At 41.1% G+C, this 72,089-nt stretch overlaps 2 protein-coding genes across 2 annotated transcripts; one reads left to right on the plus strand and one right to left on the minus strand.

Annotated features, from left to right (window-relative positions):
* The first annotated feature begins 25,937 nt into the window (after window positions 1-25,937).
* Window positions 25,938-32,663, plus strand: lto1 (LTO1 maturation factor of ABCE1). Its single transcript, XM_085358977.1, has 5 exons — window positions 25,938-26,004; window positions 26,069-26,174; window positions 26,257-26,327; window positions 27,231-27,348; window positions 31,403-32,663. The coding sequence occupies exons 1-5, from the start codon at window positions 25,946-25,948 to the stop codon at window positions 31,472-31,474; spliced, it is 426 nt and encodes a 141-aa protein (XP_085215103.1). The 5' UTR covers window positions 25,938-25,945; the 3' UTR covers window positions 31,475-32,663.
* A 15,923-nt stretch (window positions 32,664-48,586) lies between these two features.
* ccnd1 (cyclin D1) lies at window positions 48,587-52,436 on the minus strand. The gene is made up of 5 exons (XM_085358991.1): window positions 52,000-52,436; window positions 50,473-50,688; window positions 49,701-49,860; window positions 49,408-49,556; window positions 48,587-49,330 (listed from the first exon to the last, which is right to left on the minus strand). The coding sequence occupies exons 1-5, from the start codon at window positions 52,195-52,197 to the stop codon at window positions 49,175-49,177; spliced, it is 879 nt and encodes a 292-aa protein (XP_085215117.1). The 5' UTR covers window positions 52,198-52,436; the 3' UTR covers window positions 48,587-49,174.
* Window positions 52,437-72,089: the final 19,653 nt, after the last annotated feature.

Genomic DNA, 72,089 nt, shown 5'->3' on the forward strand with positions numbered 1-72,089 from the left:
ATTGATTAGGTAGCAATTATTAGAACACCATTGTTTAAGATATGCCATCTAATCATAATGACTGGTGAAGTCTGGTTACTTGGAACTTTATTCTTTGGGATTTTATTAAGCGGATTCTTTTTCATTGGCTTTCATTTGTGACATGCATGCAACACTGTCCCTCAGAAGTCAAACCCAGAGCAACTACATTTGGTTTACACACATTGTTTCACCCAAGAATACTGAATGACAGTCTATGCAGATGAATTCAGTTTAAAATATTGGATGAGAGGTGGTGTGAGCTCCGTTTGAGTCCGTAGCACTGAATCAATTTACAGTTACAACAGTCCAAATTTCCTGCAGCTCTGCAGACGGTCATTTGCTTTAGTTTGGCCTGAAATCTTCCTGTTTTGTTTCAGTCACAGTGCCTTCATTAAACCTGCATCTAATCATAACTGACAGCTGTTTTTAGTAAAAAGCTCTGAACAACCTCCTGCTACCTACCGACTCCTACTACTAAGCTAATGACACCAAAATACTTTTAATCAGACTTGGTATTGAACTTCTAATGAATTCTGATGCAGTGATTTTAAAGAATTCACTATTTCGTAGCATGTTAAATAACGTTAATCTAATTTATGCAAAGCTTTGCATTTGCTTTCATGATAGGTTTAACTTAATTGCCCCCGTATATAAAAATAGTAATTGTATCAGCAGGACTTGGTGCATCCACAGTTTCTTTGTTTTGATGTTCATCAAAGATGAGTTTTTTAAGAAGACTTGAAGAGACATTCCCAGATTAGTTCTGCCCACACAACTGCCTGCTATGTTACTGGGAAGCAGACAGTAGCTGCCTGCCTGCCTGTTTGACTGACTGACCCTCATTGTCCTTCAGCAACCAGGAAGATCAGTGGACCAGGACCCAGCAACAAAAGGCTTTTAGGCACCGCTCTGTGTGTTTGTGTGTTCATGTATGTGTATAGCTGTCACGGCCCAGTGATATAAGTGTCTCAGCACCCTGGATGGGTCCCACAATGACAGGAAAAGAGAAAAAGCTGTCACTTCAGAGGGTCTTTTCAAAACCTGCATCACTTTAGAACAAACAGGGCCTAAAAAGCCACATAGTTCTCCAAGCAGTGGAATGACCGATGCTCAGCTTGTGCAGAAAATTATTTTATTAATTACCCCAGTGCGCGCGCGCACACACACACACACACACACACACACACACACACACACACACACACACACACACACAACCTTTGCATTTTCACTGCTCATGCATTTCTGTTTTCCAGTTGTCTTATCACTGTTTCTTTAAGCCAAGTGTTTATTTATGTGCAGTCTCCACATGATGTTGGATCATGTTGTCAGAGGTCACAACCTGTTGCTGTTCCAGTGGGACTGGAGTGAGGCTCACATCTTGATCCATGCCAGTAGGTCACACTAGGCATTTGATAGCAGCAAGGCAAACAGAACTCTTGGACGTCAACTCATCCATCGATCATGGCTCAAGACAGTATCAGCCAAGCATGCAGCGCTGTCACTCACAGGTAAGCAAGTCCCCCGTGACCCTGCTTCCTGTTGGTCACGGGGGACTTGCTGTAAACCACAGGGTTAGAGCACCAACTGTTTTTGGAGGCTCACACAATGAATGTTCTAGCATCTTTACCAGTGTTGGCCAAGTTACTTTGAAAAAGTAATTAATTATAGTTACTAGTTACTTCTTCAAAAAAGTAACTGAGTTAGTAACTGAGTTACAAGATTCTAAAAGTAATTAGTTACTTGAAAAGTAACTATTGCATTACTTTAAAAAAAAAAGTTGAACCCTCTGGGGTCCAGGGTAGAATTGGCCTTTAAAAACTGTTTCCTTTGCCTTGTTTGGTCTCATTCTTTTCAGCACAACCTCACGTGTCTGAATTTACAGTTATGTTTTCATTTTTACAGACTGTATCAACACAATTGATCTAAAACATAAAATCAGAGTAGAAAAAGTTGTTTTACTGTAACAACCACAAACATGTTTAATGAACCATATTTCAGAACTTTAAATGCAAATATAAATTGACAATTTTAAAATCATACGCAGAAGTTTTGCAAACAACAAAGTTATTTGCAGCCATTTACCTTTTACGCCTTTTTAAAATAACCATTTCAAACTATTTACAGAACAATCAGCTGTTCTTCAGTAAGATGCCACAAATTATTTGTGCCACTGCAAAAATATCTGTCCACTATAACGGAAACATCACAGCCTGACCTGCACAACCTGCAGGTCTGACAGCAGCAGGTGTGTCACTCCTGTTTCTACCTGGAGACAGCAGTCGCCTCATTGTTCTGACACACAACACAAAACTATCCACAACACTACACACTAACTACACACTCCAAACACGCTAAACGTCACAAATCTCTCACATCTCAAAACTCTCTCTCTCTCTCGCCGTCACTCCTAAAACGTCCCCTCTTCCTAAACAACCAAATGTCATGCTGCCATATCATCTTTTGATTGGTCGACATGGTGCATTTTTCCACCAAGAGGCTGTTGTTTTTTTATTTTTGTTTTTGTTTGTCATAAGCAGAGAGTGCTCGCTGCGCTGTCCTTAGACAGTAAACGTGATGAAAGTATTCATATATATTGTTTATCATGACTCTGGTTTTAGTTGCCCTCTTAGCACAATTTAAAAACTGGTATATATCACCTTGTTGCTTTGTCATCTTGAAGTGGTCATGTGATTGGCTTACCACGACTACTTTATTCTTCCTCAGCCAAAAGCACTCATGCAATTGTTTTGCCCCCTGAGCTCCAGGCGTTGTGTCAAAAAGTCATAGTTTGCCAGAACGTGATTGCCGTCCACGGGAGCGCGCAGCTGCTTAAAGCTGTAGCGAAGTAGCTGTAAGATTACTTACAGCTACTTCCGTGCAACTGATATAAGATGCAGTAAGCTGAATACAGCTTCAATCATCTGTTTATTGAAAAAAAGTAACGTAACCGCATTTTCTTGTTAGTAAAAGCGTTGTAACGATAGAAATAGTAATTAGTTAGATTACTCGTTACTGAAAAAAGTAACGCTGTTACTTGTAACGCCGTCATTCCCATCACTGATCTTTACTCCTTTGCATAAGGAAGCTAGCTAATGTTTATCCCTAGTTCCTCATAGATCTTTGGCTCATTTTGCCGCCTGCTGCAGGTGCTGATATATAAATGAAGGTCTGGGCCCTGAAGAAGTGACAAAGATATTATTGTCATGCTTTGCCTTTCTGTTCTTCAGTTTTGATGTTATAATATCACTTCATGCATCTTTCAAAGTATGGCATCCCAAATATTCATCTGGTTGCTTTTACTTCCTCTTCTGGTTTCGGTCCTGTTTTGACTGTGTGTCCTGACCGTTCACACAGAGTTTAACAGACCACCAAAACTGGAGGGTCTGTTTGGTACATGATCTATGGGGTATATGAAGCAATGGCGCTTCAGATGACTGCTGAAACCGTTTTCACTGCAGGCCTCAGTCAGTGAATGACACTCCTGCCTGTGTCCAGTATGGAGGATCACAAAAGCCACGCACATCCAAATGAAGAATTCTGTGCTTAAATAATGAATTGTATAATAAATTATGCATTTGTAAATTCATTTTTATTATTTTATGTATTCAGACATTACTAAAGTCATGTATTATTTAATAATTGAATTTAAAATAAAAACGCTATTTTTAAATCAATTTTTTAAATGAATTATTAATCCCTCCATAAATACTTCACAAAAAAAGAATTCATTTCTCAATAAAAAAAGGTTTTATACACTGCTGAGTGTGCTCATAGCTTTGCCTTCTAAGAAGTGTGTGTGCTTGCACAACGGCCATTCAGCCTCGGGATTTACACTCTGCCCAACACGGATATATGAAGGAATGGAGAGCTGCTAGCACATCAGTCCAGATGTTACCACATTTTCTTCTTTCTGATACTTAGAGTTAAAAGAACCGAGACAGGGTGATTAAAATAAGAGCTGCAGAGGGCTTTTGCAGAGGGCAGACCCCAAACCCCAAAAAGTTGATTCTGTTCATCTGGACATAACTGTTTTAGTGACCAAGTCACTTGGATGTGTGACGAAATGTTTCTCCCACTAATAAAAGTGCGTCCAGATGAACAGAATCAACTTTTTAAGATTTCCTTACCTGGATGAGTTCCAGCTTCCATTTAAGTACATTTCATTTCTAAGAACTTAAGAACGTATCTGTTATTAGTTACAACACATGCACACGAGCATATTTCCAGATAAATGTCCAAACTGCTGTTCAGTGTGCTGACCAGTGTTCTGTTGCTTGTTACTCCTGACTGTCCTCATCAGCTCTCATTGCCATCTCATCAGGAGCTGGATCTAATGAGGGCCAGTCTCTCATTACTGCCCATCTTGCTCACTCCAGCTTGACCTATGACCTCGATCTTCCTACAGCCAATAGGTTGGGGTTTTGTTTTTTGTTTTTGGGGTTTGCTTGTTTGTTTTTTTACTTTCTTACCTATTCTTCTTTTAGCCTGTGGTCAAACGCAACTCTGAATTTTAAGGAAAGGTTTCCATAGGCAAGTTGATAAAACTGTTGTGTCATTTCATGTCATCTGAAAATCTGGATACATTTTATCCATAATTTGTGACAGAATAATACTGAACCAAGAGAGTTAAGAAAAACTGAGGCAGGGGGGTAGTAGATTTAAATTATGATTATGATTTTAATATGGTAGAACTTCAGCTACCTTTGAATGTAACTAGTAGTTAAGAGTGGGGGGGGGGGGGGGGGGGGTGACAGCATGGGGTCACAGGAAGGGTGGAGGTGAGGATTAAGGGGCAACAATGAGTTAAATATTCCCATTGTAGAGCACATGGAGGCCAATGCATCCCCCAAGCATAATTTGTCTGAATGTCTATGTGTGTGTGTGTGTGTGCGCGCGCACGTACACACACACACTTTGTGAGGACCAAAAATGTGACTGTTACTACACTTGTAGGGACGAACAGTCCCTTATGGGGCCCAAATTCCAGGCCCCACAAGTTTAAAGGCATTTTTGAGACTCAAAATGTAGTTTTAGTGTCAGGGTTACAATTAGGGCATGGTTAGGTTTAGCATGAGGACTGGGGTCAGGCATTTGTTTTTGATGGTTAGGGTTATGGTAAGCGGCTAGGGAAAGCATTATGTCAGTTAGATGTCCTCACTAAGATATAAAAGTCAAGTGTGTGTGTGTGTGTGTGTGTGTGTGTGTGTGTGTGTGTGTGTGTGTGTGTGTGTGTGTGTGTGTGTGTGTGCGTGAGAGACTAGAGCTCAGGTCTTGGTCCATGGTTGTTGGAGGTGAAGGGGCTCTCCAGAGAGTGGAGGACCCTTGCTGTCAGACAAGAATCTGAAGAGACCTCCCAGTAGCCATCAGTGGTGAGATCCTGCAGCTCCAGTGCTTCACAAACCTCAGCAGTGGAGGGAGGTAAACCAAGTGAAGATTTCCAGCTGACTCCAGATTTACACATATTATGAGGCAAACGTAACACAACTACCAAACCACAAAACTCTCACCCTGCAACACTAGCAGTACTGGTTACATGTGACAAATACATGTTAACAGTGTGAACTGGAATCACTGGTTTACTACAGGACAGGCAAATGAATGTTAGTGTTCATTTTTCCAAATCGATATAACTAGCATATATTTATACAATAAACTGCAATAAATAAACCAGAAGATTTTTCCACATCGTCTCAGTTTCATGAGTGCAGGATATGGAGATGCTGTTTGAAGTGAATGGTGAAGGTGGTGTCAGAGAGGACACATGAGGATGTTGCTCTATTGCTCCCGATAAAATTATTTTCTTTCCCACTGCTGAATGTCACTGATGGTGCTCACTTTCAGTGTCACTTTAAATGAAGCACTGCCATCTAATGGCAAGAGTCAAACATTCTGCAGGAACACCAACACAGTGCTGTGAAAAACCTGCTCCCCCTTCCTGATTTCTTAAATTTTTATTGCATATTTGTCAGATTTACAAGTTTTTGAGTTTTGGTTTAAAGAATGATTTACTTTATTATAGGAAAACAACGATCTAAACCTTCCTGCCCTGTGTAAAAGAAAAAAAATCCCATTGCTTCCTTGTTAAATCATTAATTAACTGATTAATGACATTTTTTTGTAAAGGTGAGGCCTGATTACTGCTGAATCAAAATACCACAAACAAAACAGGTCCAACAAAATGAAGCAGGCTAAAAGATCCTGTGGCAAACCATCGGTGCCATGATTCAAAGAAACTCAAAAACAGAACTGCACTGAGCCTCTGTCAGTCTAGAGGGTTACAAAACCATTTCTAACCATTATGGGGAAACTTGGAACAGTCCAGAACTTTGCCAGAGTGACCAGACTACCAAAATCACTCCAAGAACACGTCAACAACTCATCTAAGAAGTTGCCAAAGAACTTATGATGAGACAAAAACTGAACATTTTGGAAGGTTTGAGTAATATTACATAAGGCATAAAAATAATAGCATTTCATAAAAAGAACATCACCACAACAGTGAAACATGGTTTCGGTGGTGTTGTGGGCTGGTGCTGCTTTGCTGCTCAAGGACCTGGATAAAAATGGAGCCCTGAATTCTGCTCTCTTCCAGAAGATCCTAAAGGACATAATCCCAAACACAACAGCAACTCCAAGAAAGAAAGAAAGAAAGAAAGAAAGAAAGAAAGAAAGAAAGAAAGAACGAAAGAAAGAACGAAAGAAAATGAGGGTTTTGGAGTGGACCAGTTTGGACTTAATCAGATTAAGATGCTGTGGCACCTTAAAACAGGCTGTTTGTGCTGGAAGACCCTCTGATGTGGCTGAATTACATCGATTCTACAAAGAAGAGCAGGCTGAAATTCCTCCAATGTGACAGACTAATGCCAGTTATTGCAAATGACTGACTGCAGTTTGTATTGGCAAAGGTGGCAAATCCAACTATTACATTTATTGGGCAATTACTTTTTCACATAGGGCCAGGTAAGTTTGGAGTTTTCCCCCAATAAATGCAATCATCATGTAAAAACTGCATTTTGTATTTACCAGGGTTATTTATTTCTAGAATTAAAATTTGTTTGACAAATGTGACAAATATGCAAAGAAATATGAAATCAGGGAGTGAAAAATACCTTTTCACAGCACAGTATCATTTCATGTTGGGAATCCCGTTCTTTGTAAGCCAAAAGACAATATAATAATAAATGTGTTGTTCAAACTTTTCAGGGGTGTTAGAAACATGGACTGAGTTTGTGCTTAAAGTGTGACCAAAAACACTCTGCTCTAAGCATTTGCTTCTTGAGCAACCATAAACATAGATGTGGTTTCCCTGATGAAAATACAAAGACTGATGGATCACTTCTGAGCAAACTCCAAGTCTGCAACATGGTGGTGACATCTGGTGAAAGACGAACCACCAGGAAACAAAGCTACATCAGAAAGACCTGCATCCTGTACTTAGCCCCAAACAGTTCATTAGTCCACTGAGTTCTTTTTTTTCAAAGATGTATCATTATCCTTCTACCTTCATTGGCACATGATGAGTAAACATGGTCACGTTTGATAGTTGCATGCATTTTGCAATATTCCTCATTTACAAACACAGCTGCTCACATATGCACACGTGCCCCTGCAGCTGTCTTCCAGGCCAGGCTGTGTGGGCATGTTATCTGCACGTCCTGACATGTTTGGCTGTATAAAGAGTGGTACAAAGTAAGCAGCCTGTGCCGTTATAAATCTGCACAGGTGCAATAAATAGTAGTAGCGAAACATGATATGTAAATTTCTTTTACCGCATGGATCCAGACCTGTCAGTGGCTGTTTGACGAAATTATGCTAAATCATATATTTAGTTACATTTGCTTTATACCGACTTGATGATGTAGACTTACCTTTTTATTGCCAAGTGAAAATGATTCAATGATGACCAATCTGTATGTGTATGGCCAGGTGTTCGTGACGTACTGTTTAGAAGAAAGCCTGAGGTTTTATGACATTTACATAATCTTTGTTTTTAATGGAAAGTAAATCTGCTGTTACCGTGTAAGATAAAACGTTGTAGTCACAAGGTGACATACTGTACATCCATGTTTATTATGCCCCATCTTAGAGAAGCAAAAACATGAATCGTGTCTGTGTTTGCTCAGCCTATCACATACCTGCCCTTCACCTGCAGTAGGGGGTGGAGATGCTGCATGGTATGTCAGTGTAAATCTTTAGCATATCACAAAACACACACACACACACAAACACACACACAACCCCTTCTGATGAGTTGCTTCTTTTGAAGTTCTCAGTTTACTTTGTCTTTGGCCTTTTGGATAACCTCTAAACCTCCGTAACACAGGCAGAAGGTTACTCTAGTTCAGGTTCATTTCATCTTTGGAAGAACGGACTTAATATATGTATTTTTACCTGACTATACTTGTAAAAATATAGTATTTAAAAAAGGGGGACACTTGACATGACAAACAAAGAAAGATAAGCACATTCAGTTAAAGCAATAACATGGACACATTAGATTCAATTAAAGCATTAAGATGGGATTTAAAAAGTATAATGCATATGTGGTATAGGGCATATGCATATTAATAACATTGTTAATCAGACTGTATAGTCTATGGGAAGATATCAAATATCCTTAGTGCTCAGTTGATCAATGGCAAACTAATTTCACTCTCAGAGTACAGACTTGTGGTTCCTGGAGTTTCTTAATAATAATGGATTGGATTTATATAGCACTTTTCGGGCCCTCAAAGCGCTTTACAATTCCACTATTCATTCACTCTCACATTCACACACTGGTGGAGGCAGCTACAGTTGTAGCCACAGCTGCCCTGGGGCAGACTGACAGAAGCGAGGCTGCCATATCGCGCCATCGGCCCCTCTGGCCAACACCAGTAGGCGGCAGGTGAAGTGTGTCGCCCAAGGACACAATGACCGAGACCGTCCGAGCCGGGGCTCGAACCGGCAACCTTCCGGTTACAACTCTTTGAGCCACGATCGCCCCAGAACCAGCCAATCACAGACTTGGATGCAAAAAAATCTGATCGGCTGCTCTGGTCTCCAATCAGCTCGAAATGACGAAATGCAATATCCCAGAATGCATGTTGTCCAAAACTCAAACGAGGCAGTTGCGGAGGAACACAGAGGGGCGGAGTTTGAAATATTACTCTTTCTGGGTCACAAAATAAACTTTTAAGATATTTTCATGTGAGAATGTTTCTGTGTAAACTTCAAATATCTGCTCGATTCATCAAGACATCACATATTTGCATAAGTGCTCTGACGTTTTCGGAGATGCCTGTTACCCACCAGCTGACCGCATAGCTGGACTGGCCATTGGGCATACCGGACATTTGCCCGGTGGGCCGATGATGATTTTTCATTTTTATGTTTGTTTGTTTGTTAGTTTTTGTAACAATATAAACAATGAAAGGTGGTGGATTAGCCAATTGGTCATGATCAACTCTGGGCTGGACCAATTACAATACATCCGTATTGAGGGGAAAAGGAACGCGATTCGTCCCGGACTTCAGCTACAATGAAAGAATAAAGTTACGTTGAAACCAAGCACACCATTGTTTTTCTTGTGACATTACCAATAAGTCTGATGTGTCACATGACCCTCTTCCTATTGAAAAAACAAAAGTTGTATCCAAGATGGCCGACTTCTAAATGGCCACCATGGTCACCACCCATCTTGAGGAGTTTGCCCCCTCACATATACTAATGTGCCACAAACAGGACTTTAATATCACCAACCATTCCCATGTTATTACGGTGTATCCATATAAATGGCCCACCCTGTATAATAAGTATATAATAAAAATATATCATACACAACATGATATAGCAAGAAAATGTGGATTTTGTTCAAAGGGTTAATAAACATCTCCGTTCCAAAAAACAGAATTTTCTGGCTATCTTTTTGATGGGTTAAGACTATGATCAAAACTTTGTTCTCTCCCATACTTTGTTTTTGTCCTGTTTGTGGTCTCTCTATTCTGTCCTTTCTCTGTCTTCGCTATCCACTCAGCCTCCAACCAGTCACATCAGATGGCTGCCCCTCTCTGAGCCTGGTTCTGTACTCTCTTCCTGTTATAAGGGAGTTCTTCATGCCCAGTATTTCCAAGTGCTTCTTGTATAATTGCTGACAATGTCCCTATAATAATGTACGGTCCTTACATCACTATGTGTTAAAAATGTACAATTTTTACTAGTCATATAATACAATGGCATCTGGCTAAAGACAGTGAGCAAAATGCTAATGCTGAAGCTTCCTATTAGGGATTAATAATCCAATCAGTCACATCACAATACCTAAAACCTGATCTTTCAGTTACAGTCTATGTAGTAAAGCCTTTCCTAATGAGTAACCCTGTGAGCCAGTAGTTCAGGTTGCAGATCCTGCCCTGATTTAAGGCCCGATGCCACAAGTGTGAATGTCCCCTGTAATAGAGTGAATTGTTGCCCCCCAGTGGTAAAATACAGAAGTGCCTGTTACAGGTCTAGTTCTTGGTTGACCAATATATAACAACAAAAAAGAGTAGTTTTCTGCACCGCTAAGAAACAACAAGTTAGTGTGTGATGTCCTGCTGTTCAATAAAGGCAATAAAGGCACCTATCCACGTCCTTCTGTCCTGATCCTTCCTGACGGACAGGAAGCAGCATGTGAGGCTGGGGAAGAATGTCTCGGACTCCCGGACCATCAGCACCGGCTCCCCTCAGGGCTGTGTTCTTTCTCCTCTGCTCTTCTCCCTGTACACCAACTGCTGCACCTCCACCCACCAGTCTGTCAAGCTAATCAAGTTTGCAGATGACACCACCGTTATTGGACTCATCTCGGACGGGGACGAGTCTGCCTACAGGAGGGAGGTTGAACGTCTGGTGTCCTGGTGCAGCCACAACAACCTGGTGCTGAATGCCCAGAAGACAGTGGAGATTATTGTGGACTTCAGGAAGCACACAGCCCCACTCCCCCCCATCATCCTGACTGACACCCCCATCACCTCTGTGGACTCATTCCGCTTCCTGGGTACCACCATCACCCAGGACCTGAAGTGGGAGCCCACCATCACCTCCGTCATCAAGAAAGCCCAGCAGAGGATGTACTTCCTGAGGCAGCTGAAGAAATTCAACCTGCCAACACGGACGATGATGCAATTCTACACTGCAATCATCGAGTCCATCCTCACCTCCTCCATCACCGTGTGGTACGCTGGAGCCACTATCAGGGACAAACAGAGACTGCAGCGTGTTGTGCGCTCTGCTGAGAAGGTGATTGGCTGCAGACTCCCATCTCTGCAGGACCTGTACACCTCCAGGACACTGCGGCGTGCAGCCCGGATCTCAGCTGACCCTTCTCACCCTGGACACAGTCTGTTTGACCTGCTCCCCTCAGGCAGGAGGCTCCGGTCCATTCGCACCAGAACCTCTCGCCACAAGAACAGTTTCTTCCCCTCTGCTGTTGGACACATGAACAATAACCACATGACTGTCCCCGCCACTAACACATGACCCTACGCTGTGTCACTGCATCATTTCATGTCTGGCACTGATCACCACCTGCACTCATGTATATATCTTTCTACGTAGCACTCATAATTCTTATTCTCATGTATATATGTTTGGCACTGATCACCACCTGCACTCATGTATATATCTTTCTACGTAGCACTCATAATTCTTATTCTCATGTATATATCTCATGTATATCTCATGCACATATCTTTCTTTCTACATAGCACTTTAATTCTTATTGTCTGCACTGAAGCACCGCAGCAATTTCCTAATGTTGTAAACCTCAACATCTGGCAATAAACCCATTCTGATTCTTTTAAGAGCCTAATCCAGAATATCACAACTGGCGGCGAGGATTCTAAAGATTTCCACAGCGTGACAGAGGCTGTAGGAGGGTTGTGTTCACATGTAAAGAAAAAGACAAATCAAGACGTTTTCTTCACGGCTGCAGCGGAACAGCTTTTGGTGAGCTAACATGGCGATGCATGTGGGTCGTGTTGAAGAGTATAATGAATCGAAGGAAGATTTTGAGTCATATTTGGAGCGGTTGGAGCAATGGATGTTGGCAAATGATGTTTCCGATGAGAAGAAAGTGTGCACGTTTCTCTCTGTGATCGGAGCAGATACATACAGGCTGCTAAAGAATCTTGTGTCTCCGAGGGTACCGAGTACCATGGGATATGCAGCGCTGACTGGGGCGTTAAGTGCGCATTATAAGCCGACTCCAGTGGTGATAGCTGAGCGTTTTCGTTTTCAGAAACGTAACCAGAAAGAAGGGGAGGCAGTTTCTGACTATGTTGTCGCCCTGAGGCAGTTGTCAGCCACATGTGATTTTGGACAATATTTGGATGAGGCCCTTTGTTAGTGGGCTGCGTTCTGATGCTGTGCAGCGCAAGCTACTATCGGAAAAGGATCTTACATTTCCACGTGCATGTGAGATTGCCGTATCCATGGAACTCGCTTCGAAAAATACGATGGAGTTCTCAGGACGCCAGGACCCTCACCACGTAAATGCCTTGACAAATGCTCCAAATTTTTTCAACAAAGGATGGAAAGGACAGAACAGGCAAGAGGGCAATAACAAGCCAAAGAACTGGAAGGGACCTAAAAAAGACACAGGAATGAAGCAACCATGTTATCGTTGTGGTGGAAAGCATTCAGCACGTGAGTGCAAATTTAAGAGCGAAAAGTGTCATGTTTGTGCAAAAATAGGACACATTGCACGTGCTTGCAGGAATAAAAAATTCAGTCAGCAAACTCAGTATTTGGAAACTGAGGATGAATGCTCAAGTAGGAATGATGAAGCTGAACTTTTTGGAGTTTATTCAATGTACTCCATCACCTCCAGTGAGAAGGGATACACAGTGGATGTTGCGCTTGGGAGCAAGAACACCACCATGCTGCTGGATACAGGATCAGCAGTGTCGGTAGTATCAGACAAGTATTATCAGATACATCTCACTCATTTCCCTATAAAACCAGCCAGTGGGCTAAAGCTCAAGTCCTACTCAGGCCAACACATTGCTGTGCGTGGATATATTATGTTACCAGTACAGTATGGGACTCAAAACATCACCCTACCACTGATCGTTGTTCAGGGAGACAGACCAGCTCTGATTGGACGAAACTGGTTAAAGAAACTACAGCTGAACTGGAAACAGATTTTCACAGTACACAAGGTACTGGTGCAGAAAGAAGCAAAGCCAGGAGTACTAGAAGTGATTCAGCGCCATCAGGCAGTGTTTTCGGATGACCAAGGCTGCATAAAGGGATTTAAAGCTAGAATCCACACTAAACCAAACACTGCACCAATTTTCTGTAAAGCTCGCCCAGTTCCTTATGCACTAAAAGAAGCTGTGGAAAAGGAGCTGGACAGATTGGAAAAGGTGAAGGTTATTTCAAAGGTTGAGAAAAGTGAGTGGGCATCCCCTATTGTTACTGTGCCAAAGGCAGACAAAACAATTAGGATATGTGGTGACTACAAAGTCAGTGTCAACCAGTGTGTTGAAGAGGAAAGATATCCACTTCCAAATACTGAAGATTTGTTTGCCACTTTAGCTGGAGGAACATCCTTCAGTAAACTTGACCTTTCTCATGCCTATCAGCAGCTACAGTTGGATGAAGAATCAGAGAAGTATCTGGTCATCAACACACACAAAGGTCTCTATAAGTACAATCGCCTCAGCTATGGTGTTTCCAGTGCTCCGGCTCTTTTCCAGTCTGTGATGGATCAAATCCTTCAGGGGATGGAGCATGTGACCTGCTTTTTGGATGACATCCTCATCACTGCTTCATCTGAAAGGGATCATTTGAAGAGGTTGGAGGAAGTACTCACACGTCTGGAGAAGCATGGTGTCAGAGTGAAGCTTTCCAAGTGCCACTTTCTTCAGAGCAGTGTGGAGTACCTGGGACATCGTATTGACAGGGATGGTCTGCATCCTTTAGAGGAAAAGGTAGCAGCCATAGCAAATGCACCAGAACCAACAAACGTCACTGAACTGAAGTCCTTTCTTGGTCTTCTAAATTACTACAGTCGATTTTTTGAAAATCCATCCACCATTCTTCAGCCTTTGCATAACCTGTTGAGAAAAGATGCTAAATGGATTTGGACCATGGAATGTGCAAAAGCATTCAGGGATGCAAAAAGTCTACTGCTGCAGAACAAAGTGTTGGTCCACTACAGCACAAATCTGCCATTGAAGTTAGCCTGCGATGCATCACCTTATGGATTGGGCGCAGTCATCTCTCATGTCATGGAAAACGGAGAGGAAAGGCCTGTGGCTTTCGCATCAAGAACATTAACTGAAGCTGAGCGAAAGTATGCCCAGATAGAAAAAGAGGCCCTTGCCATAATTTTTGGAGTAAAGAAATTCCATAAATATCTGTATGGAAGGAAATTCACCCTCATAACAGATCATAAGCCACTGCTGGCTATACTAGGGCCAAAGTCAGCTGTCCCAACACTCGCTGCACTAAGAATGCAACGCTGGGCTCTTATTCTAATGGCATACAATTATGACATTGAATATAGAAGATCAGCTGAACATGCTAATGCAGATGCATTGTCACGTCTACCTCGGAATACGCCAGACAACATTGCCGCTGAGGGAAGTATCTTCTATTTCTCACATGTGGAAGAGCTACCAATAGTAGCTAAAGACATTGAGAGAGCAACCATGAAGGATCCAATCCTCAGCAAGGTCTGGAGCTACACCATGAATGGGTGGCCAAGTTATATGCAAGACGAATCACTTAAGCCTTACTTTACACGCAGACACGAGCTGTCAGCAGAACAAGGATGTGTTCTTTGGGGACAACGGGTCATCATTCCACCGGTTTACCAACAGAAAGTGCTGGAAGACCTGCATCATGAACATCCAGGTATCTGTCGTATGAAAGCACTCGCTCGCAGTTACCTGTGGTGGCCAGGCTGTGATGGTGATATACAAGAACTGGTTCAAAGCTGCTCAGTCTGTCAGGCTGTACAGAAGTCACCACCCGTTGCACCACTCCATCCGTGGAAGTGGCCTGAGAGAGTTTGGCAACGGATTCACATTGATTTCGCTGAAAAAGGCAAGCAGTACTTTTTAGTTGTCATTGACAGTCATTCAAAATGGTTGGAAGTGTTCCCTATGCCATCCATTACCTCACACAACACCATTGAGGTTTTGAGAGGGTTATTTGCTTCATATGGACTTCCAGAAGAGCTTGTTTCAGACAATGGACCTCAACTTGTGTCAAAGGAATTCAATCAGTTTCTGGAGTTAAATGGGATCAGACACACAGCTGTTCCTGCCTATCATCCTGCATCAAACGGGGCAGCAGAGAGGTCAGTACAAATCCTGAAACGATCCCTGATGAAAAATGTGCTGGAAGCAGATGGTAAGGCCACATTGCCACTCAGTCATCGTTTGGCAAACTTCCTTATCATGTATCGCAGTACACCGCACACTGTAACGGGTCGTACACCAGCAGAGTTGTTCCTGAAACGTCAGATCCGGACTCGCTTCAGCCTGCTGAAACCTGAACTAAGCAGACACATTGAACAGAAACAGTCTGAGCAGAAGCGACACCATGATTACAAAACTCAACCTGTTCGTGTTTTTTCGGAGGGAGACGCTGTGCGTATCCGAAACTTCAGGGGGGGGGGAAACAAAATGGACTCAGGGAACAGTTCTGAAGAAAATGGGAAGTGTTACTTACCTGATACAAGAGGGACAGAGAACACGCACAATACATGTGGATCACCTGTTACCATGGAGACAGACTGTGGAAAAAACCCCAGTTATATTTTCACCGGTTTCAGAGGGACGGCCAGAAGTGATTATGGACAGTGTTGTTCCAGAGATACCACCAAGTCCACCTGGGATTTTAACATCACACTCCTTACCTCCTGAACCACCTAAACAGACAACCGATGAACCACCAGTATCCAACCCAGAAACCACCCAAAGCCCATCTGTGGAACGCAGATACCCAGAGAGACGCAGAGTTCCCCCAAAGAGACTGAATCTTTGAAAATGTAGAGTTATGTTTTAGTTATTTACTGCCAGTTATTTTAGAAGTGAAGAGTTAATAATGGAAGTAATGGCTACATTTGTTCATTGTTCGTAAGGGCCACAGAATATTTCTTTTTGGTGGGGGCAGTGAAATACATTCTTTAAAGGGTTGCTTACTTCAATTACAAATCTAAAAGGGGAGGAATGTAATAGAGTGAATTGTTGCCCCCCAGTGGTAAAATACAGAAGTGCCTGTTACAGGGCTAGTTCTTGGTTGACCAATATATAACAACAAAAAAGGGTAGTTTTCTGCACCGCTAAGAAACAACAAGTTAGTGTGTGATGTCCTGCTGTTCAATAAAGGCACCTATCCACGTCCTTCTGTCCTGATCCTTTTAAGAGCCTAATCCAGAATATCACATCCCCATTATCCGAATATGTACACAGCAAATCCAGCATGTCCAAATTAACACTGTCGGATTTGATTTCAACACTATTAAAGTGTCTATATGGGTCCACACCAGAGAGTGTTAATTTAACTCTTTTTGGAGAGTTGGTACGTTAACTCTGATTTAGTGTTAAACACCAAATCTGTCTGGAGTTGATAATTTAACACTTGGTGTTAAGAGTTTATATATTAACTCTCAAAGAGTATTTTAGTTTAACTACGTAAGAGTTATCTCCTAATTAATTCTAAAAAGCGGGAATTTTACTGTTCTGAACTTCTAGAAATTTCTTTTGGAAATAAACATTTACTAAAAAGATGCAATGGTTTTTGAAAAACATTTATTCTGAACTGTGCACCACAATTTCAAAACATTTTCTGAAAGATGTAACAGTATACATGTTCTCACTTTCATTAGAATTTTGTTTATCAAAAGGTCTGACATGGTAAATGCAAATAACAGCATTCTCATCACTTATTTCTTCAATACAATATGCATGTCCTTCATTCATCCCTTTGTGGAACTTCAACGCACTTCTGCTCTCCCCCATATTCCATCTTCACAAGCATATCCTGTGTGGAGATTGAATAAAAATTAGTTGACACTAATTAATGGCACAAATAATCCAGTAAACAATTGCAGCCCAGTAAAAAAAAAAGGAATCCTCTTTGAGCCATTACTTGTGTAAAGTATTTTCCCAAAAGACAAAGACACAGGCAACAGGTAATACTGAACTAAATGTAAAACCTCAACCTGGGGCGATCGTGGCTCAAGAGTTGGGCGTTCGCCTTGTAATCGGAAGGTTGCCGGTTCGAGCCCCGGCTTGGACAGTCTCGGTCGTTGTGTCCTTGGGCAAGACACTTCACCCGTTGCCTACTGGTGGTGGTCAGAGGGCCCGGTGGCGCCAGTGTCCGGCAGCCTCGCCTCTGTCAGTGCGCCCCAGGGTGGCTGTGGCTACAATGTAGCTTGCCATCACCAGTGTGTGAATGGGTGGATGACAGGTTGTGTAAAGCGCTTTGGGGTCCTTAGGGACTAGAAAAGCGCTATACAAATACAGGCCATTTACCATTTTCATTTTTACCTAAACCGTGTGCACAAAACTCTGGAGGGATCTAAATGCTAACGTAGAATCCAGTCAGGACGCCTGCTACTGCTGTTTGCTCGCTTTTTTATGGGCGATCGTTTTCAGGCTTCAAGTAGCACCATTATACCAACATTTCACATTCTAGACATTGTTTTAGGTGTATTTGACCAAAAGTTTGACTGAAAATTCACATGCAAGCTTTTTTTCAAGGCTGTGGTATTTGCCCGCAAACAATACCTTTCAGCTAGCTAAAACAGAATATTATGCTATCAGCGAGCAACATGGCTAATGCCTTTCACACAGCTTTGTCTCAACTCCAAAGAGCCACAGAAGTAAAAGCTGATAATAATAATTGAAACAATCTTTGAAAAAAATGACTTACCAAGCATGGCAAACAACTCAAATACAGTGGGGCAAAAAAGTATTTAGTCAGCCACCGATTGTGCAAGTTCCCCCTCCTAAAATGATGACAGAGGTCAGTAATTTGCACCAGAGGTACACTTCAACTGTGAGAGACAGAATGTGAAAAAAAAAAATCCATGAATCCACATGGTAGGATTTGTAAAGAATTTATTCGTAAATCAGGGTGGAAAATAAGTATTTGGTCAATAACAAAAATACAACTCAATACTTTGTAACATAACCTTTGTTGGCAATAACAGAGGTCAAACGTTTATAGGGTTGCCAACCGTCCCTTAAAATACGGAATCGTCCCGTATTTAGAAACAAAAGTACACGTCCCGTATTGAGCTAATAAGGGACGCACTTTGTCCCGTAATACAGTGAGAATCAAAAGTAGTCTATAACTTTTAATGGAATTAACGCTTTGTTTGAAAACATAATTCCCAGCCCCTCTCCTGCTTTGTGACCAATGAGCTGACAGCACACTTATGACAATTCGAGTATGACAATTCAGATTACCGCTCATCTCATTGGTCGAGGAAAGGTCGCTTGCGGAGAAAATACCGGAAGACAACAGATGACCACAACAAGAAGCATGGCCAACAGGGGAACAAACGCCGACTCTGCGGTGCAAGTCTCGGATGACAGTACACCTAAAGCTGGGCAGACACTGTGCGATTTTTTTCAGTCACGTTATTCAGCTCCTGCTCAAACTGCACGATTGACTCGCAGAGGTTAGAAGTTGGTAGGTCACGATGCAGGTCTCACACTATACGGCCCGATGCTCTGATGCGACCTGAGTGCTCACACTGTGCCTCCATAACATGAAGGTTATAACAGAAAATCTGTCGCTCGCTCTCTCTGTCTTTCACTCACACAGACACACCACCACCACCATCAACTTTGCTAAATTGCTAATGAAAAACATTGATCAGGCAGCTGTGATTGAGCAGCAATGTAAATCCAACTATTTTCACAGTTGTTGTGGTCGTGATAATTTTGTGATGCCACATCGAAAAGGCTCGGATGAGCTTTCCAAAGTTCTACAAGTTGTGCCTCCATCGCTTGTGTCCAGATCACACGCTGCACAGCCGTGCTGCTCCGTCTTTTTCACCAACGTTTACGTTTGCGCGCGATCATCAATCGCTCGTGAGGGTGTCACCACAGGCGCTCAGCCTGTGGTGACACCCTCACGAGCGATTGATGATCGGGAGCTGGTCGTGAGGTGTTAATCACTTCTCGTTACCCCACGTATACTACACGACGCACGATGAAGGCCAAAATCGGTCCGATCACTCAAAAATCGGCTCAAAATGGGCCAAAAATCGCACAATCAACTTCAAGTCAAATGGTTAAAAAAATAATTTCACACACAAAAAAGAGCTAGAAAATTCACCACACTGGGAAGGGTGAAGACAACTGGGTCGCCCGGCCCTGGCCACGAGGTGTCCCTTATTTATTTTTCAGGGAGTTGGCAACCCTAAACGTTTACTATAGGTCTTTACCAGGTTTGCACACACAGTAGCTGGTATTTTGGCCCATTCCTCCATGCAGATCTTCTCGAGAGCAGTGATGTTTTGGGGCTGTCGCCGAGCAACACGGACTTTCAAGAGATTATCAGTGGTCTTGTATGTCTTCCATTTTCTGATGATTGCTCCCACAGTTGATTTTTTCACACCGAGCTGCTTGCCTATTGTAGATTCACTCTTCCCAGTCTGGTGCAGGTCTACAATACTTTTCCTGGTGTCCTTCGAAAGCTCTTTGGTCTTGGCCATGGCGGAGTTTGGAGTCTGACTGTTTGAGGCTGTGGACAGGTGTCTTTTATACAGATGATGAGTTCAAACAGGTGCCATTCATACAGGTAACGAGTGGGGGACAGAAAAGCTTCTTACAGAAGACGCTACAGGTCTGTGAGAGCCAGAGATTTTCCTTGTTTGAGGTGACCAAATACTTATTTTCCACCCTGATTTACCAATAAATTCTTTACAAATCCTACCATGTGGATTCATGGATTTTTTTTTCACATTCTGTCTCTCACAGTTGAAGTGTACCTCTGGTGCAAATTACTGACCTCTGTCATCATTTTAGGTGGGGGAACTTGCACAATCGGTGGCTGACTAAATACTTTTTTGCCCCACTGTATGTAGAGCAAAATGTTCTGAAACGGCTTCACTTCAGCTTCGATTGGAGCCGTGCTGGGGGCGGAGTCTGTGAATTTACTCTGTTGGTGTCATAGCCCCTGTAGGAGTTCAGAGTTAAGAGGTCAAGAGTTAATGTTTCCATTGTAACACCTCCAGATTTGACAGAGAAACACTCATTTTTAACACTCGATTTAACTACTATCATTTTACACCTCAGAGTTACATTAAAAGAATGTGACTCTGCTTAGAGTAAAATTAACTCTACTTTTGCAAGAAGACTATTAACACCAAAACATTTAACACTTTTGAATTTGCTGTGTATGAAACAATTTGACCAATTTTTAAGTCCTGGGAAGGTTGCCATGTAACAATACATCCAATTTTTTTTTATTACTTAGTTTTTAATAAAGGTTTTACATATTTTTTACAACAGAAAAGGAAAACAACAAACAACCAAAAACAACAATAACAAAACAAGCAGTCGACTGAAAAGCACAGCTTTTTCCCACAAAGCAATTCTGGCAGTGAGAACATGACTTTGTATTCATGAACTGACAGCACATCTACAGATGTAAGAGCAGCCTAGGAGAGGCATGCAGAAGTTTATATAGATGTGAGTAGGCACAAACAGGAGAAAGAAAAAATTTATTAATTTAAAAAAATTTCGGATAGATTTCAACCACTTGTCCCATCTTGTGGTATAAATATTAGCTTGCAACCTTAACAAAAAGGTAAGTTTTTCCATTTTATGAATCTCCTCAACAACGCTCAACCAGTCCAGAACAGGGGGGTCAGTACAGAGCCACTTACGAGTAATTTCTAAATAAAATGTTATGACAGGCCGTTGTTTTGATTTAAAGCCTATAGTTTGTTCTATCTTTGATATAACATCTTCCCAAAATTTAGAACGTTTTCGACACGACCAGAATATGTGGGTATGGTTTGCAACAGTTTCCCCAGCATGAAGAATTTCCCCGTGTTTGTTGTTTTGGTGTTATGAAAAATCGTACCACGTTTTTCCAACTAAATTCTCGCCAGTATGCAGAGGATGAGTTTGAAATAGCAGTCTCACACATATTGTCCCATCGCTCAGAAGTTATAACTGAGGACAACTCTCTCTCCCATCTTCCCTTTATATAATCTGTTGAAGTTCCCCTTCTTTTTAATATGCCCTGGTAGAGTTTAGAGATAACTGACTTACATCCCTTAAAGTATGTTTGTGAAATCAGATTAATTATTTCATTGGGTTGTGTATTAATTTCTTTAGTCACGTAATTGTAGGTATCTGAAAAAATCATTTTTTCCTAGCTCATATTTTTCTTGTAATGTTTGAAAACTTTGCAGGCCTTTCTTATCCAGTATTTTACAGTATACATTAATGCCTTTATGCGACCAGTTCTTAAATTGTAAATCCAATTGGTTTGGTTTAAACTCAGAGTCATAAGCCACCCACTTAAGTACTTGAATGTGGTTCCTTAGATTTAGTTCTTTCACTAACTCAAACCAGATAAGCAATGTAAAAGATGCGAAAGGGTTCAGTTCTTTCTGGTGGGCTGTTGCCAGCTTCTGATCACCTATCAAGGCTTGTATTGGAATGACCCCACACATATTCTCAATGTCGTTCCGTCGGGCCCCATAAGTGTCATCACACCATTGTATAATTATTTTGAGTTGAGCGGCAAGGTAGTAATCTCTGAGACTTGGGAGGGAGAAGCCGCCTTTATCTTTATGGAATAATAATGTGCTATATTTAATTCTAGGTTTCCGCCCCCTCCAAATAAATCGAGATATTTGTTTGTCCCAGTCATGGAACTGAGATTTGGGGATTTTGATAGGCAGAGACATAAACAGATACAGTAGTCTGGGTAGGACTGACATTTTAATGACCTCCATTCTTGCACTAAAATCAAAAACAAGTGTTGACCATTGAGTGAGGTCCTCTTTAATCTTTTGGTTCACGGGCTCAAAGTTTTTTTTATACAAGCCATCTAACGATTTAGTCAGCCATACTGCTAAATATCTAATTGCTTTCAGAGACCAATCAACAGAAATTTTTTTTTGACCTCACTCAACGGGCTATAGTTAAAACTTCAAATTTGTGTTTTTCCTATGTTGAGTTTGTAACCAGAATACATCCCAAACCTTCCCAGCAAATCTAAAAGGGTCCGGATGGACTGGTCTGGATTCGACAAGTACAAGAGGACATCATCAGCATATAGTGCTATTTTATGTTCTCTTGAATTAACCACGACCCCATGAATACTATTATTTTCTCTTATTGCCTGTGCTAAAGGTTCAATGTAAAGAGCGAAAAGAGTCGGAGACAAGGGACAACCTTGGCGAGTAGATCTTTCCAACTTTATACGGTCCGTGACTCGTCCATTTATCTTGACTCTCGCGGTAGGCATTGAATATAATGTCTTAATACTGTTAATGGAGTTTTCAGCAAAACCAAATCTTTCTAGGACCAAAATCAAATACGTCCAGCTAACGCAATCAAAGGCCTTTTCGGGATCCAGACTTTTTAGTACCGCTTTATGATTACTTCCTCTTACATTATTGATTATGTGGAGAGAGGGTCTTATGTTGTCTTGGGTTTGCCGGCCCCCAACAAATCCAGTTTGATCTTCATCAATCAAATCTGGGATGAACGAGTTTAGCCTATTAGATATAATTGAGGCGTAAAGCTTATAATGTTGGTTTAGGACTGATATCGGCCTATATGAGCTGCACAGCATTTTGTTCTTACCGTCTTTAGCTATAATTGTTATGATTGCCTCAGACCATGATGGGGGTGGGGCGGGGGGGTGGACATATTCTCTAATGTCCAGTTCATTGACCTTAGCAAAACTGGAAGCACCTCCACCTCAAATGCTTTATACCACTCAGCCGGCAGGCCATCTGTACCTGGTGTTTTGTTATTTTTTCGTTTCTTTAAGGCCATTTCCAATTCTTCTTCTGAATCTGTTTGGTTAGGCATTCATTTTGACACTCACCAATTGATGGCAAATCTAATGAGTTAAGAAACATTTTTATATCTTCTGTATTGGCTTGTGCAGGTTGTGTGTATAACATTTTGTAATAGGTTTGGAATGCCAAGTCAATGTTGTCAGCTTGAAAGGTCTTCTTACCCTCAAATCACCCTCACCATCAAATAATGTGTACAATGCACAGCCAACTTATGGAACAAAGCAATACTTCACACAGATCAACTGGACCTGGCCTCTTGTAACTTTACATTTGGCTTGGAAACTTTCATCATACCTTTAGAAAATTGGAAAAAATATTCTCAAACTACAAAATTGAGAAAACATGGGATTGTCAAAATTATTTCCTTCGGGATTAATAAAGGATTCTGATTCTGATTTCGATTTATACCCGATATATAATTTAAGTCTATGAGGGTTTGGAGGTTAGAGCTTTTAAAGTGGGCATTGGGCCTAAATCGTTTCAAAGGTGTTGTCTGTTTTTTGTGAGGTTTCAGTTCAGCTCAGTTTTATTTACATAGAGCACAGATCGCCTATGAATAACATTTAGTAGGGACAAAAAAAATCTTGGATCCCCTGTGGCCCCTCCACAATGACAGGCAAACGGCAGGTCAGCATGTCTCGTGGTAGCTCTGCTACCACTGCTGTCTGGTCTTGTGTGAATAAGAAACACACTGTACAGTGACACATGTAGATTCTGTGTGTCAGCATACACATAATGTGGAGGAGGTGGAGGGACTGAGTGATTTTCACAGCAGATTTTTCCATTTGTTAAAAATTAGATTTAAAAATATAGACCTTCCATTACAACTTGTGACATGAAGGTGAAAACACTTGACATGAATTTTCACCCACAGAAGAGCCAGTGGGCTATGGCCTCATAGAAAAGTTTGCTGAACTCAATCATTAATCTGTGATAGTGTTGCTGATGGTCCCTTATCCAAAACCTCCAGCTGTGTTTTCACAGCTGGCAGATAGAAAGCACAGAAACACGTTCTTGGCAGTCAAACACTTCTGGACTTCTGAACTGTTTAAGATAACTTGTTTTCAAAGGTTAAAGCCATTACCCCGCTGACCAATGCTGCCCATGTTGGCACTTAGCTTTCTTTTAGAAGAATTATTAAATGGCCAGGTCAGCATACTCATACTCACTCACAGAAACCTTCCTTCATTATTCCACTTGGTTTGCAGTGCCCCCTGCTGTTAGAAGGCCACATTTCAAATAAAAGAAAACAGACCTTTTTCATCCAAAGCTCTATAATTACATAGGTGTCTTGCAATGTAAAGTCAGGGTGGTCTGGCTTATTTACAGTTTGCTTTCTTTTAAACGTTTGGCAGGCTAGACATGCCATTTAGGTTTGCTGTGTTTTCTGTAATCTGTAATGTTGAGGAATAAACACCTGGTTGATCTGCACCTCATCTATGTCTCAAGCCTCCTGCTTTATTCCTGCTGTTAATGGCCAGTCCAACAGAGATGAGATTCACGTGGTCTAATTAAGAGTGTCTTTGTTTCTGTAACAGGAGTAAAACAGGAAATAGCACAGAAGCTTAGTTAACAGGCCAAAGCCGTTGGTGAGGTTCCCTAACTGCCAATTTATTAAAACCTAGTTTAAAACCTCAAGTATTCCATTAGTGGGCACAACAAAGTACACGGCAAACTAAAACACAATACTAAATAAAGAAAGATGTAAAGAAAAATTATATTGCTTACATTACTTGCAAGAGTGTACACCCATTATGCAAACTGTGCACTTGACCGACAGAACCTGCAGCATTGGAAATGGACAGGATTAAAACCACACTGATAAAAATGACTAAGAAATAATTCTAAAAATGGAGGCTAAATACTGAATAAATGATCCTTAACACACTTAACATACTTAATCCTTACTTAACACACTGTTTGCTGCTACAACTACACATGTTTCTTTTCCAACTATTTATTTATGAGTGACTTATGTATGTATGTATGTATATATATGTATATATTGTACTATTCTTAGTTAGTGTATTGTCTGTCTTGTCTTAATGTTGGTTTAAAATGGAGCACTGTAACAAAAAATAATTTCCCCCAGGGATCAATAAAGTATTCTGATTCTGATTCTGATTTCATGGTATAGAAAAGGTCGGTACTGGCTTAGTGTTAGAAGGGTTTAATAAATATACATGGTAATAGCACTCAATGTAAAGGTGCATTAATTTAACGTACAAATTATTCATTTATGATTAATAAATAAGGCAAAAGGTTAAAGGTAACATGCTCTTTTCTATTTACTAATGGTATTTTTTATTCTGTATATGTTGTAGCTCTCACGGTGTGTTCACGTACAAAGCTGTTTCATAAAAGGATTGTGAACCATCGGCTTTAGAGACCATCTTTTATACCGGGGATGCTACAGATTCATGCTGATTAGGAGCTGGGTGAGAGGACTGTTAGTCATTTTCTATTGTGAAAGACAAAAGAATTCAAACTTTATTACAGGACTTGAACCCCATGTAAGTTCTCCCCAGCAGTAGTAAATGAACAACTTTTATGAAAACACTTAAAGTTACTCACCAACACACAAAACATTCATCTTTGCTAAATTAGGCTAAATTACAAGCACCGAATTATACTAAAACAGCCGTTTGGGAGCTTTAAGATTTGGCTCTTTTGTGGGAGCTGAAACTTTGAAAAGAGCTCAAACAGGCTGCTGAGAAACTGCTTCATTGGTTTCTATGCGTTTGTCAAAGCAAAAAATAAAATCAAAGAAACTCATACCGTCTGAGAACACTTTCCCTCCTACCCTGGGGGTGGCACTGCCGCCGGGTTCAGAGTTCAGTCAGATAACAATTTCCGGCGAGTTAGCCGGAAGTTGGAGCAATGGCCGACGTGAGAATGGACGATGACCTGTTTGGTAGCATTGTGTTTGCAGAAGAAAGGTGGGTTTAGTGAATAGATGCTGCTTCCTGTAGCAGTCTGAAGCTCAGTTTCGTTGTTTCACAGGTTCCGAGATGAAGGCTACCGGGAAGGTTTTAAGAGGGGGACCCGCCGAGGGCTTCAGGACGGCCGCAGACACGGAGCTAATCACGGGGCCCGGCTGTCCTGCGAGGTGAGGACAGGACCCTTAACTGCGTGATTCAACGTGAACCTCCGGGTGCTCAGAGAGGTTTACTGTCTGTTGTCTCTGACAGATGTCCTTCTATTACGGCTTTGCAATCACGTGGAAATGTGTCCTCCAAAACAACATAGATGGCAAATCAAGGTAGGACCGCCTTAAACACGATCCTCCAGCCGTTCCCGTGCTGCTGTTCATCGCCACAGCTCAGCTAGTACAGGCGCTCTGCGTCTGTGAAACTCTGTGATCGCCATGTTAATCCCGAATAACACAGCACCGTGATGAAGTGCTAGTTACAGAGTGGACTGAAACCTGTTCAGGATCCGTGTATCGGGCTCTGTTGAGCAGGTGTAGTTACAGGAGATAGTTCGCATTGTTTCTCTCTGATGCTGCTGTGAGTGTTAGTGCTCTTTTTAATGCTCCGGAGGCAGTGTGGCAAATGTCAACGCTAGACTCAAATATCCCTAGAAAATACAAAATGCATTTTTTACAGGACAAATCCAAACCTACATGGCCCGATGTGACAAAACGATTCCTCCTAAGCTTAAAAGTAGGTTTTGCCAGTTTGCAATGAATCGTTTGCGGTATAACTGGCAGTGAGTCTGGCACGTTGCTGTGAAGGAGTTTCAGCCTAATCTTTGTAGAACTGTAGAATGAACAGCCTGTTTAAAGTCGTGACAAAGCATCTTAATCTGATTTAAGTCACATTTTGACTAGGCCACTCCAAAACCGTTCAGTGGTGGACTTGCTGCTGTGTTTGGCATTATTTGGCATTGTCCTTTAGGAGTTTCTGGTAGAGAACAGAGTTCAGGCCTCGATTTTTATCCAGGTCCTAAAGCAGCCCCAGCCTGCCACACTACCAACACCATGTTTGACTCGTGTTCTTTTTATGAAATGTAATCATCATTTACAAACTGCGTTTTGTATTTATTTTAAGCATTTACTGCTCCACTCCTTAGGAAAGAAGTTATTTGTTTCACCTGGTCATCACTCTTAGCTGCAGTGTGTGGAATTGTTACAGCTATGTCAATCCAACTTGTGTGCCATCAGAAAGCGTGTGAAAGCACTGGACGCCCTCCTTGGAATGATCCAAAGCTCTCCTCTTGATGATCCGCACTCTCCGAAGCTACAGGATGACATGGGCAAGCTTCGAGCTAAGTTCAGACAGGTACTTGATTTCTTGTTTTAATCGGAGCGGAATGAAGGTTTTTGTGGAGCCAGTGACATGATATGAAATCAGACTTTGCTACTGTCACTCACTGGTTTGTGGATGATCGTTTTAAAGCCTTGAGTCTGAGATTTTGGTTTTTCTCTATTTGGACAAAAAAATAGGTTTTTTTCTTCTTTTTTTTTTGAATCAGCTAGCTATTGGGCTTGCTAGCTAGCCTGGCTAGCTGCAGTTTGCTGAGCAGTTGCACTGTGCAGTAGGGCTGCTCGATTATGGCAAAAATGATAATCACGATTATTTTCACTGAAATTGAGATCTCGATTATTTGACGATATTTATTTAACCCTTACGACCTACTATAGAACCAAGTCCACCAGAGCTTATATTACTTTTTTACATGTTGTAGTGCCATTTGTGGGAGCATTTCAAGTTGCTATACAACTGATATAGCCCATATTTTAATAATATGTATGCATTAAGTCCATAGTAACTACATACATTGGGGCGACCGTGGCTCAGGGGGTTGGGACGCGTATCTGTAACCGGAAGGTCGCCGGTTCGATCCCCGGGCTCTCTGTCCTGGTCGTTGTGTCCTTGGGCAAGACACTTCACCTACCGCCTACTGGTGTTGGCCAGAGGGGCCGATGGCGCGACATGGCAGCCTCGCTTCTGTCAGTCTGCCCCAGGGCAGCTGTGGCTACGACTGTAGCTGCCCCCACCAGTGTGTGAATGTGAGAGTGAATGAATAGTGGTATTGTAAAGCGCTTTGGGTGCCTTGAAAAGCGCTATATCAATCCAATCCATTATTATTATTATTATTATTATTATTATTAATTGCAAAAAAAGTGCAATAAACTACAAAAAAATTGAAAATCGTTTTTGGTTTTGTTTACATATATTTCTACTTGGAGAAATTTAAGAGGTTTATCCCTCAAAACTTTAAATACAAAAAAGTTGCAAAAAATAGTTTACAACAACAGGAAATTTATTTTGAGTGCCTTCATAGTTTTATTTATTTTTATATACTGCAGGAAAAACAAAAAACAATCCTATGATGCAAATTTGCAAAGTAAACAGCATCAAAATAAACTACCGTATTTTCACGACCATAAGACGCACTGTACTAAAAGGCGCAGTCTCAGTTATGTGTGCCATTACTGTATTTAACACACACATAAGGCGCACTGGATTATAGGCGCATACAAGTACCGTATGCGTATTTAAAAATAAAGCGGGAGCAAACCTGAGTTCGGTACCTTACTCACATTTTTATTACCAGTAATCGTCATCATCAACAACACACAAGCATACAAGTGTGCGTATTTAAAAATAAAGCAGGAGCAAAACGAAGTTTGGTACTCACATTTTTATCATCAATCAAACCCATCGAAGTCCTCATCCTCTGTGCCTGAATTGAACAGCTGCGCTAAATCTCCATCAAACATGCCAGGTTCACTGTCTTCACCGTCAGAGTCACTTTCCGTGCCGTGCCTCGGAAATGATGCCGACTTTTGCGAAAGCTCGAACAACAGTGCCAGCAGACATGTTAGCCCAAGCATCTACAATCCATTGGCAAATTGTGGCGTAACTCGCCCGGCGTTGCCTTCCACTCTTGGTGAAACTGTGGTCTCCATCGGTCATCCATCGCTCCCAGGCCGCTCGCAGCCTTACTTTGAACGGGCGGTTCACACCGATGCCCAGCGGTTGGAGTTCCTTTGTCAGGCCTCCCGGAATGACAGCAAGCTCACAGTTCATTTGATTCACTAGTTTTTTCACATCGGCTGTGAGATGGGCACGCATAGAGTCACAGATTAAGAGCGATGGTGATGCGTGGAAAAAACCACCTGGTCTCCTTACATACACCTCCCTCAGCCAGTCTTTCATCATTTCCTCATCCATCCAGCCCTTTTCATTTGCCTTAATGATGATTCCTGCTGGAAACTTCTCTTTAGGCAAAGTCTTTCGCTTTAAAATCACCATAGGCGGCAGTTTCTGTCCATTAGCATGGCAGCCAAGCACAACAGTGAAAGAAGACTTTTCGTGCCCCGTTGTGCGTATCGCTACCGTGCTGGTCCCCTTCTTCTCCACAGTGTGACTCACCGGGATGTCAAAAGTGAGCGGGACCTCGTCCATGTTTGTGATGTGGCTGGGCTGGATGTGTTTGTCGGCGATGTGTTTGCTGCAGTAGGAGCGGAAGATGGCCAGCTTTTCCTTATAATCCGCTGGAAGTTGCTGCGCTACCGTAGTGCTGGTCCGGATGGAAAAATGGCACCGTGTCATAAAACGAAAGCACCAAGACGGACCTCCTTGGAAATGTTCAATGTTCATCTCTTCAGCTAGTGAAACTGCTTTTAGCCGAATGGTGACCGTCGAAACGCTTCTCCCGCTTGCTCTTTGCTCGATGATCCACCGCTCGAGTCTTTCCTCCAACTCGGGCCACCTCGCCTTATGTCCGCGGAAACTCAGCTGCGTTTTCTTGACCTGCCGGAGCTTGTTTTCCAGCTTCCTCCATTTGCGAACCATCGATTCGTTAATCTTAAATTCTCTCGCCACTGCTCGATTTCCATGTTCCTCCGCGTAGCTGATGGCCTTCAGTTTAAACTGTGCTTCGTAAGCGTGTCTCTTTGCCATTTTCAGGGTTGTTAAAACAACGATGTTCCACATAATGCACATACCTGTCCTTTTATACAGGTATGTGCGATTGTCCCGGTATATACGATCAACGCCCACACTTCACCCTTTAACGTTCTCATGGTGTTCTCTACTACATCCGCCTTACAACACATAGGGCGCACCGCGCTATAGGGCGCGCCGCACTTTTTGAAGAAAATCTAAGACTTTTAAGTGCGCCTTATGGTCGTGAAAATACGGTATTTCCAGCAGTGCAATTCGACTTCTCAGCATCCCAGCAACTATTCAGAAAAGCATAAAGTGTTTATATGTTTCATATGTTGTTTGTTTAATTTAAGACAAAAAAAATTTCAATGAATGAGAGGTAAAACTTGAGGGGGTAGGGACAAATAAGTAAATACTTCAGCCTACTCCTTTTCAAACAAATAATGGAATGATATTTTGTAATGATTGTGAAGGCACATGTTTGAAATGTTTGAAATAAAAATGAACTGAACTGAACTGAACTAAAGTCAGACATGACTTATAAAAACACCAGTATAGGCTCTTAAGGCCTACAAGTAAAAAACTACATTTTCTGCGAAAGTGACGTCACTTCCGGTTTAGGGCAGGAAATGGCGGACATGCGATCGTTCGCGCTGACGTCTGTTTCACTGTGGGAAGTGTTACGAACAGCTGATCGGATCGGCAAAGCGTGTTTCTGGAATATTATGTTTTTGTTCCTGCAAGAGCTTTTTATGCAGTTTTTGCAAAGCTATATGTGGAAGGAAACCGTGACCGAGGACAAGCTGATGGCATCAGATGTAAGTACAACTCCTCCGGTTTCATATGCAAAACAAATTATTGTGCTAGCTTACACGGTTCAGGTTCTACAGGGATTTAAAAATAGTTACACAACACGGAGCGTGCTGCTCTGACCGGCTTTAAAGGGTTAACAATGACTTTAAAAAATAATATAAAATAGTGTGCAACACCACTGAAGTTTTTTTTTTTTTTTAAACTCTCTTTTCAACCAACGGCAGTCACTCTCCTCTCCAAATAACTCCTGCTTAGCTTTCAGAGCTTCCCTCGGGTCCTCTTAATCAGCGGTCTCCAACCTTTTTTGCGCCACGGACGGTTTATGCCCGACAATATTTTCATGGACCGGCCTTTAAAGTGTCGCGGATAAATGAGGGAGGGGCTAATAATCGGCTCCGTCATTTTTAATGATCGTTGAAAGCCCAGATCGTAATCGTGATTAAAATTCGATAAATTGAGCAGCCCTACTGTGCAGCACAGTTCTTGGTTAATTAAAGATACCTCTGGTGTAGTTTCTCAGCTGTCTCCTCGTTTCCCTCTGTGTGTATAGCAGATGAGGCTACAGTGTCACCTGATTCAGTGTTTTCCATATTTTCTTCACTGCTTTTTTGTTGCTGCTGTGCAGGTCTGCTCTATGCTCAGTGTCCCATCTGACTTCAAGGATTACATCAGCGTGACTGAAGGCACTTCATTCTAAGTCTGTCTTGATGGTGAACCAGAGCCGACCCAGCGCCCAGACACAAGGTGGAAGCTGATTTGATGTCAGCCTTGAATGCCCCAGCAGATATGGTCTGCAGTGGATTCATCTGAATGCTGGGAGTGTGAGACAGTGACAATCAGACAAGAATTGTGTGATCTTTGATGATGTAGAAAATGTACTGTCACTACAGACCCAGAAACAGGAATTTGATTGATTGATTTCCTACAAATTGATTTATTGCAGTTTTTTAGTTGACTACAGAACTAAACATCAGGACAGTAAGGCGGTGAAAGTTGTGTCCTTAAACATGTAACATTAGATTTGATGAAATAAATAAGATTCTTTTATCTAGATGGTTGCTCTAAGCCCGACCTTCCCAAAGTGTGGCGCCCACACAAACGCAAAGCAGGAGATGAAGCGTCGCTGAATATGTTTCCAAACCAACTTCATTCTAAGACAAAGACTAGAAAATATGGTGAAGCAAATCTTCCCTTTGGCTTCACCTGCACAGGTGCAGAGGTAGGTCTCCCTGCAGGGTTGGTTTCCGCTGTTCAAATCACAGACAAACAGGATCCCACAGCTGTTTATGTTTTTGAACCCATTTTGCACAGAGAGGCATTTTTTGAAAAATGTATTGATAACAATGTTGAACATTATTACACAGGAAACAACAACAACACATAAAATAATGACAGCGTGACGCCTCTGCCTTTGTAAACAGAGGGACAGTAACTGTGTGTAAAACCTGCAGACAGTCAGATTAACAGTATTTCGTCTCTATCATTCTGCAGTTCATCTCATGTAAACAATAACGTGGCCACAGCGTGACGTGAATAAAGGCGCATACCTTTGACGCTGCGTGACCAACTCTGTATTCCTCGTCCACACGGAAACGCAAAAAAGGAGTTTTAAAAAATCTCAGTTTTAATTCGAAACGCCGTTTACGTGGACGAAACAGCTGCGTGTTCAAAATCACCCGTGTAGGTGCGGACGCAGCGTAAAAGAGTTAGTAGTTTATTTTATTACTACCTGTAATTTATTGCTGTTTACTTGTATTTGCTTAACTGTTTACTAAATGTTTGAGGTGTGAAATAAACAGCAATGGAGCAAAATATGGGCGCGTGTGATTGGAGGGTGTGTGCGTGCGCGGTTGATGAAGGTGATAAAGTACATTAAGGTGAGGTTTTGAGGGTGGAACATTCTGTTGAGGAAATCGGATGAATTCACAGATAAATTGTACATCAGTGTTAAGATCAGCTTGACCTTCAGTATGTGTTTTTTAATAACTGTTCTTACAGTTTTTGGACCACGGCCTTCACTGAATGAAAGTGCCCGCTGCAGCGTGTCGGTGTCAGCACGCTACAGTTGTTTAGAAAGGAGGAGCATAGAGGGTATGTTACTGAAGTAAATACAGTGGAACCCCGACTTACAAATACCCCATTTAACGAAAAATTCACGTTACGAAGGCACTGAACGGCAATATTTCTGCCCGTGTTACAGCAAAATACCCGCGTAACGAAATCCGCTGGCTCTGATTGGCTGAGCCCAGAATGCCTACAATGCCTTCCGAATCATGTGACAACCTCTTGGCTTTCGTACTTGCGCTTCGCTGTTCCACTTGAACCACGTATTGTTGTTGTTTTTTTGTTTTTGTTTTTTAATAAACTTTATTTAACAAACAATGAGTATACAACATACGAACAGATGAAGTATACAAAACAACAGAACATGTACACACAAAGCCAGGGGAAAAGAAAAAGGTAACAATTATAAGAATACACGCAAAAATTCACATACATATATTGTTTTGAGAGGCTTTTTGTTGGTGGAGTCTGATATTGATTGTATGTACATTTTCACATCCTTAAAATAATGACAGAAATATGGTGTTTTGTTAGTAAACTTACATTTATGGATAAAAAATTCAGCTAAAAGTATTAAGAAATTTATCATAAAAAAACATTTCTCATACTTCTTGGGGAACTTAAAGAAACAGAATAAAACATTTTCCCATCGTAAAGAAAACTCCCTTAAAATATGGACAATAACAAAGCTGCTAAATTCTTCCAGAATCTCTGTGTAAAAGAACAGCACCAAAAAAGATGTGTCACAGTTTCTGGATGATCCCCACAGAAAGTACAATTAGTATTTATGTCCCTTTTAAATTTGACCATGTAGTGACTGGCTGGATAACATTTATGTAGAATTTTAAAAGAGACTTCTTTCACCTTATTTACAATCAAATATTTATGGGGGACCATCCAGACTGTCTTCCACTTGATATCTGGAACAAATCGGTTCCAATAAGATGTTATATATGGGAGAGAGACGATATCTTCTTGGAATAAACTACGTATTCTCTTATTGCTGTTACCAAGTTCCTGTGAAAAGCAGATTTTTCCTATTGGTGACTCAGCTGGATCAGGGAGAGTGACTGAGGTAGAGATCGAGCTGTCAGTGTTTTTATATAACATTAAAGTCCCTGAGGGTGTGCCACCAAGCACCATTGAGAATTCCTGAACATTGATTGGAAAATTATATAGTGCAATAAAGTCGTTGTAAGTAAGTAGTTGTCCCTCTTTATTAACCAGCTGAGCCATCAATAGGATCCCATTTTGGAGCCAAGTTTCCAGGAAAAGTGATTTATTTTTCTATAAAATATCTCTGTTGTTCCAGATGAGGTATTTGTGAGGTGAGAAGTTGTGTTTATAAATGAGGGTCCACGCTAAGAGGACCTGCTTATGGAAGGATGAAAGCTTTACAGGGAGTTTCTCAACATTGTAATTACAATTTAAAATAAAAGTAAAGCCACCAAAACGAGAGAAAATATGATATGGTATAAAGTTCCAGATAGAGGTAGGGTTTTAAGAAAATGTTTAGCCCGATTAATTTTGAAAGTGTTGTTTAAAGTAGAAAAGTCTAAGACGTTAAGCCCACCTGATTCGTACTTATTCATCACAACAGTTTTTCTAATATAATGCGTACGGTTTTTCCATATAAAATTAAAGAGCATACGGTCAATATCTTTACTACTTTTCTACGACGTATTGTTGTTGCAGTTAGCAATTAGCCTATAGCCTGTCGTTCACTCAAAAGGCGCGATGGGTGCTTCGACCTACGAAAATCTTCGATTACGAAAGACCCTCGGGAACGAATTCATTTCGTACGTCAGGGTTCTGCTGTACTGTGGGTTATGACTGAATGGACTTTTGAACTGAAATTAATCTTGAGGTGAGTTGATTTGCCTTTTTACCATCACTAAAAGTGGAAATGAAACACTAATGTATGAAGCCTAACTTGCATCATGGCTCTCAGAAACTGACACATGTAGCGCTGTCTCTGCGTCTGGATTTAAGAAATAAGTGCTTCAAGTTTTAAAAACATGTTTAGCGCCTTTTTTCTGTTCGTATGGAACATTCTGTATTGACAGAGGACGGCGCCGGGCTCAATAGTATAAATTAGCCTTTATACATTTAGTGTTTCGTTGTCTTATAATGTAATAGTAATCTGATATGTGTTTGTTAAAGCAGCAAGCAACAGATTAGACATGACATTTACAGAAATATGACAATTAGGTTAAAAACCTACGGACAGGCGTGTGGGGGTGTTAAAACTGTGTGATGTGTGTGAGCATTAGTGCTGTGCAAGTGTCATTTCTATCAAAGTGGAAGGAGGCTGCTCCTCCATCAAAATGCACGAAAACAGTAACTGAAATAAATGCACAGAATCACTATATCTATATGTCTTTCTATTTGTTTGTGGTAAGCCTTGTTTAAGTGGTGATAATTATTCTGAATTTCAGGAGCAATACCACACCTCATACTCTCCCCCCGTCGGTCCTCTGTCTATCTGTGCCTCATGCACTAAAACCCACTGTTCTCATTTCCGTGGTTCCACAGTGGTACTGGAGGCCAAGGTAATGCCATCCAGAGGAAGAATCTGGTTAGATACCATATTTCTAAGATTTTCAGGGCCGAGTACAATAACCTCAGACCTAGATTACCTCTAAAGCAGGAATTTAGAGGTCATTCATGTCTTTAAGACATTCCTGCAGTTTAACTAATTGCTAAGTGTTACCTGTCTTCGTTGATAGAAGTTGGGTTCATCTGCATAGCAGTGAAATGCTATGCCTTCTGATGATACTGCCTAAGGAAGCATGTATAATGTAAACAGAACTGGTCCTAGCATGGATTAACCTTCCTATGTGAAGATGACTCTCCCTTTACATGAACAACTTGGAGTCTATTATTGGGAGGTGTGATTTAAACCAATGCAGTGCAGTAGCCTTAATACATATAGTTTGCTCTAATGGTCTAAAGTGATGGCTTTTTAAGTAATTGTTTAACTGCTGCCAGCTCGAAGGCCTGCGTTGTGTAGCACACTAAGAGAGACAGGTTGATCATATTTAAGCTTGAAGCATTAATTAATGGCAGAAGTTCTTTGAACAGTTTTGTAGGAATGAGGTCAAAAAGGTACATTTTACTGAAATTACTGAAGTTAACTCAGAAACATCAATTAGAGAGTCTAAATTAATAACCTTTGTAATTAAAGTAAGAAGTTAATGAAGTCATTACTAGTTAACATTAAAGGAATGATTGGCTCAACAAAGCTACAGTTCAGAAGAGAAACCTGGTGTTGTTCTTATTTTCTTCAATCAATGATGAATATTAGGATTTTCTAGCTTTACGGAGGGCTTTTTAAAAAAATACAAAGCAGTAAGCTACTTAGCTCCTGGCTAATTGATGATCTTCTAAATGAGTGAAACCCCGTTTCTGCTGGTGCGCATTAAATAGTGACAACAGGGAAGAGTGCCACAATCTCCACTAAACGGGCTGCCATGAGTCAGTCTGTGCAGGTAGAGTCACTGCATTGAACTCCCACCTGCACACCTACTCTAGTTACTCTTGCAGTCTGTATGTTTGAATGATTTGGCATGATCCTCATTACATCAGCTGCACACTCCACAGAGGCCCAGAGTTCCTATAGATGTCAAAAATATCTGGAAATGACGTGTTTTTCTTTGGGAAAATAAGACTGAAGGTTACCTAAACAAACTGATTTTTACAGTTTTACATCCTTTATACACTCAGCGCACTCTACAGCCTGGTAACGTGGAAACTTTAAATAAATTGTTACATTTAAGAAAACAGCAGCAGACGGTTTCATAGAAGTGTAATTGGTTATTTTCATGTAACAACAGGACCCAGAGTCCACATTATTATCAGCAGATATATTCACTCTGGGGGAAAACAAGTGAAGGAGACCGTCAGGACCAAGCTGGGTTTCTGAGAAACTTTCTTTCATCACCCCTGTCCTGTACCAGATGTCCTGCTGACCCCCTGAGAGAGACATTATTTTAGAAACATCAGGAAACTGTATCTCATCACAGGAATCCAGAAGGAATCCCGATCTTCACCAGCAGCTCCCTCAGAGGGAGCTCTTCTTCAGATCACCACAGGCCCACTGCAGAAGCTGGACAAACCCAGCACTTTATGAACACTGTGACATTAGGAGGACTCACGTCGTTCTCAGATAAAGCACAGAGTCTCTGAACCTTTACCTAATGATGTTATATTTAGTCTTGTGGAAAGTTCTTCCACAAGTTCTTCGATCTAGTTTTATTTAATGCTATCTTAAAAATCTACGTATCATGTCATATTCACGCAGCCGACACCGTTATATGGATGTATAATCGCTTTGACTTTTTGACTTGAACCTTTTCAGTAAAACAGCTAGAAGCACACCATATAGTAGTTTAACCTTTGTACTTTTTTCATCAGCTAATTTTGGAGTTACTGCAAATTTATTCCAATATTTTAAAATGTATTCAGCAGAGTGAACATAGAGGACTTGTCTGCTGTCACTGGGTGATGCTGAGGGCTGAATCTGAGGGCAGCTCCTGTAATCAAAAAGACAGAAGAATCAGATGTGAAGTTTATCCCTCAAAGCACAAAGAAAGTCTGAGCCTTGCTTGTCTTCACACACTTTAGGATCTGTACAACATTTTATCTTTGGGACATTGGTGCTTTTTAAATGGAGATCTGCAAAGATGAGATGGAGCAGGTTTCCTGGTTCAGTCGTGTTGCTGCATCATGGTTACCTGCAGGCAAACAGAGACAAACATGGCGATATTATCAGTGTTTGAGCTGCTGCCTGAGCTCTGGACAACATATATTAATGCTTGGCATTATTTCTTTCAAATGAAGTAAGCTGTACAGAGTACTGCACATGTAAATGTGTGAAGAATATCTCATTAAGAATAATTCAGATTCATTTTGAAATAAAATATTTGAAACAAACTCACTAAAACTATATACAGAGATCTAAAGAGTCAGTCCTGGAAAATAAAGCCCTCTCACCACCTCCTTCAGCTTATCTGGAGAAGTATCTAGCCTTTTCCAGCCTAGCCAATAGATGTAATCTCTCCAGCATGTCCCAGGTGTATGCTGGGGCCTAGGAAACTAAGAGAAATAACGCTTTTATTCTTCTCAGGTTTGCTGGGAATTGCTTCTTCATTCATGATTCATTCAAATCTTAAGTGTGACCTGCATCCACACTCTGTGCTGAGTTTTGTCTCAATATGCTACAAAATTCCTGATAAGTTAAAGGACAAGTCAGGTCAAATTCAATGCGATCAATTCCATATGACTATGGAACTGGCTTCCAGTAGTCTAATTCCTTGGAATTGTTAGTCTGCCTGCCTATCTATCGGTTCTTGTACTCTCACCCGCGATCAGCTGATTTTGTGAGGAGGAAAATAGTGGCACAGTCTGCAGCGTTGATATGGACCTGGGGCGATTCTAAGATCAGCGCTTTTGGGGGTGCTGAGCACCCAGAGAGCTGCCCAGCCAAGCAAGATAAACTTGACTCGTCACGATGAGACGGCTTCCCCGTCTCTGTCAGTCCCTGCATCCTTAAATGTCTTCAGTTGTCTCCAGTTCTCTCTGACTGTCTCCTTGGTGCATTTAAACCCCTGTTCCTCCCTGTCCTTGTGGTCTGTTTTCTTTGTCTCCATTATCAGTCATCATAATTTTACCATCTCTGTGCAAGTCTGCAAATTTCTTTATTAAATCATAAGATTCTTAAATTCATCAAGTCTCTGGCTGGGTCCTCGTCACAAAACATGACACCACTGTACATTTTAACACTATTTAATCCCACATTCGTGAAAGAAAAACAAAACACTTTTTAAAAGTCTGTAACAAAACCGTCAAATCTGATAAAGGTTATTTAAATGCTGCAAAAGAAGAATGGATTGGAATAAAAAAATACAAATCCTAACCTTAAGTACTGGGGGAAATGATGAATGATGCTCACAGTGAGTAAGAAGTAAACTGACTGCATTTTTTGGATAGAGATTCACTTTTAATGTGTGTGTATAATATAACATAGATACATAAAAAATACACTCCAAAATTAGAAGAGTCCTTGAAATGTACAAATGTACAAAATATTAATAAAAAAATATATAAAAATGGAGGCAACTTTGCCTGTGGTACAATGTATGAAAAGATCTTTACTGCAGATACTTCTATGGCTCTACCGATTTTTTTCTTTTATTTTAACCTATGTCGCCTCACCTTGAGGTTGGCAAATCACTTTTGGTGGTCAACTCTCTCAAGCAGTTTAACAGTTTCTGTTGTGCCTGTCACTGCTCCCTGTCTGTTTTCTTACCTGGTTCTTCCTGACCTTGTACTTTCTCCTCATGTTCCCTCTTTCCTCTCTCCCTCTTTGGACTGACAATCATACACAAATAGATTGTATTCAATTAGATGAAAAAATTACATTAATTTGAAAAAAAAAAACAAACTATTAAGATCACTAATACAAAAAGTCCTCTCAGTGTACTTTCAACCAAAAGGCAAATAACCAAACCACATGTACATCTAATAAAAGATATAAATATTGAAACACTGATCCAACATTATCCTTTATTGATGGATCATTTGATCTTACACTTTTACCTGAATGTTGCCCCTGGGTTTAATATGGGCACACATGACAAAATAAGCAGCTTCTCTCACTCCATTTCAAACAGGACAGTGGTAACAACAGCAGGCTACGGACAATCTTAAGTTTTAGATTTTAAATAGGCTGTATACATTTCAATGGGAGTAACAGGACAGTGAAATGTTACTGATTTTACTACAGAGCAGGATGGATTGTAGAGTAGCAAACATCGTCGGCAGTAGCGGTCCTAGCCTGTTTGGTGCCCTGGGCGAACATTCCCTCTGGCGCGCCCCCCCCCCACATAAAACGTTGTGTGTGTGTATAAATGTGTGTATAATATTAAGGATTGTACATTAAACATAAAACATAAAACTGTTGTCGGAACCATATTGAATTTCACCAGAGAAACACACACACACACACATATAAAGAGAGAGAGAGTATGCATAGTTGTTAGGAGCTGGGTTCTGGTTATGTGGTGTTTTTGTCTGTATGTGTTTTTTTGGTGCCTCCCTTTTTGTATAGGTAGGCGGGGCAGCGAGTCACTGAACCTGGCACACCTGTTACTCATCAGATGCATTCTTCAGAAGTGTTCTTTAGGAGCTACCTGACAGAAGACTAGTGTCAGGGAGTACGGCTGCAGTGACGCGACTCGGCTGACGTCGCAGTTGAATCGCACGGACGAGTGTGGTGGGAAATTTGAAGGTGGACGTTACGGACTGAGTGAATCGATTCGTTTTTGGACTTTGGACTACGGATTAGGATCACGGATAGTGGCAGTTGGCATAAACTGGTATGTGACTGGCTGGAATGGCGTCTCTGGTAGATGAGGATTAGGGCTGCCACGATTAGTCGACTAGTCACGATTACGTCGACTATCAAAATCGTCGACGACTGATTTAATAGTCGGCGCGTCGTTTGAAGCTTTGTAAGATCACAAAAGACGCAGGAATGAGTAGTAGGATTTAAGAGTGTAATAACGGACTGAAACAGAAGATGGCAGCACTGCATGTACACTTGCAAATTCCAAAACACAATGGAAGTGCTCCAGGACGCTAGGGGCAGTGTTGAGCTCGATTTGCAAAATAAACGGCAAGTTTGTCTGTATGGGACGGTCTAGTCTCCGTCGCGCTTCCCAGGTTGCCTAGCAACCATGATACTAACCGCTGGAAACGTGTCATACAACTTTGTTTGACAGAAATGAAGGAGAACATATTTTGTTAATTTGTTTGTTTGTTTGTTTCTACAAGAGCTTTGTGTGATTTGATAAGTATCTGAGGCTGAGACCACAGGACAGTAAAACATGATTGTTGGGCTTCATTTTTGTACTGAACAGTCATAAAATCATCACATTCTCTGTAAGATTAAGCTCAGCTATTGAACGGCGCATATTTTGAAGTAAAGGCTTTAAAACCAAGTTAGTACAAACATGGCTAATGTCACATAACTTTCCCGACATGTGGCCAACAGTAATGTTTTAATGTTCTTCATTATTAAACATTTGCACATAAGTGACATAATATTCAGTACTTACTTCTGAAAGTTTACTCTTCGGCCGCTCCGCTTCCGCCGTTTTTTTTTTCCGGCAAAATTATCCACACCACCACCGCACTATGAAGTCTGGGATATGTTGGGCCATGAAGGCTACACCGACCCATCCTTAAAATTCAGGGAAATTAAGGACGCATTTGAGGGCTGCATTTCGAGCAGCCTTTGAATTGGGACAGCCTTCGTCGTGTCGCTGTGACGTAATCGGCCTTAAAATGCGGCCTTTAAGGCTGCAAACCCTGAATTGGGATACAGCCCAAATCCGGTCATTGGTACTTCCTGGCTTGTGTAGTAGTTACTAGGTAACAAAAGCTCAACACTGCCCCTAGCATCCTGGAGCACTTCCGTTTTGTTTTGGAGTTTGCATGTGTTTTGGAGTTTGTACGTGCTTTGTCTCTAGGGGCCACCATAAAAATGCCACCTTTTTCAGAAACATCCAACTAATATATTTCAGCTAAATCACAAGGGGAAAGAATTGCAACTTCAGTTGGAGCTTGTGAAAAGATCTTCTTCCTTGCAGGGAATTTCTTCCTCCCACTGTGATCCCACTTGAGGTTGTCCTATCCAGTGCTGGGTGTCTCTTCATGCTTTTGGACACTCTCTCCACCAATATCCTACTTCTTCACAATTATTATAGATAGTAAACATCTTCGTTAAGGCTAGAGAGCTCCCTGATTTCTTTCGGGTCCATATTCCTTGTCATGATATTTGCTGTTGATGCATGATGCGCTCGTTTGGAGGCAGCCCCCACATTGCTGGAACTGGTGGGTTTGGCTGCTGTTGCTGCTGTGCTAAGGCTGCTGGTACTGCCTGCTGTATTTCAGCCTTCAGATCCCTAGATGCTACCAATATTTATCCAGACCTTGCCTTTGTGTTGGCGGCTTCCATGTTCTTCTCTGCAACCTGACGTTTCAGCATCTCTTCTGTCAATTTTTCGATTTCCTTGCAATGTTGATCCTGTCTTTGACACATCTACAGTCTTTGGATTGCTTCTACCAACAGTTGTTTCAATTGGTCAGTTTCCCTCTGTAACTGCTAAAAACTCCTGGAGTTGCTTTAATGTAGCTTCTTCATCTTTCCTCTTTAGCTGAGGTGCGGCCTCTGCAGCTGCTGGTCCAGTCTAAGTTTCTTTTACACTCTGTGTTGGATGATTCTGCATCTCCGCTTCTTTCAACATCTGGTACTTGAAAAACTCTTCGAGCGGTCTCATATTTCTGGGACCATAAATGCCATTTTACTTTCTTATTTAAGTCTGACTATTGTGGTTCAAATTCCCAGCTTACTTTCAATTTGTTTTGTCTTGATGTTACAATCAATCTAAATATACCCTATATATTTTGGTGTTTATGTATTTATTTTGTTTGTAATTAGTTACTTAGTTACTTATTTCAGCTTCAGTTATTTTATTGTTCTTATTTTCAATTTCTTTTATTACTCAAAAAAATATTCTTTTTTAAAAATTGTTTGTTTTTAATCTATGATTTATTATTACTCTGGTCTTTATGTTAATCAGTCAATTGATTTTCTTTGTATTCTTTTAAATCCTCAAACTATATTTCTTATTTATTTTAATCTATTAATTAATTATTCTTACATTATTTGATTTATTCCATCTATTATCAGTTCCATCTGCGTCCACCACGGGCTGGGGAGTGATCTGCAGTGTCACCCTCCTTCCACCAGGTGGAGCCAGATATCATCCATCCATCCATCTTCTTCTGCTTTATCCGGGGCCGGGTCGCGGGGACAGCACCCTAAGCAGAGAAGCCCAGACCTCCCTCTCCCCAGCCACCTCCTCCAGCTTATCCGGGGGAATACCAAGGCGTTCCCAGGCCAGCCGAGAGATATAATCTCTCCAACGTGTCCTGGATCTGCCCCGGGGCCTCCTCCCGGTGGGACATGCCTGGAACACCTCACCCAGGAGGCGCCCAGGGGGCATCCTTGTCAGATGCCCGAACCACCTCAGCTGGCTCCTTTCGATGTGGAGGGATGGTTGAACTTCTCACCCTATCTCTAAGGGAGAGGCCAGCCACCCTTCGGAGGAAGCTCATTTCCGCCGCTTGTATTCACAATCTCGTTCTTTCGGTCACTACCCACAGCTCGTGGCCATAGGTGAGGGTAGGGACGTAGATCGACCGTTAAATTGAGAGCTTCGCTTTTACACTCAACTCCCTCTTCACCATGACGGACCGGTGCAGTGTCCGCATCACTGCGACCGCAGCACCAATCAGTCTTTCGATCTCCGGCTCCCTTCTCCCATCACTCGTGAACAAGACCCCAAGATACTTGAACTCCTCCACTTGGGGCAGGAACTCATCCAAGTGGATGCCTAGCCAGATATCACTTATTCTTAATCCTACCACTAGTTGGCACTAATTTATATATTTTATAATTTTTTTTAGCTGTAATACCGTCTTTTGCACACATAGTGTTGCACTCTGTTGAATAGACCCGTGGTTACTAGTTCTTCTTCACTTTTACTCAACCAACAAAGAACAACGACAAACAAAAGACATACATTTACCTCACTTTGCTGCTTTTATGGGAAGCACGATATCCAGTGTTGGGGAGTAATGGAATACATACGTATTTAAAATACAAAATATAAGTACCGTATTTCCCGGACTACAAAGCGCACCTGAATATTAGCCGCACAAGCTAAAATCAGGGGAAAATCCTGTTTTGCACATACATTAGCCGCACCTGACTAAAAGCCGCAGGTGTTTCAATGTTGACTTCTCATATGTAAGAGAATATGCACAAAGGGAATGGTCAGCAAAGAGATGGCTGTTTGGAGACATCACTTTTATTAATATTTTGAAAAACAAGTTATGGGTACATATTTGCATAACTTTTTAGGTATATGTACAAGTACTGGTAATTACAAGTACGAAACATGTACTGTGCTTCATAAATGAGTAACAAATGTAGTACATAACAATAACCTACAGCACACCAGAAAAATAGATCCGGCCTACCTTTTAGGCTCAGGTGCAGTGACACGGCTTTAACAAGAAGAAAAGTCAGTCATTCACCATCTTTCTCTTCTTCCTGCGCACTAAAACCACCAAAGTCCTCTCCTCCAGTGTCGGATACAAACAGGCTCAGGATGGCTTCGTCATCCACTCTCAGCTTCTCTCCTTCGTTGTCACTTTCAAAACCAAACAAATCCTTGTTGTCAGTGTCAGAGTCGAACACCCTCAGAAGGGCCGTGGCGGTGTCCTCCTCTCCATCATGCAGCAGTCCAGCCCTTCAAATCCGTTGGTGATCGTGGATGTTTTCACACTTTTCCACGCTGTCAGAATCCACCGGTGGAGTTGAGCATAACTTGCTTTTCGCAAGTTTATCGCCGCTCGTCATCCACGCCTCCCGCTGAACGCGTAGCGCTACTTTGAAGTTTGTTTTTCGCCCTACTTCGTATGGCACTACGTTGCCTGGTGGACGGATATGTGACCAACATACCACTCTTGAACCCCGATTCTTGCATGCAGAGAAGTGTATATAAACACAGTGAGTTAAAAAGGTGACTGAAGAAGAAACACTCAGAGCATCGTAGGAATCCCCCAGCAGCCTAGACCTATTGCAGAGCCAGAGGGTCCAAACCCCATCGCCATTTGGGCCAGAGCCCAAGGGTCCTGAGCTCGCCCATGCCACCGGAGCTGTGGGTTTCTGAGCCAGCACCATCTGTGCTGCCAGAGCCCGAGGGATGTATTCAGTTTGGTCCTGCTTCATCTCGTTCTGCTCTGTCTGTGCCAGAAGGTCATCCCTTCCGTCACGGCAAACCGCCTGAGGAGTTCCATCTCTTTCGCTGCCGCTGGCCACTTGCAAGACTGCCTGAGGTGTCCCATTGCCCAGAGTCTCCGTCACTGGCCGTGTCTCCTCTGTCGTTGGCTTTCAGAGTTTCTCCATCTTTGCCATCAGCCTCTTGGTCCACCATTTAATCTTTACCTCCACTCACTTCCTCTTCTTTATTTCCAAAGTCATCCTACAGCTACTATCTCATGCTGCCTAGCTACAGTCTCCCCTGACATCACCCCACCCCATGCAGTCTCCCATCTCTTTCCGATTGCACCTTCTGTACAAGATGTAGTTCACCTGTGTGCATCATCCTCCACTTTTACAAGTCACACTATTTTCCTCCCTCTTCTTGAAGTACATGTTCACCACAGCCATTTCTATCCCATCACTATCTGACTTTCTATAGTTCTCCCCTTAACATCATGTCTGCTCAACACCTCAGTTTGAACAGGTGTGATGTTTCACCTGTTACCTTCACCTTTATGTTCTTTTTAGGTCTATGTCAATCACTACCCTCTCCCCACTGGGAACACTCTGTACCACTTCATCCAACTTCAGAATTCTCCTCCAATCATAGGATCCTGTTGGTCCTACGTTTGGAGATGGCCGAGTTTGTAAACAACACAATTATACAGATTTCAGATTGCTTTCCCTCTTAAGGATCATATCATGATGATTATTGTGGGGTCTTTACCTTACAATATAAAGCCCCTTAAGACAACTGTTGTTGTAGTTTGGCAGTTTAAAACTAAAGTTGAACTGAATTGAATTGAATTGAAAGTCCCCAGGGCTTCCTGGGTGACTCACTCACTCATGAGCCATGTCAGGCCTTGGAAATAATATATTCATTGCAATCGCATTTGTCAATTGTGGGTGTATACATTCAATCCCGGTTGAACCTACTTTGATTACCTTTTCCAGAACTGAAATCTCAACTTCCATCTTCCCATCAATCAACTTATTGTTCATGGTTAGACTCTTACTGTCTACGCGCCAAAGTCCAAGGGATCTTTCAGGAATGGTAGTGGAACTGATTTTTGACCTATTATTTTCTTATCTCAAACACAATGTTTTACAGAGCAGGTTAGGTCTGCAGCATGGCAACATAGCCTATTAAGAAATGATCTATCTTTGCAACATCTAAATCCCAAGTTTAACCCTGAAGTTATCTTACTAAGCCACAAATCTTAGCTCTGGTCTTCATAGTTCTGGCCTCCATCTCTCATGCCTTTCTGCTTTAGAGTGAGGTGGAAATAAAATGAACCCTGCCAGAGTTTGATCAATGGTTTTAGCAGGCAAAACTTCAGTAGTAGCTAGCTTGTTTTTGAGTGCTGCTAATGAACACTGAAAGTTATGCCACACACAGTCCTACTGCCAGACTGTAAACTACTGCTGAAAAATAATCCCTGAACAAGAAAGAAATTACTCTGCAACCCTTAAAAACTATATTACACACTTGTGACGTGTATTAATGTGTTTGGTATAGGTAGAGCAGGTCATCGACTAATTGAAAGTTTGGTAGTCTGATTCCTGGCTGCTCCAGTCTGCCTTTTAAATATCCTTTAAAAGGCAGACTCTGGTAACCCCAAGGTGCTCTTTGATGCATCCATCACAGTAGAAATGTTAGAAAGCACGCCGTAGAAAAAGCATAGTGCTTTTATGAATGAGGCATGCTGAATAAAGCGCCAAGTACTCAGGTAGAGTAGAAAAGTGCTATAGAAGAACCACTCCATTTAATATATTGTTCAGTCTTGCAAAAACACATTCAGTTATAGTGAGCAGGTTTGAGCTCCTCTGGACCAAAACAGGCAACCAGTTTTCCAGATTCCATCTAATGTTTTTATTGTGTTGTCAACACAAGGATGAATACACCGTTCCAGTTGCAAAAAACTGGCATGAAGCAGACACAAATGTGTGGAATGATTTGTGAAAACATTAAAACAGTCTATGGCTTACTGAGCATGACACTGAATCTACATACAAATTCAAATCAACTCACTGACAGTTGGAGCAAAAAGCTTTTTCTTGTATATAAATATAAAAAGGGGAAAGGAAGGCCACTATGGGCCTAAAAGGAAAGATAAAGTCTCTTTCACCGAGACAGCTTAGCACTCAACAGAGTTATACATATCCCATTTTCTGTTATGGCACCAGTATCAAAGCATGCCCTGGACTCGCTGGTTTCCATTGCAGATGCTTCACCTCAAATAGTTTTATGCAGCTAGTAGGCACTGAACCAACAAGTAGAATAGAATATAACTAAACGGAAAAAAAAAGACTACAAATTAGAGATAGTTGTTGACTGTCACATGAGGTATTGTGGATCAAAGCATTTCTGTACATTGTCTCATTTTTCCTTGTTTTTGGAATATTATGGAAAATTTTTCTGTAGTTATGAACAAAAAAAAGATCACATAGAATACACAAGAAAAATAAACAAATGAGGATGTCAATAACAATTTCTATGAGAAAGTTCAATCCTAAAATGGCATTATATCGACATATGTATAAAACAACCAAAATGTAGCAGCAAACAGGAGAAAAGCATGGTTTTTAATCAATTTTTTAAACATGTAGCTGGAATTTATTTTCTATAGCAGCGGAATACAAGGAGTGTTTCTCTCCTACTCTATCCTTAATGTACAATCAGAAACCTATTTTACAAGGTTCCTACACAGTGTGACATGCTCACAGAACTCACGTTTCCCACGCTTTGACTCCATGTAGTAGAGAGCTCTCCTTGCTCATGGTAACCTGTCCATCCGTATGTATAAAGTATATATCAACCTGAACATGACAACATCCCCGTGCTGTGTAGGAGCCCTTGTATGAAATATACAGCAGTAAGACGCACCCCATTGGTGAGCCCTCAAACTTTTTGCCACTTCTTTTGCTGGCTTCGCTTCCCTTTTTCCTCTAGGCAAGTCCCAAAAAACGCACACCACGTCTTTTAGGTTTGTGCAAAATCAAGTTAATATTTTCACCACTCTCTTTTTTTAAGCTTCATTGCCCTCATAATCTATGACACGTATGTGAGCTGGGCTACAGCAATGGAGAAGAATTACAGAGACTAGTTGCAGTTTGACCTGTTCTGGAGGAAGAAATAAGCTTGAATTTAACGTCAGCTCATGAAGCCATGGTCAGCATGAACCTACAAAGATAAATAATATGTTTTACTATACAAAAATGATTTGAACTATTAAAATAGTACTTTTTACGTTTAGCTCTGGGCCTTTAACATTTGGCTTTGCACACATTTAAACCTATAAAATCATGACGTCAGAGCAGCTCTACCTGTATGAAACACTGAGAACTGGAAGGCAGCTACAGCGAGCCACGGTGCTGAGCAGCTTTCAGTTTCTGCCACAGTGCTCAATTCTGTGTCCCACACCATGAATCAGATCCAGGCATAACTGGGTGTAACTGTCAGCAAGTACTCCCCACACTCTCCATCATCAAAAGACTGTTTTCATATTGTTTTACAAACTATCACTGTGACTTTTAGCTGAGCCAGCATCACTGACCAAAAGTGCTTTTCTTTAGAAAACAAAGTTGGAATGAATTACGTCTAACTACACAGAGAAAGAACAGACTGTGGACTGCTCTGTTTATATTTGATTTTATCAAATAACAGGTAAATGGGTAAAGCAAAAATCAAAGATTGACCAAAGAATTTCCCTAGTCCAAACCTTACAATAGCAGTCCAAAGTCTTTAAGGGTGATAGAATGTGAGCATCTCACCCTACGTTTGCTTTAAGACAAACAAACAAACAAGCTTTGAAGAACAGAAGCATAAAACTAACTAACTGAGAGGTTTAAAATGATACATAATAAAGTGACTAAATATAAGCAAGCAGGGTATATGAGTGTCTGCACTACAAGACAAACATGGAAACTTGGGCAGGAACTCTAAAGCATTCCGACATAACAGAAAACGAAGTAAAAGACGAGCCTCTTGCTTTCACGTGAAGCCCTGATGACAGACTATGAGAACCTACTGTACACTTTGGGATGTTTTAGTAGGCATGCTCAGTCTGCTTTAATTGAAAGATTCCTAATTAACGTGTGAGGGAATAAGAAAAACATTTGCCTCTGTGGCTTCAGCTCCAGCCCCACAGAGCTCATTGATATTCAGTGTCTGTTCTCTCTGGTACATCTCTGTAGAGTTCATTTCTTTTCCTGGCCTGGGAGGGGACGCTGGCAGGACATGTGACAGGGGTGAGCATGGTGAGCATCCTATCTTGGCAGCCGTAGTGGACAGCAGGCATGTGAGTGACACGCTGGAGGAGGAAGGGAGGGAGGGAGTTCAAGTGGGGTGCCCCATCCCTGGTCCGCCCGTTACCACCCTCTGACAACTTTCCCTCCATCACTGCTCATTGTGCGACGTAGGTCCGGGTCGCCTCAGATGTTGATGTCTCTGACGTCTGTTGGGGTGCAGGACAAGTCCGCGTCCTCGTCAACTCGTTTAGTTTCTGTTGTGCCATTGTGCTGTTGTGCCTGTCGCAGGCTAGACTCCAGCAGAGACTCTATCTGCTCCTGACATGACCGCAAGCAGTCCTGCAAGCACAGAATTGAGACTGAGTCAAGACCAATTGCACTGCAAACATCAAATAAGTGACAAAACGTTTCCATACCGGGTCGCTACGAATGACCTGCGACAGGAAGTTAGTGAGGTTCTGGGAAGACAAGGACGCATCTTGGCTCTTCAGGTAGAGCCCTTGAACAGCTGCTGCTACACTCCCTGCGGCCACCATTGAGGGAGGGCTGGCAATGAAGTTGACATCTGTTAAAACAGCACAACAAAGTTTTCCAGGGATGAAAACAACTGCACGCTCATTGCTAACCTGAGAAACTCAGAACTCTGTTTTCTGCTTACACACACACACACACACACACGCTTGCATTAAGGACAAAGTTCATGTCACACCTGTAGCACACAGTGCCACAAAGGTCTGGGCATGTTTCCTGAGGATCTGCTTGGTGGAGGGATAGATCTTCAGCTTGGACAGGAAGTGCTCGATGAAGTCATGAGGAGTTACTGAAGCCAGATCCCACTTGAGCTTGTTGAGAACCAGCAGCTCCATTTGCTGTGGACGGAGCAGAACAGAGGGAGTCACTCAAACTGATCCGTATACAGTACAAGTGTCTGTGGTGACATGTATTTATTCTAGAAGTTATTTTAGGTTTTAAAAGTTTTATCTAATCTGCTTTTTCTTAAAATGACATTTGACATCAAGTTTCTGTGTCCCCATCCCGTCCAAATGTATACAAACACAGTCATCCACAAAAACATATGCTGCAGTGTAGGAACATGAATAATTGAGATATGCTCCTTTGAAGGGGAGCACACAATAGAAGAAGACTGTGAGACTGACTGGAGCCAATGTTGGTTATTGGCAAGCATGTGCAGGTCTGTCCTATGACCACTAGGTGTTGCTGTGAACCAGATTTTTCTTGGCAGCCACTGAAACCATTCATGAAATCAGAGCGGCCTCCAGCCACCATGGGAAAGTCATCCGCAGCCATTCAGACACTGCTGCACATTTCTGCTCTTAGTTCAACGTCATTTCAATACAGTTTCCTCCCTCCCACCCACCACGGTGACACTAACCAGATAAACTGCAAACATTAGGTATACTGTTCAGTGCATATTGTGCTGTATGTGTTATGCAACATCCAAGTGTGCAGAAGTCAATTACCAGCAGTTCCCCGGGCAGGACCGAGTTGTCCGTGTAAATACAGAGTTTCTCCGCCGTTAAGGGCACAGTCTCCTTCATTTTTGATGCTAGAAACATGCATGTGGCTCCGAGCAGCTGTAGTCTTGTTTTCCTGGTGGCCTCAACTGATAGAAATCTGTCCAAGTAGTTCATAGCGAGCGGAAAAACCTCCTCCTCACATTTCTGTTCCTCGCAGACCTGGGAGGGTAGACAAAGCTATTAGAGTATGCTTTTGCTCGGTTCCAGGAACTTCCAACTCATGTGCATTGCGGAGTCTTTGTCTCTGCGTCTTAATCCGTGCACAGCTGTTTGCGTTCAAGAGCCGCACTGACGACAAACGACATTAGAACAAATTACAGTCTGCACATTAAATATGTTTGAGTTGTTTCAATTTCCTCACCACTCTATTTAAAAAAACAAAACGTAATTTCAGACCACACCGGAATAATGGCAAGTTCACACGCAATGTATTTATTACGTAGTTTGGAGTGTTCAGCACAGAAAGCAGCCGAGAATTAGTTTGCAGTCAGTTCTGACTGAGACACAAAGGTGGCGTCCATGCAAGTTCCACACTCCAATTTCAACTTCGTCATCTTTTCAAAAAATATTTAGAAATATTTAAAAATTATCTGGCCGTGTTAAAATAGGATTTAAATGATCCTTATCGAATGACTAATCGGATGGGACACAAATGTACCCGACTGCAGTCCAAGTGAATTCAAAAGAAAATGTTTTTTGCGACGGGCTTTCACGTGTTGCAGGCAGCACTTCCCCCGGCGCCCAGATGCACAATTTCAAAAATTAATAAAAAATACAAGACAGCACAGAATTCATTCCAAAACTACACGTAAATGTTTAAAAACATCTCAAGTATTAAAGCCGACTCCAAAATGTCATTTCTTCATTTTACGCTTTCTAAGAATATCCATTTTTCGTGGCGACCTTCACACGCAGCCCGGACCGTCGGCAAGCACAACAAAGTTTAGCAGCGGACAGCAGCTAAACGAGCGCCAGCAGGCACCGTGCAGCCGTCTCATCTTATACAGGCATTTCTTTCCGATATTACAAAGTTATTGTCATTTCTGTTGACATTATTGATTTTTAAAGATATTAAAATCTTCCTCCTGTACGACAACAAAGATGGCGCATAATACTGGCACAGAGCAGACTGCATACGTGTACATTGCTGTTATTTCGGAATATTTTTTCCGATCTCGTCAACATTTAATGCAAGAAGCAAAAACATGCGGAATCCAAAGAAATAACTAAGAAAGGCAGCCGACTCGTGGTGGAAAGCGAGAGGCCGATCTCCGCTTATAGGTGAAGGACCACCCAGCACTCATCGGGACTTTTCAGAGCCTTTATGTAACATGCACAGTAAAATAGCAGACGGAGCCGCACAACTTTCATATAACGACCAATATGCCACCTTCGGGTGTACACAGAGGTTAAGCAAGCGACACGCCGTCGGGGAGTTGGAAGCAAAAAGTTAAAGTCAAATAAACCAACCTCCAACATCCAGGTGGCAACTATTTTTCGCATTTTTGGTACAATTTCTTTCTGAACACACTTGAAGTAGTTTGGCGAAGGCAAGTAGTTTTCTTCGGCCTTGAGCATGGTGTGTAGAACTCGGTCATTGAGCAGGTTGACGTCCTGGTAAGCTCTCCTGATTGAGTCCACCTCACAGCACAGCAGCTGGTCCTCCATAGTAGGCTAATTCTGCTTTGAGTATATTTATCACTGCCGATAAAACTTTCCTATCTCCGGGTTAAGACGTCACCGTGTAACAGTAAGAAGACGCCGGAGCACAGAAACCCACAGCCAGCTACTTTTCTCGCCACTTTCTTCTTACTGGGCTGCCGCTGCTGCGTGCTGTTACTCCGACTGTGTGCGCCAGCCCTCTGGAACAAACCACTTCGCACTGCGAGACAAAAACCCCTGCCTCGCGCTCACCAAACACGCACGAGAACACACACAAAGTTTATCAGCGAACACGCACGGCGGAGGAGATGACGTCAGCTGTTGTTAAGTGTTGGGGGTGGGCAGAGGCGGCAGGGGGTCGGATCAAAGAGATAAGCAGTCTGCAAAAGAGCGCGCGAGGAAGGGATTCTATTATAGCGCTATACATATATATAAGAAAGAGAAGGGAAGACCTCCCTCCTCGCGTCTCTCCCCCCTCCTCCTATAGCCTGGTACCTTCTAAAGAGGAGGTGGGAGGTCCGGGGTCAGGGAGACGTCTGTCCCTTTTGGAAAGGATATGCCAGGGGGTGGTTGCTTGTTATCAGTAGGGGGCGATAGAGGCTCACAGCCCTCTCTTTTCATATTGTACTTCCTCTGTCTGTGACTGAATGAAAGCAGAAGCTCTGAGCAAACATAAGGTGAGCACGTGGGACAACAGTGAGTTGCTGCTTTAGTCATTCACTTCTCTGACTCCATCTAGCATGGGAGAACACTGGAAAGAGTTTCCCAGATCAGGCTATAATAATTATAGCTCTATTATCAGCTGACTTAAAGGCCAGTTTCCTTTTTTCTTTAGCAGAACATACATTGTATTATTGTAGGGTCTTTACTTTACCATATAAAGCGCCCCGAGGCGACTGTTGTTGAGAATTAGGGCTGCTTAAATCAAACTGAATTGAACTGAATAGCTTCAGTACAATTCTGTTAGCACTGAACAGTGTAATCATATATTTATATGTGTGTGTGTTGTGTACCTCAGTATAATAAAATGTTAGGAAAATAGTCAAGATTAAAGACTTTCCTGACTCTCTCTCTCTCACACACACACACACACACACACACACACACACACACACACACACACAAACGGGAGGAGACTGGCGTTAAACCAATGGGAGGAATTGCTGTTACTAGGCAGATGTTGGTGTATCTTTTCATGTAGGGAAAAGTTCAGTGCACTGGAAAACTTGACATTGCTATTGATAATCCAATCAAAGTCCTTTGACACAGTCTTTTAAAATAAACAATACAGACGTTTACTACCGACGGTATTTTGTTCACCAGAACCACCAGGAAACAATTTAGATCAAGTTATTAATGGAGCCATGCAGAGATGTATATTCTGACTTTTGCAGCTTGATGAAAACTATGAAAGTGTATTTAGCTGCTTAAGTTAAAAATTAAATGGGCACTCTGTGCACATTTTAATCTATTTTCAATATGCATTGGAGCTTTTCACATTCCTGAAATTCCTGTCTGAGCTAGTGGGTACCGTAATGCCTGAAGCAGGCTTCACCTCCGTGGACAAAGCAAGAAGTCACATTAGGAGCGTATCTGCACTCTGCTGTGGCTTCGAATGAGCGTATAAATGTACGAATAAATGATTCTGTTGTGTAAAACCTGTATCCATCTATTCAGAAATGTTTCACAGATTGGCTCTTTTTTTCAAACACTTATTTGTGTATTACTTCCACTTTAGAAAACACACTGGCCTTTGCTGTATACTTTAATATATATTATACTCTGTATTTTATTGTAGCTGCTTTGTAACTGAATCATGCTAGTAATCCATTTCAGTGGTGAATTGCTGGTTACCAATTTGAGCTTTACTGTTTTATTTATAGTGTGTGCATGTCACCTGTAAAGCTTTTATCATTGTTTTATATCGTATTTTTACCATGATGTCATTCAAGTCCACGTTGTTATTATGTATACTCTGCAGACACAGATGCTAATAAAACTGATGAATGATTGTAGTCTGCTTCACTGACAGCTTTCCTCTGTGCCATTTGTGTCTCTTCAGCCCCTCGTGCACAGTCAGATATGGGTTTTCTCAGGGAAACAAAGAGAGCTGGAGCATGTGACTTTTGCTGTGAGGCTCTTCTAGCAGCTTTATGGTAACAGGGAGGGGTGTTTAAAGGGACAGTGGAGGGTGACATGACACCAGCATACGTACTGATTCAGACTATCCCACTACTGCACAGCCCATGGCATATAGCCCATTGCTATATGCAATTTACCATATCAAGGCCACGGCTTGATAATGTGGATTCAAACATATAGCAATAAACTATTAATGGCATCCACCCATTCTCTTGAACGTCATCTTTGGCAGGACGTGTGGCATAAGATATCCATCTTTAACTCTCTGTTGACACATATAACCAAACTCATCTGTTGGGGTGTTTATCAGCAAGATTAAACACAATGACCAGGCCTTTCATGATAATTAGTGGAGAGGTTAAGCATGGGTAAATGACGGCCCCATCACATGTTTGTGTTGATCACGTTCTTCAACATTGCAATGTGAGATGTGGATATTCTTTTAGCTAATGATGCAGTAAACTGGCATTTATTAGTTTCCCAGAAGTATACAAATTCACAACGAACCCTGTAATTGAAACTGTATGCAGATATTTATTAATCAATGATACAGACGCTGAAGGTGATGGAAATACGTTGGTGCATTTACAGAGTGTCTGTGTATCTGCGTGTGTGTGCTCATTTCTGTCCTCCAACTCACACCCTCCCCCATGCCGTTTGTACTTCTCAGCTTTCTGTCATGTGGGGCACTTTTTGCATAATGCTGAAACCTTTAGAGATGAACTGTATAAGGCCGTATTCCTTCACATTAATATGCATGCTCATAGATAACACAGTCATACTATTGCACACCTAGATGTGCCACATTGAGGTAAACTTTTGTCTGTGATGTGGTGTGTTTTTCTGAGATTTTCTTTTACTCGTGTGTGGTTGATTATCTTTCCTATTCTGTGCAATTTTTGCATAACTGTGGCATACTCAGAAACTTTGGTCTGCTGCATGTTGAACATTTTTGTAGTGCAGTCGGTTCACTTACAGCAAAGTTAATATCTATCCGTCTGTGACGAGGAATCAAAGCTTTGAAGTAATAATGTGTGTTTGTGTGTGAGAAGGCTTGCCTCACACAGAGAAGTAGGAGAGTTTTCTTTTTCCATCTGAATGAAATTCCTTTCTTAGCTGAGGGCAGGGCCACAATGACCCTGCAAAGATGGATAGGGAGACTGTCCTGTGAAGTGATCCGTTAAACCAGACAGACGGAGGTCATTCTGTGTGTTTGTGTCTGTGAGTGTCCACCATTTGCACCATAACTGACCTAACAGCACCTGGTTTCTAGCTGGATGAGTGACAGACATTTAGGACCAAGGGCAAGGATAACAGGAAAACCCCCCTGGTGTGATGAATCAGTAGGTGTTTGGGAACGGCATAAAGGTAAAGAGAAATGCATGCAACCTATACCCCCTCCCCCTCTCTGTCTCTCACAGGCACACACACACACACACACACACACACACACACACACACACACACACACACACACACACACACACACACCAGACTAGATAGTACTGCTTTGAATAGTTTCTGTGAATGAGGCTGTGGTATCTAACTCGGGTCTGACCAAACAGTGCACATCCATTATGCTCAAAGTGTTTTCATAACAAGTGCCACAAAAAAATACAATAATAAACTGAACAGAGCCAGCATACAATGCCTTCCCCTCTCCCACATGTAGTTTCTCTGAAGTATAACCCAATTAACACTCAAAGCTATTTGAAGACCAAAGTTTTGCAGGTAGGTAGTTACAATTGGCAAGTATTTGCTAAGAGTTTAAGTTCACAGCTAACATTAGGTGCTGCTGTGGAATTTTACATCTCTTTAAAAGTAAAAGTAAGTACCCACTTGACTAAAAGATATACATTTTTCTATTGTGCACGCTGACGTCTTTGGTTGGGCTGAGTCCATTGTGAGCTGTAAATCAGCATTCTCTCAGATGCCAGGGGTCACAATGATGATCATTTGCCTCTCAATTGACCTCCTCTGTGTTTCAGGATGGCTGCAGAGATCGTGTATGCGTACGCATGTGAAAGAGAAATACGAGTTCCATGTGGAATTATCATCACACAAATCTGTTTACTGGGTTTGTGTCCTTTTGCTCAGTTCTTATTCAAACTGCGTAAATGTGTGCAATCTAGAAATGAATAATCAGTGATTCTCACATATTGCCCAGAGGAATTGCTTGGGAGTCACTCGAGAGGCTCATAAAAGTGCACTGATGCCTCACAAACATAACAAAAGTATCTTTTGACAACTGCTGTTCGAGTATTTGCAGTTGTGCTGATCCAACAGGCGTTAACATTCAAACAAGGTCCTCGGTCTGCCTCTTGTGTGACTTCCTGCCTCATGGTGGTTGAAATGTTGTTTTAGCATCTCAAACTAGTTTATCATACAAGTGTAATTTCTTACACATGCATGATTTTATACGTGTACAAAAAAGCTATTCAATCTTCAAAGCAGAGATATTTGTGTTCATTGAAAGCATGCTAACTGTTTCTTCTAATAAAATTCAGACCAGAGGGTTCAGTCCATTTCTAGTTCCAAGTGTTCAACGATAAGAAAACGTGATCAAAAAGAGCAATAATCTATCTCAAATAAATAGCTTTCGGACTTAATAATGGCAGGACTTCAGTTGCTGGTAAATGGCCATCCTTTGACTCCTGCATTTACACTTTATTTACACAAAGTCAGTCTATTTTTAAAACAGTATTATACTGTACTGTGCCACACAGCATGTTGTTCCACACAGGAAAATCACACATTGTTCACAGTGGTCTGTTTACTCTGCACAACCAGACATTGGTGTTCAGTTTAGCCTGTAAAATAAAACAATAGTTTGGATGTAGACTAATGAGCTCAGAAGCATTTGTTTGGATTTGTTTTTAACTCTTATTCAACACTCCCACTCCATATTACAAAATACATTAACCCAAATTCTAAATTGTGCTTTACACTTTTAAGAGCCTTCTCTATCTTACAGATAGACACATGAGCTCACACAGTGATACTGGCGTACTTGATTCTCTGGGGAGGCTCCGTTTGAAAAATATGAAAAACTAGAAAGTGCATTTTCTGAAGAAACTGCAGTGTGAATGCTTGAATCTGAATGTATGCACTGAAATGAATTAATTGCTGAATTTAAGTTAAAAATTTTGAATGAGATGAAAAATACAGAAATTTTCACCTGAAAACAATAGTGCTGAACTGCTAAAAGTTGAAGGTTACACAGAAGTTGGAAAATAGCTGAAAATGTTTTAAATGTAAATTAGAAAAATCTAAGAAATGAGAAAAGAAATTTAGACTAAGAAAAACAAAAAAGAAAACATCTGAATGAATATTAAAAGTTCATATTCTTTGAATCACTGAATGACTAAAATCTGATCCCTCTGCTTGGATCCACACAGTTTAAAAAATTTAAAAGTCTGAGCTTTGAAAGACAGTGTTGGAAAGAGAACAACGATGGTGACGTTTTGAGGGTAAAATGATGGCTGTAACACTGTGGACACAGCAGCAGTTGAAAGAGAAGTGTTTAAGATTAATCTTGGCAGGTGTGAGCCTGGTTGCTATAGTGACTGCACCCAATGGCTCCATACACACGTACACAGACATGCGCCTCACTTTTGCTGCTTAAAATGAACAGAAAAGTCAGGCCGAAACAAATCGTTCCTAAATGAAAAGTAAAAGTCGTATTGACAAAATTCTTTCACCGTGAGCGACAGCAATGTCTAGTCTACTGAATTCTCAGTTTTCATGCCTGTGGAGTTTATTATATGGACGTGGTGACAGTGGAAAGACACCATGCTCTTCTGATTTTCAAACGAACCTTCTGAGCCATTTTAACATTAGAGTCTATGGAAAAGTTGGAGGGAGGAGGCTGTGCATTGGTGACATTTACGAAAGAACCATAACACATATTACAATAGTAAACACATTGGATGAAAGAGGACAACGATGGCTACGTTTTGAGGGTAAAATGATGGCTGTAGAGCAAACGCTGTGGACACAGCAGCAGTTTTAAAAAAGATTTTAAGATTTTTTTTTTTTGCTCCTCTCACTCTAGCAGTTGAGCTTCCTCACTCTAGCCCCAACATTCCGTCCCATACACACCCATTATAAACTCTGAATCGGGTGAAAAAACATCATGAAACTTAAACTGGAACTGAAGAAAAAGTATAATAGATATTGAAAAGATAAATACAAGTTGAATAGTTGAATGTCTTGTCTTCGTTTTAAAGTTTGAATGGTGGCTCTATGTCAATGTATGTGGAAGTAGATACAGTTTAAAGAGGAGGAAGTTGAATGAGAATTTGAAGGGTCTCTCCATTGAAATACATTATAAATTTTTGTTAAATAAAGTTGAATAAAATAAAAAATATAAATGTTAAAAATGAGAAAAGTAGAAGCATTCATGTCCAAAAGAATAGGAATCTAACGGTGTTTGAATGGTTTTTCTAAGTTGAGCGGTTTTGAAGGAGTGAGATGCCAAAAAACGTACGGAATATATAACTAGAAAGTGCATTTTCTGAAGAAACTGCAGTGTGAATGCTTGAATCTGAATGTATGCACTGAAATGAATTAATTGCTGAATTTTGAGTTAAAAATATTGAATGAGATAAAAAAAAAAAGTCCGAATTTAACCTGAAAACAAAAGTGCTGAACTGCTAAAAGCTGAAGGTTACACAGAAGAAGAAGTTGGAAAAAAGCTGAAAATGTTTTAATTGTAAATTAGAAAAACCTAAGAAATGAGAAAAGAACATTTAGAGTCAGAAAACATCTGAAATAATATTAAAAGGTCATATTCTTTGAATCACTGAATGACTAAAATGTGATCCCTCTGCTTGGATCCACACAGTTTAAAAAATTTAAAAGTCTGAGCTTTGAAAGCCAGTGTTGGAAAGAGAACAACGATGGCGACATTTTGAGGGTAAAATGATGGCTGTAGAGCAAACACTGTGGACACAGCAGCAGTTGAAAGAGAAGTGTTTAAGATTAATCTTGGCAGAGTGAGAGAGAGCTCGTTAAGCAGGCAGGTGTGAGCCTGGTTGCTATAGTGACTGCACCCAATGGCTCCATACACACGACACAGACATGCACCTCACTTTTGCAATACTGTGAATGCTTTTCAAAAATTCACACTAATAAAGATTACAACAACAATACTGTGAATGCTTTTCAAGCATTCACACTAATAATAATAAAGATTAGAAGAACAATACTGTGAATGCTTTTCAAAAATTCACACTAATAAAGATTACAACAACAATACTGTGAATGCTTTTGAAGCATTCACACTAATAAAGATTACAACAACAATACTGTGAATGCTTTTCAAGCATTCACACTAATAAAGATTAGAAGAACAATACTGTGAATGCTTTTGAAGCATTCACACTAATAAAGATTACAACAACAATACTGTGAATGCTTTTCAAGCATTCACACTAATAAAGATTACAACAACAATACTGTGAATGCTTTTCAAGCATTCACACTAATAACTGAAAAGTGTTGAATGGACCGTCTCTTTTTTCAGCACTGTAGCTACGCTTGGAAAAGGCCAGAGCTCTGTTGAGACTTATTTTGCTTTAGCTCTTAGTAATAATGAATTCATGATTAGTGGAGAAAATACTTTAGTTATGATCAGTTTGTATTTACTGACAGGCTGTTTACCAAAGACGTTTAAGGTAGCTATAATTAAACCGCTACTTAAAAAGTTCTCTAGAGTTGCTGTAAAGCATGGAGCCTATATGATCATTTAAAAAGGAACGATCAGATGGTTTATTTGAAGAGTTTCATCATAGCACAGAAACAGCACTGATGTCTTTAAGGTTCTCCTTATGGCCTCTGACAGTGGAATCCTGTGCTTGTCCTGCCAGAGCTCAGAACAGCAATATAGTTGATAAAATCACTTTTCATACACTGTAAAAAACAAATAAATACATACATACATAAATGTTTTATTAAAAGGAAATTAGTAACACTTTAATACATTAAATACTTTAAAAAATACAGAACATTTTCTGCTAAGTTTAGTAACTGAGTTTATAATTACAACAGGCCGTTGTTTATTTTTGATGATATCAACTGTAATATAGGTGATATAGGTTTTTACATATAATTTTACATTAAACTCTTGTATATTTAAACATGTATTTTCACATATAAAGTTAATGGATTCACCTTTTCAAAAAATGTACAAAAAAAATGGTATTGCAGTTATAATATATTGTTAGTTGCAGATTGTATCAAGTACAAATTGATTGTTTTGATTAATTTCACCAAATTTTGTGTGAATATGAACCTGGGAAGAGTTAGATTTATTAATGTATTAGCTTTTTTTAATACTGTCTTTATAGTGCTGTAATACAGCGTTATTACATTTGAATTTTCAATATTTACCTTTAAAAACATAATATATACATAAAATATACATTTTTTAAAAACTAGCTGGCTTGGTAGTCACTGAGATGGGCTCCTGCAGATTCCCTTCACTCAGGAGTGAGTCTGCCTTAGACCTTTTTTTTCCCCGTCTGTTCCAGTAGGGGAGACCGGGGATAGTTGTAACATTTTTGACATTTCTGTCTGTAAATTGGAGCTCTTTTAAGGTAGTGGATTCAAAATGTAATGCAAAGTACAGTGGGGCAAAAAAGTATTTAGTCAGCCACCGATTGTGCAAGTTCCCCCACTTAAAATGATGACAGAGGTCAGTAATTTGCACCAGAGGTACACTTCAACTGTGAGAGACAGAATGTGAAAAAAAAAATCCATGAATCCACATGGTAGGATTTGTAAAGAATTTATTCGTAAATCAGGGTGGAAAATAAGTATTTGGTCAATAACAAAAATACAACTCAATACTTTGTAACATAACCTTTGTTGGCAATAACAGAGGTCAAACGTTTACTATAGGTCTTTACCAGGTTTGCACACACAGTAGCTGGTATTTTGGCCCATTCCTCCATGCAGATCTTCTCGAGAGCAGTGATGTTTTGGGGCTGTCGCCGAGCAACACGGACTTTCAACTCCCGCCACAGATTTTCTATGGGGTTGAGGTCTGGAGACTGGCTAGGCCACTCCAGGACTTTCAAATGCTTCTTACGGAGCCACTCCTTTGTTGCCCGGGCGGTGTGTTTTGGATCATTGTCATGTTGGAAGACCCAGCCTCGTTTCATCTTCAAAGTTCTCACTGATGGAAGGAGGTTTTGGCTCAAAATCTCACGATACATGGCCCCATTCATTCTGTCCTTAACACGGATCAGTCGTCCTGTCCCCTTGGCAGAAAAACAGCCCCATAGCATGATGTTTCCACCCCCATGCTTCACAGTAGGTATGGTGTTCTTGGGATGCAACTCGGTATTCTTCTTCCTCCAAACACGACGAGTTGAGTTTATACCAAAAAGTTCTACTTTGGTTTCATCTGACCACATGACATTCTCCCAATCCTCTGCTGTATCATCCATGTGCTCTCTGGCAAACTTCAGACGGGCCTGGACATGCACTGGCTTCAGCAGCGGAACACGTCTGGCACTGCGGGATTTGATTCCCTGCCGTTGTAGTGTGTTACTGATGGTGACCTTTGTTACTTTGGTCCCAGCTCTCTGCAGGTCATTCACCAGGTCCCCCCGTGTGGTTCTGGGATCTTTGCTCACCGTTCTCATGATCATTGTGACCCCACGGGATGAGATCTTGCGTGGAGCCCCAGATGGAGGGAGATTATCAGTGGTCTTGTATGTCTTCCATTTTCTGATGATTGCTCCCACAGTTGGTTTTTTCACACCAAGCTGCTTGCCTATTGTAGATTCACTCTTCCCAGTCTGGTGCAGGTCTACAATACTTTTCCTGGTGTCCTTCGAAAGCTCTTTGGTCTTGGCCATGGCGGCGTTTGGAGTCTGACTGTTTGAGGCTGTGGACAGGTGTCTTTTATACAGATGATGGGTTCAAACAGGTGCCATTCATACAGGTAACGAGTGGGGGACAGAAAAGCTTCTTACAGAAGACGTTACAGGTCTGTGAGAGCCAGAGATTTTCCTTGTTTGAGGTGACCAAATACTTATTTTCCACCCTAATTTACGAATAAATTCTTTACAAATCCTACCATGTGGATTCATGGATTTTTTTTTCACATTCTGTCTCTCACAGTTGAAGTGTACCTCTGGTGCAAATTACTGACCTCTGTCATCATTTTAGGTGGGGGAACTTGCACAATCGGTGGCTGACTAAATACTTTTTTGCCCTGCTGTATCACCATCCAGCTAAAGGATATCGAGATGAATTTTGGGCCATATCGCCCAGCCCTAGTACACACTGCGATAGTTATACCCTTTTGCACATGCTCTACAGTAAAAAAAGAACAAATGAGGAAGTTTCACAGGTTACAGTTATCAATCATATATTTTTCATCTCTGTAATAGTGATGTGCAAATCATGAACGAATCGTTCAATACTCGAGAATCACTTCACTGAATCGTGAATCATGATTCACAAGCCCAACTGACTCACTAACTCATCCCTGTTGCTGTTAGCAAACTAATTTCATTAGTAGAAATATATCTAGCTTATAATTAAAATTCTGTGGAAAAAACAACAGCCAGTTTCTTAACAAAAACATTTCTGCTCTGAACTGGAAGAAAAAACCCTGAGTAGAAGCCCACATCAAGACAATCCGGTTGTTCAGTCTGACGTCACTAGCCGTGTCTGGGCCTAAACTCCGCTGCAGGTCCATATATCAAATGATCACTGTGGCATTACTGAGAGTTGAAAAACTGTCTAAAGTCTTTCATCTTTAATAAAATGATCAGCGTTCTGCTCTACCAGGTGTAACAATTGAGTTTAACATCCAGGCATCCATGAAAACGGAATTTATGACATTTAACGGAGTTAGAAGTTAGCAGGAAGTTAGCTCGCTAGCTTCTATCTAAATACAATATAGCATGTCCTGACTGCGGGGTTTTGGAAACAAATTCAAACGTACAGCTCTGTTATCACTTCCTGTCATGATTCGGCTGTGTGGCAGGCAGGAGAGGACCCAAACGCACACTCACGGGGACACGGGGAATAAACTCAGAGAGCTCAGCTTTATTGCTGGAAAGGCAGATCACGGGTAATATAAAACTAAACTGGGAAAAACTAAATATAAAGCTCACCAAGAAACACAGGGAGAATCACACACAGCATGAGGGAGAACGCGACACCGAACTGAGGGAGACGCAGACATAAATACACAGAGGGTTAACGAGGGAAGTGGGAACACACGGGGAACACAGCTGACACAGATAACCATAACGAGACAGGGCAGGAGTGAACACAACATGATGCATACTGACGAGAGACTGTCAAAGTAAAACAGGAAGTACACGGAGGTTCAGACAGGAGGAGAGAGAGCATGGGGAGAACATGGAATAAAACACAAGAAGAGACGAGGGCTCACAGATACACAGGGGCACACAGGAGGTAACCAAATAAGGAACATCTTAACTAAATAACCTAGGAACCAAGGCATAAATAGGGAACAAAATACAAAACACACAAAAACTAAGAATACTGGGCCAACATGGCCCAGGACCATGACTAGGGTTGCCAACTCCCTGAAAAATAAATAAGGGACACCTCGTGGCCAGGGCCGGGCAACCCAGTTGTCTTCACCCTTCCCAGTGTGGTGAATTTTCTAGCTCTTTTTTTTTGTGTGTGAAATTATTTTTTACCATTTGACTTGAACTTGATTTAAGCAGATGCATATTCTTTGTGATATGACCATATGGGAAACAAATGATCATTTAGCTATTTATTTTTAGCTCAAAATGACAACATTAACACAGTAAAACAGGTCTCCTTCTTAAACAGAAGCCTGTCATGCTTAACTTTTGAGAATATAAGTAAATCTTTCTTTAAAAGAACTCTGTCCTGCTTAACTTAAAATTATATAAATTAATAGAAAACAATAGAATGAAAAATATTCTTGTAACTGTGCACATTTAGTGCATTTAGTACAATTAGCTTCAGTGGAGGTATTATTTCAGCTTTTCTAATGCTAATCAGCTGCTCCTGTTTGTAAACCCACTTGTTCCCATGATTACGCATCTTAAGTCATCATCATTATTCATCTATGTATTACTTTTATGTATTAGTCATCTATTTGTTGTAATCATCTATCCTTGCAGTTGTTTATTACACAAAATAAATTATATTATCACACTTCTGGCCACATAGCGTTGATATTCACTGCACATGCCCATATTAACCTTAACCAGAGGGTTTAAAAACAAACACACCAGTGTTTACATCCCATATCTGCTTCTGCCGTGGCCTGGTGGACAAGAAATTGGTTAAGGGTTCCCCGAGCTTTCACGCCCCTCATGTTCTTCATGTGCCCACCACTAGAAGCATGCCTATGGAAAAAATGCGCCGGCACACAGTGCAGTGCGCTTTAAAGGTGTTATCGTGCACTTTTCCAGCCAGGTGTTTTCCTTTTCCCATTCCTCCCTGTACTTTTGCAGCCTATTTTTCTTTCTCTGAGGGGAACAAACATTGCTGCTCTAATGCTGGGCTTACACTGTGCGGTTTTTGGCCCATTTTGAGACGATTTTTGAGTCGTGCGACCGTTTTGGCGATCAGCCCGATTTTGGCCTTCATCGTGCGTCGTGCATCGTAAAGTATACGTGGGGTAACGAGACATGATTAACACCTCACGACCACTGCTCACACGCAAACACGTAAACGTCGGTGAAAAAGACGGACCAGCACGGCTGTGCAGCGTGTGATCTGGACACAAGCGATGGAGGCACAACTTGTAGAACTTTGGAAAGCTCATCCGAGCCTTTTCGATGTGGCATCACAAAATGATCACGACCACAACAACCGTGAAAATAGTTGGATTTACATGCTGCTCAATCACAGCTGCCTGATCAATGTTTTTCATTAGCAATTTAGCAGAGTTGATGGTGGTGGTGTGTCTGTGTGAGTGACAGACAGAGAGGGAGAGCGAGCGACAGATTTTCTGTTATAACCTTCATTTTATGGAGGCACAGTGTGAGCACTCAGGTCGCATCAGAGCATCGGGCGGTATAGTGTGAGACCTGCATCGTGACCTACCAACTTCTAACCCCTGCGAGTCAATCGTGCAGTTTGAAAATCGCACAGTGTCTGCCCAGCATTAGGTGTACTGTCGTCCGAGACTTGCACCGCAGTGTCGGCGTTTGTTTCCCTGTTGGCCAGGCTTGTTGTTGTGGTCATCTGTTGTCTTCCGGTATTTTCTCCGCAAGCGACCTTTCCTCAACCAATGAGATGAGCGGTAATCTGAATTGTCATACTCGAATTGTCATAAGTGTGCTGTCAGCTCATTGGTCACAAAGCAGGAGAGGGGCTGGGAATTATGTTTTCCAACAAAGCGTTAATTCCATTAACATTTATAGACTACTTATTACGGGACAAAGTGCGTCCCTTATTAGCTCAATACGGGACGTGTACTTTTGTTTCTAAATACGGGACGATTCAGTTTTTTAAGGGACAGTTGGCAACCCTAACCATGACACTTCCAGCATAAATGAAGACAGAAAACTAAAAAGCAGTGACGTTTGTAGGGTTACTGAAGTTTGGCTAGCTGGTATATAATGATGTGCTACGTGACCACTAGCGACACAGCTATGTTAGCATAATATAAACAAGCTAACTTTTTTTCCACTGGATAAAAGTTAACGTGAGTGTTCTCAGTGGTCAGGAACAAATGCAATCGCATGGCAGGATGCTGTAAAAGGACCAAACTTCAGCCAGGAGAACAACTGAGATAATCCATCCACAATACGAGGTTAGTCATTCATATACTGCTGCATGGGCTGGGCTGTAGTTACATCCTAAGGTTTTAAAAACTGAGCTTAAATAAATAATTAGCGGTAATAAAAGCCGAGGGAGGTCAACAGTGATCACTGACTGTTTTAGGAGCTTTTTGAGATTAAATAGAAGAAAATACAAAACATTAAACATGTTAACAACACAAAAGCCATATTAAACGCAGACTACTTTAGGCCCGGAAGCAGGATTCGTCGTGTCATCACTGAACAACCGGATAGCTCTTCAGTTCACAGTAGCATCGCTCTGCTAACATGCTAACAGCACATTTGAGTTACTCACCCGCTCCCTTCCTGTGCTGAATCGCAGCATGAACGAATCACTCCCTGGTCGTGTCCAAATTCATGGGCTGCATCCTCCTGAGGCCGCATTTGTAGACCGATTACATCACAGCAACGCGCCGAAGGCTGTCCAAATCCGTAGACTCCTCCGAATGCAGCCGACAAATGCATCCTCCTTTTCCCCGAATTTGAAGGATGGGTCGGGTGTGTCCTTCGTGGCCCACCATATCCCAGAATTCATAGCGCGGCCCAGCCAAACTCCAGTTTCCAACAATGGCGGCCGCTACTAAGTTTTAAAATTACTCTTATTAATCTTTCTGGGTCACAAAATAAACTTTTAACATATTTTCAGGTGAGAAAGTAGCTGTGTAAACATCAAATATCTGCTCGGTTTATCAAGACATCGCATATTTGCAAAAGTGCTTCGACATTTTCGGCCCACGTAGACCGCGAAGGCCGGGTCCTCAGGAGGATGCAGCCCATGAATTTGGACACGACCCCTCACTCACCCCCTCCCTCACTCACCCCCTCCCTCCTGGCTCACAGCTTCTTCTTCTTCTTGGTTGGTAACCAATGTTAAGGCGCATTACCGCCCCCTGGCTCACAGCTCAGTGGACATTTAGATGAGAAAATATATATTTGACACATTTGAGGAAAATATTAATAAAATAAAATAAAAATAAATAAAACAAATGTTCCCTTTAGAAATCTTTTTTTTTTGCTCTTTTTTGCTCTATAAAAATCGTTGTTTTTCTTTTTCACTCAACTCATCTTAGCAGTAGGATTTACATGAAAAGAGAAACAAATTAAGTTTGAGTGAAAATGTAAATTTTTTGAACTCTCTGGTCACCTGACTCAGTGACTCAAATGACTCAAAATCCGATTCACTTCGGTGAGTGACTCATTCAAACTCGATTCAGTAAAAAGAAACGAACTTACCATCACTACTCTGTAATATTCTTGATATCTAAATTGAGCTATTCGTATATATATTCGATCTATTTCTTATATTTTTTTAAACTTAGTATTACAAAATTTGTATTGTTTAATTTGTTTAGTCTGTTACTGTTATTGTCTTGGAGCAACTGCAGCCCACATCATTTCCTTAGGGTTTGTTAAAGTATTCTGATTCTGCAGCCCAAAACAGGTTTTGTAACTTAATATTGTGGTGCTAAATGTTTGGTTTCTTTAAAGGAAGAGAACAAAGATGCTTCCACAACAGTGGACTTGAAGAGTGCAAGCGATAAGTGGTTACAATCTACATGGATGTGTCATTTTGAAAATGAGAGGAAGTAATATAAATCTTATGATTGGCATACAATTCCTACCCATCATCCCCACACACAAACAAAGTAGTTCCTAATCCACAGAGATGGCTTCGACCGTCTATCTGGGGCAGATGGTACGCCCTGCTGGTTGCCAGGCCATGACCCTCCTGCTTTTGATCCTATTAGCAGGTGAATGAGGAGATGGACATTAAAATGACAGTCCGGGACTGACTTCCATTTGGCCACCCAACCTGAATACTCAGTAGCCCATATATTTCCCCCATTGAAGGGCTTCCACAAATTCTACAAAATTTTTAACATCAAAGTGTGTTCTCAGTGGTGTGGAGAAAGACAATAAAGTGAGACAGACACTTCAGGATCAACCAATAATATGAGTACGAGTTTGAGTATGAGTATGTTTTGTAGGCACTTCATATTCTGCCAGTATATAGTGGACCCAAAATGCAGGACATCACAGACTGGAGCTGAAGTCAAAGCAAGCTACTGATGCTTATCAATCCAGTGAGTTAATAGAGTCCAGAAAAAAAACTAGAGAACAAAACCAGGGAATCTGGCATTCTGGCATTTTTTTAAAATTGCTTAAAAATGCTCAATTTATTCATATCTTTCAGGGGGGAAAGTCACACTGATGATGTAGCAGTCTCAAAAACTCACAAAAAACTGCATGTATCAAATATGATACATTAGGTGTTAAGGGGTTAAACATAAATTATTCTCGCAACCAAAAAAAAAAAAATCATAAATTCACAAAAACTCAAAAAACAGCATCCAAAACCCAGGACGATGACACACTTTAAGGTGAAAGGTTTCAAAGTTCAATCTTTCAGTTTCAAGTTCAGACTTTATCAAAGAAACATTAAAGCAATCTACTGTGTTTGTAGAAGGAAGTTTCCTAAGCTGATACTGACACTGCACCTTTCACTTGATTCAATTCAATTCAATTTTATTTATATAGCGCCAAATCACAACAACAGTCGCCTCAAGGCGCTATATATTGTACAGTAAATCGTACAATAATAGATACAGAGAAAAACCCAACAATCATATGACCCCCTATGAGCAAGCACTTTGGCGACAGTGGGAAGAAAAAACTCCCTTTTAACAGGAAGAAACTTCCGGCAGAACCAGGCTCAGGGAGGGGCGGGGCCATCTGCTGCGACCGGTTGGGGTGAGAGAAGGAAGACAGGATAAAGACATGCTGTGGAAGAGAGACAGAGATTAATAGCAGATATAATTCAATGCAGAGAGGTCTGTTAACACATAGTGAGTGAGAAAGGTGACTGGAAAGGAAAAACTCAATGCATCATGGGAATCCCCGGCAGCCTACGTCTATTGCAGCATAACTAAGTGTAGTGAAGCAGATTTTGGGTTAGGATTTTATGTGATGTCCGCAAATGCAGCACTAACGTCCACACCTTCCCAGCTAATAATTACCACTACCACATGGAGGCATTTGGCAGTCTTTTCCGATTTTGTCTCGTTCCATCTTGTTCGTTTTATTCTGTCTTGTTGTGGCCGGTTATCTTACAAACGTTTATGGACTGGCCTCGACTGACTCCTGGTTTTATGGGCTTTTACTCGAAATTGTTTGCTATATTTTAATCTTGCTTTTATAAAGTACTGTAACTCAGGGTGTATTTGTTTTATTTATCTTTTACTATTTTGTTTAACGTTTTATGCTTTATTGCTTTAGTGGAGGTGCGGCCGCTTGTTGAGGGGCTAGGCACGTGAGGTGGAATCCGCTCCCCAATGCATGAGAGTGTACACACCAGGCATAGGTAGATTGCACCATCTAGATTTCAGTGTGAGTGATAGTGAGGTTTGCAGTGGAACTACACGGGTGAGTAATTGGTTGCACCCTTGGGCACTCCTCTCTGTAGGTTGCCTCCTCAAGTGGCCGGTCTCCACCATTTTGTTTAGTTATTTTATCAAGCTGTTATGGTTTTAATGTAGCCTGGTCATTTTTATCATTGTTTGTTAATAAAGTGTTTTAATTAACTATCTTGCAGTTTCAGCCCTGCTACCTTAAGAACTTTTCTGATTTTACAGCTCTGTGCTTTTAGTAGTTTTTCTTAATACATTTTGATTTGTAAAACTGATCTGTAGTGATGGGATTTCCGGCTCTTTTTAGAGATCCGGCTCTTTCGGTTCGGCTCACTTTCGGCTCCGAACCAGCTCTTCAGGTTGTTTTGTTGCTTTAATTAATTTATTATTCACAATAATATAAAATTATGCACAAAAGGAATTACTAACGTAAAAAAAAAGTGGTTTTATTTATATATGTTTATATATAAATATATGCGGTGGCACCTAGAGACAAAACACGTACAAACTCCAAAACACATTTCTAGCATGAACTGAACTTCCAAAGCAGAGCTACTAGATCACTTAAATTACACAATTGAAAGCATGTGTGTATTGTTTGTGTATTTATACACAGGCACTCATATATATTCAAATAATTAAAAAAAAAAATTCATTTACCTGTTACTACCACACACCAAATCCGGTCGTTGGTACTTGCTGGCTTGTGTAGCCACAAGATAACAAAAGCTCAACACTGCGCCCAGCATCCTGGAGCACTTCTGTTGTCTTTTGTACGTGTTTTGAGTTTTTATGTGCTTCTGAGTTTTTACGTGTTTTGGAGTTTGTACGTGATTTGAAGTTTGTATGTGCTTTGAAGTTTGTATGTGCTTTGTCTCTAGGGACCACCATAAATATACTTTTATTTATTCACTCCACATAAAATGTAATAAATAAATCATATAATACAAAAATCAATTATTCACATTTCAACTTTTAACTTTAAATTTTCAGCTTTTTCCTTTTAAACCAATTTAAAGTGAAAACAACACAAAACACTGCAAACCACAACACAATTAAATATAAATTAAAATATGAAAACTAAAAGAACATGCATATTCTCTGTCATATGGGCCCGCATGAATAAACTTTCTGAATCCTTTATCATCTGCAACCGAAAATAGTTGTGGATGTTTACTATACCTTTCTAATGTGGCGTTGTTGTCCCTGGTAGTGATGGGTCGTTCGTGAACGAAATGGCTCTTAGAGCCGGGTCTTTGACGTGAACGACGCGAGCCGGCTCCTTATCGCGAGCCGTCACGTGGGTTTTTTTTTTTTTTTCTTTCTCTCAGCCTCTCTCTCGCACTTCTTTTCTGCTTCACTCAGCAAGCGAGCCTTGTGCTTTACGCTGGGCAGAAGGGGGAGGGGCGGTAATTACACTCAGTAACACAGGAACAGATCCAGAGGGGGAGAGAGAGAAAGAGAGCCAGGGACAACAACGTCACATTAGAAAGGTATAGTAATCATCCACAACTATTTTCGGTTGCAGATGATAAAGGATTCATTAAGTTTATTCATGCGGGCCCATATGACAGATAATGTGCATGTTTCTTTTTGTTTTCATATTTTAATTTATATTTAATTGTGTTGTGGTTTGCAGTGTTTTGTGTTGTTTCACTTTAAATTTGTAAAAGGAAAAAGCTGAAAATTTAAATAGTTAAAAGTTGAAATGTGAATAGTTGATTTTTGTATTATATGATTTATTTATTATATTTTATATGGAGTGAATAAATAAAAGTATATTTACAGTGGCCCCTAGAGACAAAGCACATACAAACTTCAAATCACGTACGAACTCTGAAGCATGTACAAACTCCAAAACACGTAAAAACACGTAAAAACTCCAAAACACGTAAAAACACGTAGCTGTGAGGGTTACAGCCTTAAAACATTTATAATAAATACTTTTCACTACTTTGCGGATTTCACTTATTGCGGGTTGTTTTTGGGACGTAACCCCCGCGGTAAACGAGGGTTCACTGTAGATTGAATTAGCGTGCACATTTGCGTAATGTAACATGCAACTATTTTTGCTTAAAGTTGAAATACAAAGATTTAACTTACCAGTTTGCGTGGAGGTTTGAGGAAAAGTACTCCCTATCGACTGTAGACTGAAACAAACATGTCCAATCCCAGGCAAAACCACCAAAAACAACTTGTCTTAATTTTTCCTGACAAACAAGTCCAGACGTCTCTTCGGTTCCAGTGCCGGGAAAAATATGGGAGGGGCAACAAAAACTTAAAAATAGTGAAAGTGCTTTCAACTAAACATGATCAGTAAACATCAAATTTACTTTTATTATTTGAGTGTTGAGTTTAAAACTTATTCTCTTATAAAAAATTGAACTTAAACTATTTATTAGAATGAACTTAAAATAGAAAGGACCATGTTAAATGTATTCATTTTAGTGCATCACATGCAAAACAATATAGGTTAAGTGCAAAAAGCTTCCACCAATGAGTTCTGTCTGACACAGTTATATGATTT

Source organism: Diplotaxodon limnothrissa, linkage group LG1 (assembly GCF_057381915.1).
Source record: "Diplotaxodon limnothrissa isolate DT_005_m linkage group LG1, D_limnothrissa_male_GT1.1, whole genome shotgun sequence".
NCBI lineage: Eukaryota > Metazoa > Chordata > Actinopteri > Cichliformes > Cichlidae > Diplotaxodon > Diplotaxodon limnothrissa.

Coding starts and splice junctions, on each gene's coding strand:
- lto1 (XM_085358977.1), top strand. CDS start 25,946: ATGGCCGACGTGAGAATGGACGATGACCTGTTTGGTAGCATTGTGTTT. Junction 26,005..26,068: donor ATTGTGTTTGCAGAAGAAAG/GTGGGTTTAGTG, acceptor GTTGTTTCACAG/GTTCCGAGATGAAGGCTACC. Junction 27,349..31,402: donor TTCGAGCTAAGTTCAGACAG/GTACTTGATTTC, acceptor GCTGCTGTGCAG/GTCTGCTCTATGCTCAGTGT.
- ccnd1 (XM_085358991.1), bottom strand. CDS start 52,197: ATGGAGGACCAGCTGCTGTGCTGTGAGGTGGACTCAATCAGGAGAGCT. Junction 49,861..50,472: donor TCCTGCCCGGGGAACTGCTG/GTAATTGACTTC, acceptor CTCCGTCCACAG/CAAATGGAGCTGCTGGTTCT. Junction 49,331..49,407: donor AGGTCATTCGTAGCGACCCG/GTATGGAAACGT, acceptor CTGTGCTTGCAG/GACTGCTTGCGGTCATGTCA.